At 31.7% G+C, this 72,089-nt stretch overlaps 1 protein-coding gene across 1 annotated transcript; it reads left to right on the forward strand.

The window, feature by feature from the left end:
• The first annotated feature begins 2,393 nt into the window (after nt 1-2,393).
• On the forward strand, nt 2,394-23,711 carry LOC121117783 (zinc finger homeobox protein 3). The gene is made up of 5 exons (XM_040712276.2): nt 2,394-2,899; nt 3,683-6,833; nt 10,875-11,273; nt 11,356-16,956; nt 23,572-23,711. Exons 2-5 carry the CDS (start codon nt 3,998-4,000, stop codon nt 23,577-23,579), a joined length of 8,844 nt encoding a protein of 2,947 aa, XP_040568210.1. The 5' UTR covers nt 2,394-2,899; nt 3,683-3,997; the 3' UTR covers nt 23,580-23,711.
• Nucleotides 23,712-72,089: the final 48,378 nt, after the last annotated feature.

The following is a 72,089-nucleotide window of genomic DNA, read 5'->3' on the forward strand; positions in this document are numbered from 1 at the left end:
TCTATAAAATGATTATAATATAATATACATATACATTGATTGTAAAAATAAAAGCACAACGCATGGGAAAAGAAGACAAAATCACCCTCCCTCCCGATTTATTCTTCTCTATATTTTTGAATCAAAGACATTCATTCCCATAAGTTTAAAAAAAAACGAATTCAATTATTGATTCAATAAGGACGCAATAATTAGATGAGAAGAGGCTTACATTGCCTAAAATAGGGTTCATATGTATATATATATATATATATATATATAGGAAAGTGCTTACATAGTTACTTAAAATTTAACAAGGAGCACAAAACATACGTGAACGTATATAGGAAAAGCAAATATCAAAAGGCTATTGATTAAACAAGAGAAACACACAAATTAATTGGTCTCTATCAAAATATATATATGTATGTTATATAAAATCAATAGATGCCCTTTTATTAACGGATTTTAATTGTCTTTTTAGATATCCAAGACTTCTTTCGAACAGGGACAAAATAATAGATGAAATATTTCTATAACGTCAGGGTGTGCAAGCTATCTGTGCTGCGAAAAGGATTTTTGTTTCCCAAACAAAATTTTCTAACAACAAATTATCACATTTAAAAAATAAAAACCAGATTCTGAAAGATGGATGAATTATGATTTATTTTATTTTATATACTCACCTCTAGACTCTTTAACAGTCTATATACGAGGCCGAAAGCCCGAGAATCCCTTCACTACTTGATTTCATGACAAATTCTGAAATTCCTTAATGAACCGAATGATAAGTAAGAGATATGATGAGTTTAAAGACCAACATTTTGGTAACATGACGCCGTCAAAATTGTCTTGGAGCTATGTAAGACTTTTGTTGAGGTGTGACAGGCATCAAATTCCTTCTTAACCTTACAGAAAAACGTCTCACTGAGTCCCAGAGTTCGAGCACTTTTCTGTTGTCGCTCCTGTTGCGGATTCTAAAGAGGCTCCGTACCTTTTCCAAGTATTTGGGGCAACGATTTGGGAAAGATTGAACAAGCTATCTAAAAACAAAATTAACTACCTAAATACACCAGTTTGCCCAAGAGATTGCACCAAAATTACGGCATAGATAACTTGCACACCCCGTATTTGATTCAAAAAATATGATATAAATGCTATTATTTATTATATTAACAAATTTCCATTTTATTTATGGAAATCCAAAACTTTTTTAAGTGACAAAAAAATGGATAAATACATAAAAATACTGTTTTATTTCCAAATTTTAATTTTATTTTATAGAAATCCAATACATTTTTCAACAGACGCAAACAAAATTGATTAAATAGAAATATATATATATGTATATTTGATAAGTACCCTCTGAATATTACACATAAACGAACCCTCGGAGACAGAGAGCAAGGGATGAAAAGGGGTAAGGAGAGAGCGAGGGATTTTTTTTCAAATAAAAAAAATATATACGCATGCATCAGAGATGTCTTTCTGTACACACACACATATATAAAAAATAAGAATTCAAAAGGATGGATATGTTAGGAAAAAGTAGATGGAATAATGAAATTTTCATCTTTAAAAAAACTTCCTTTTAATCATATACACAGACACACATTGCTTTCTCTTCTTTTATTTTATTTTTCTTTAGTTTAATAAGAAAAAAACAACTCCAATACACATTTGAAGAATAATTTTATATAATAAAAATATCAAGACTCTATAACATAACGCCTTGAGTCATAGAATGAAGTATACAATTATTATTATTATATTAATACTATACTCATTAGATCTTTGCGCAAGCGTACATTCCAATGTATGTATGTAAATAGTAGTTTTTTATCTTCTGTTTCCTTTTGTATAAGCAACTATTTATTAGCTGTTTCTACATAATAGTCATCATACTCCATATATTCGGGCTCCCAAATGACTTGCGAGTTAGCCTTTCTTATAAATATATATATGTATATTTAAATTCTGCCATTTTATAATTTAAATATTTTAAAAAGCCGCCAGAGGAAGAGAGAGAAAGCCCTTCTATTCTTTTTTTCGTCTTCTTCTAGTTTAACGACCATTTCTTCCTTTTCTTTTTAAAGACACATTATGTCTTAGCGTATAGAGTATGTTTGATTATATATATGTATATATATAGTTGGCTCCTTTTGCTTTTAAAAAAATATAAATTAAAAAAAAAAAAATTAGAAAGGGGGGAAGGGGGTTTCATTAGGGAAGAAGAAGAAGAAGGAGCAGCAATAGGGGGAAAGAGTAAAAAAAAAAAGGAAGAGCTCTCATTACGAGCACGCGGGAAACTTTTTTTTCGCGCTTATATACATATATTTAAGTGGCACACAGCAGCCGCGAAGCGGCTTTTTTTTTTAATAATTTCAACCCTCACAAAAAATGGTTCTACTGCTGCTATTATAAGAGCCATAGCGGAGGACGTTTCTCCCTTTTTTTTACAACTAGTACTTACTACTACTTTGGTGCGTGTATCATATTATTGTGAATGTTTTTTTGTTTTTGCTTTTTTTATAAAAGCGAACGAATTCTGTCTTTTTCTTAGTTGACAGTCGGTTTCCGTGGTGGTTGGTTCCCCCCTTCGTTTAATTATTATTAATTACACTATATTAATTATTATTATTTCACTAATCGACCTGAACAATAAACACATAGAGTCCGCTAATTACATAATATCCCTATCAGGATTTCACTTATTAAAAAAAACATAAACAATATGAAGTCATAATTACAAAAAAATAGTGAGATGTAATCATCAACAGTTTTTTCGAAAGCTCATCTTCTAACCATTTAAAGACTCTTGATCATCATTCTTTATTTGTGTCGTCGTAAGAATCAGCCCAACCTGTGTCACCAACAAGTCAACGTCTTTCAAACTCTGTTTAGAATACCCAGTGTCAAGGTAAGAAAGGCTTTATTATGTATGTCCCCATCATTATGAAAGCAGAAATTAATTTTTTTAAATAATCTTCTAAATAAAGAAAAGGTTTGTGATATAAGACACGTTGAGTTTGTTTTCCTTTTCTTTTTTGTCATAAGGAAGCAGATGGGTTTTGTATTTCTTTTTTATTCTTCCTCATATGAAAAGAAAAGAAGAAGAAAAAGTAAAAATAGGATCATATTCTTCTTATAGTTATTAATATTTTGATTAAAACTATAAGAGGTTACATATTCCGTCAATACGGACATCATTCGGGGACTACATATTATATATAAATAATCATTTCCATTTGTTCTCACATTACAAATAAATGCTTTGTTTTTTTCCCCTGAGTCATTCAAAAGAAAATAAATAATAATAATTATTATTTTTCCCTCTTAAGATCGGTGGGTCAATGAAAACCAGTCTCTTTTTAATCTGCTACATTCATTAACTAATGTTTGTACAAAGAATGAAAGAAAGAACACACTAATAGAGATGGATGAGGGAAAATAGTTTTTCTTGTTCCCCCCCATTTTCTTCTTCCACTCCTTGGTTTACCAGAGATTAAATAAAAAACAAGAAAGAAAAGTTCTTTTTTTTTAGCTGTATATGTTTGCTTTTTTTATATTGGAACAGCAACAAATTTAAAGTGAATTTGGGAATGGCTTTCATAATGATGGGATCCTTTTATTTTTTTTTTTCTCTAAAAAAATGAATAAAGTATAATTGAGTTCACAAAAAGAAAATGATATTTTATTTCAGGGAATGAGTCGTTTCTCTCTTCGAAATCGACGAATGACACTCAAAAGAAAAATCAAAAAATTATTCCCAAATCTTGGGAATTAACTTTTCCATACCTTCAGGATGGGATAAGAAATCATTTAAAAAACACTACTTCAATCGGTATAAAGTTCCTATTACTTACAACTACCAAGTCACATACCTAATCAACGTTTATAGTTCCTAACAACTTGTCTTTACGTGTTTCATCGCATTTACATATAACAATATTACATATATTTATTTTTTAGCGAAAAAAAAGTTCTTATTTTTATAAAGTTTTATTTTGTATTCGTCATGTCAGAGATATCAAATATTAATAACACTACTACTAATAATAACAACAACGGCAGTACTAACCCACAACAAGAGCCACAACAACACTCATCGAACAATGATGAAACTTCCTCTTCCTCTGAAGAAAAACGTCCTGAGGATGAAGGGAACAACAGTGCTTCTAAATTTTGTGAAGATGTTGCCAAATTTGATGGTAGAATAGTCTATAACCCTGATGGCTCCGCCTACATTATCGATGGAGATGATGATGACAATGCCAGCATTCACTGTCAAGAAGGCTCAATCATCGAAAAAAGATCTGGTTCTGAGACCGGAGATGGTGAACACAATGTTTATCCTCAAATAGCAAAAGCCATCTATGTTCATCAAAATCGAACTCAACAATCCTATGAAGAAGACACAAAAAGCCCTTTAATTCATAGCTATCGTGTTTATAGTCTAAGAGGTAGTCACGAAAAAAATTGTAATCAGGAGGAGGATCCAGAAGAAACACTCAAAAAAGCAGGGCTCGGAGGAGCAGTCACTGTTCCGATCAAGCCCATTCTCATGTGCTTCATTTGCAAACTCTCTTTTGGATTTGCAAAGAGCTTCATCAATCATTGCTCCTCTGATCATGCCTTGGAGCTTCGTGAAGAAGAGCGGAATATCCTAGACATAAAAAATAGCTCAGCTATAATTCAAATCGTGGGTAAGGACAAGTCTCCCATTGTGTCTTTCCTTGAACCAGATTTGAAGAAAGAGGAGGATACTAAAAAACGATTCTGCAAGGAAATGGATGCTCCTTCATCTCTGTCCGATCCTCAAAGGATGCTAAGTCCTTCAGCAATTAAAGGAATTCTTTCTGCTGCACTTAGCAATGCTGCCGCTGCAGCTGCGGCTGCAGCAGCAGCTAGTAATGGCCCTACGGATGGGGAGAGCCCTCATCCGATGGAGTTTCCTCCACACTTTCCTCCTTCAAGTTTTCTTGATTCATTAAGCCCAAGTGTACGTAATTCTTTATTAGAAATGAATCGTCAAGCTAACAATGGGAGATCCTCCATTTCGCCTGTAACATCAAACTCACTGAGCTGTTCACCCTCGCCCTCCCTTCCTCAATTACCACCTGGTTTTGGTGTTCCATTAACAACCAATGCCAATATGCTACAAGGTACAACCATTGGAGCATGCCCTGATCATGTTAATGGACGCCCAACTGGAGTAGAGTGTGGTAAGTGTGATCTCATTTTGAAAGCATCTCATATGCCCGGTGGATTAGCATGGAATGCCGCACGTAATTCCTGTAAGACTCTTAAATGTCCTAAGTGTAATTGGCACTATAAATATCAAGAAACATTAGACATTCACATGAAGGAAAAACATCCAGAAAATGAAACGACCTGCATTTACTGTATCACAGGCCAACAACACCCTCGGCTTGCTCGAGGAGAAACTTATACATGTGGATATAAACCCTATCGATGTGAGGTCTGTAATTATTCCACCACAACGAAAGGGAATCTCTCGATCCATATGCAGTCAGATAAGCATCTGAATAATATGCAAGAGCTACAAAATGGAGGCGTTGTATCCACTCCGGATGGGAACAACAAACAAATACCATCCTCAGTGGGAGGTCCCTTAGGGGGGTCTCCCTTGATTCCTAAACAAAAGCCTTCTTGGCGTTGTGACGTATGTAATTATGAAACTAATGTAGCCAGAAATTTGAGGATTCATATGACTTCGGAGAAACATACTCATAACATTATGGTTCTCCAACAAAACGTTAAGCAAATGCAGCAACTATCCGGAGGAGGACCTCCTCCACCACCCCCTCCTCATCCTCTCATGTTTGGCCCGGGTGGTCTTCCTGATCCGCAAATGCTCCAACTTCAACTAGCATCTGGTATTCCACCTTTCAATCCTGATGCTAAGCAGCAGCAACAACAACAACAACCCGAAGCTGCAATGGCTGATTTAGCCTATTTTCAAGCTGTCATGATGCAAATGATGACTGGTGGACAATTTCCTCCAGGACCTGTTCCTCCAGAATTTTCTGGATCTCCTAATTCACCTATGAATGAAGAAGCAATGGAACCCCCTCCAGAGCCTGCTGATCCGAACCCAAAGTATTTATATACATGTTGTGTCTGTAGAGAATTTGGAGCTGATAATTTAGAGCTTCTCTCTCAGCATTTAACTTTGGACAGAACCAAGACTCGGGAACACGAAGTAAGTTTGGTCATTGGAGGAAACTACATTTGTAAACTATGTTCCTACAAAACAAACCTCAAAGCGAACTTTCAACTCCATTGTAAAACAGACAAACATCTTCAGAGATTAAACCATGTGAATCACATCAAGGAAGGAGGTCCATCCAATGAGTGGAGACTCAAGTTCCTCAATGTCACAAACCCTGTTCAACTTCGGTGCAATGCATGCGATTACTACACAAACTCTCTCCACAAACTTCAGCTCCACACTGCAAATCAGCGACATGAGATCTCTACTGTCCTTTTTGCACATTTAAAACTATCCGAGAATGGAATACCAGAGGAGCGACGCTCCTACTCCTGCTCCCTCTGTAAATTCGAATCTCCAGGCAAAACAGGGCTCATGGTCCACGTACGTTCCATCAAGCACTTACAAATGGAGCAAATTCATCAACTGCAAAAGAAATCTGAAGGAAACATGAGCAATACGGAGATTGGTGAAATATTTCAGGTACTGGAGACGATACCAGAGTCATCACTCGAAGAAGTACAAGAGAGATCCGAGTCCATTAGAACTCTACCCTCTACATCCAATCCTGGAAACAACACATCCAATACGTCATCCTTCTCAACGACAGGGAACTCAGGTAAATAAACAGCATTATAGTAACATAGCGTACACATTTAGTATATTTTACGAAGGGTTAGACAGCCCCCCTCTCCGCTTTTATGTTTATATTTAACGGTCCTTGGGGTGATGTGTGTCAAAAGTATTATTCTTATTATTATGAGTTATTCCCCCCGAAATATATGTCTGATTCTCTCTCACCCCCCTTCCCCCTTCCACACTCTTCTTCTTCTTTTGTAAAAATGATTTATCAGAAGAATTACATTAATTAATCATAATTATTATATATAAAGACGCGACTATAACTCGTATAGTAGAGTAATAATAATATGCCGATCTCATTATATAAAACGAATCAGAGAAGAGCTCTATGTATTGATAAGAATATACTATATACAAATAATAATTATAACAATACCCTCCTACAAGACCAAGGGATCTTTTCTCTTAATGAATTCTCTCTCTCTCTCTCTCAAACAAACTTATTCATATAATAAACAGACAGAGAGACATAAATATGTACAAAATAAACGTATCGAAGTAGAAAAAAAAATATATATTTGTTTAATTCGGAAATGAAACGACATTTTTTTTACATGAACAAAAATAAAATGATATATCATAATAATTTCTGTGTAAAATATGTATTTTCTTATTCTTATCAAATAATAATAATTATACAACTAGGGAAAGATGGAAAGGAAGTACATACATTTTTACATAATTATATCAAATAATTTAATTGACGGTAAAACCAACCATCACAGTAGGAAAAACAACATGAAATCTGTTTATATAAATGTATAAATATCCGCAATTTTTTTTAATACTTAAAAAAAGATCAGTGTATTTAAAAGGACACAAATTTTAATTTGTGCTAATAGCTAATTGAATAAAGAAGAAGGAGTGAAATTGTGTGTGTGTGGGGGGGGGGGGAGAAGTGGGGCGTCAATCAAATTAATTGAAGACACAATTAGATTACAATGGGCGCTCATTGAAGGAGTATATATTTATAAAATTAATCGTCAATTTTTCAATCAAAAATTGTTACATGTTATTATGTTTTTTCACTTCTATTTTTTCTTTTACATAGTATTAATAAATACTGACTTTAGCCCGAATAGAAGAAGTATCATCTCTAATTAAGAGTCTACATATGCAAGGCATACTCAATTAAGAGGAAATACTTATTCACTCGTATAAGTATGAGCATACAAATTCTAAGGCGTAAAGAGTCTGGAATGAATTACGAATATAAATAATAATAAAATATTTGTATGTACGTACAAATGTGTTATAATAGCGACCCGTGTTCATTTTATTTTATATTTTTAGAAAGGGGTTCTAATTTAAATACAAAATAACGTGTTTACATACTTATGTTATATATATATATATTGTAGAAATGAGTCCTCATAAATAAATCGAGTTTCATTTAGAAGGGGGGAACATCCATTTGATTAAATAAAAAAAGAGTATTCTCATATAGAGCTTATTTATGTAAATATAGGCATTGATTATTTAAATCTAATTAACCCAAATTAAATTCCTTTCTGAGTTACATACTTGCATGTACAGTGCACATATATGGAGTTGTATTAGCCACATCCCTTCTTTTTCATCTCAACTAACGTCTAAACAAGAAGGCATAAGCAAAAAAGAATTAGTCTGATAGTTGATATTTTTTAGTGCATTAACTTTCTAGATATTTATTAGGTCAATAATACCACAAAAACGCTGAACTGTGTGACGCAAAATACAATAAACGAGAAAATAATTGATACTTGGACGAGATTATATTAACATGTAGACAATCATAAATATATGAAACGACGTAGCTCAATGGACAACGCGCTTGGTAGAAATTATTCTCTTGCGTTAAATGTGTGTTGGTTCGATACTCGATTATTCCTTGAGAAGGAAATATTATAATTAATGTATATGGGCTTCAAAGATAATTTACAGGTCAGATGGAGTAATTGTAATACTATAACGTTTACTAATACTTAATCAGTGCAACTCCATCTAACCAATTAGAAGAACGTTAACAAAAAAAAGAGTCATAAATCTATTCAAAACAGGAGCAAATACATTTCTATAATCATTCATTATAAAAGAAATGGATATTTTTGTTGAAACTCGGGGTTTCAAAACCATTGGAGTCTGTTTGCAGTCTGATGTTCCATCTAGTATATTGAAATTATTTTTATACATCTTGTTTAAACTTTCCTTTAGTATACAGACATTGATATTAATTTGTGATAAAGTTTATTTAAATAATACAAATTTATCCCTACCTTTTTGTCCTCACATTCTTTTGTAGTAGATGTATTTTTGCGAGAAAAAACTTTCGGCCGGGAAATACAAAATCATAATGAAAGAAAGAATGATAACCGTTGATCACTATTACGCAGAATCGTTGATATCATAACGGACATCATTTTTGCATAAATTGTGAAATATCATTTTATATTTCATCTGCCTTTTGATTGATATATATATATTCAAAATATATTTTTTATGCCTTAATTACTTTAAAATATATGAACGTACATATTACGGCAGATGCCTTATCTTTTTTATTCTCTCTGTCTCCACCATCTAAATGTACTTTTTGTGTAAGCATAAATGTATTTTTTACATATATTATTCTCTTAATCGAATTATTCTATTGAATTATATATATTATTAACCATTTATAGAAATAAAATGATACAAAAATCTTCTAGTAATAATAATAATAGTTACTGTTCCACCCAGAGTCGTTGTGTTATTCAAAGGCAGATGAAATACTATAATTTTAAGAGAATGTGAGAATGAAGCCTCCCCCTGCCCCCCTTCCCCCTTCCTCTATTAAGCCACTCAATTATATATGTGCATAATAAAGTATTGAATAACGATGAATTCTATTGCACTTTTCATTCGATATATTACTCCATAGAGATCTAAAGGTGCCCCTTGATATCGAACCATGATATTAATACTGATACACTCGGTGCTTCGTTCTCTCTCTATATTAAAGTAGCTTGAATTTATTTGTTGTACAATAATCTGTTTTATAATTGCAGTCACATTAGTTTTTATCTCATTCTTTGGGTCAATTTAAATGTATTTAAATTTTGAACTTTTAAGGTATCAAGTCAACATTTCAGGTTTTAAATCATTTATTTTTTCCTCTATTTGTCAAAACTATAACTTAATTTAAATAATTTAATAGGAAAATGGAATTAGGCGCCATATTTTGAGGTGTAATAAAAGAAACGTACATAATTAGTGATTATAAAGGTTGTTAAAAATAAAATCCAAATGTCTTGATATTTCTTTTATTTGTCAACCGAGAACTAAAGTTCAAAGTTACATGCTTAGAAACCATATTCAGGTTTTGGTTATGTCACCAGAATGATTTTGTTCGATTTAAAGCTATTACTGGACTTTGAATTTTAATAATCAACTGACAAATTAAGGAAATATGAATGATTCAAGAACTCTTAGATTATTATGCCAAAATCTGTAATACTAGTACACCCATTTGTCTACTTTTTAGAATAAATTGACCCAAATAAGTAGACAGGCATTATTATCCTTTATTTAAAGTTCTGGAACAGTCTATCTAAGGTACACACAAAAATATTTCTAAGCATGAACGAACATCACCGAATATTGGTTTCCTGTCTTAGTTAGTAAGGATAATAAGTAAAAATGAAGTAATAATCTCGTAGTCGTCTTATCATTATTAAAAGATTTTGTATTGTTTTATTATTTTTAATCCTCTATACACATAAAAACATAGATTGTCCAACAGGGACTATCTGCTTACATACATACATGATAATAATCGTATTAAGGAATATCATAATAAATAATACTAGTTACTCAGCAGTCGGCAGAGCTCCATCTGTAGGATTTCTTCCTTGATTGTACCGGTGTTTCATCCCTCCCTCCAAAAACATTAGTATGGCCTCTTTTGTCAATGATAGCTTTGGCTCATCATATAGCGCATTTAAATATATGCAATATTCACACACACTAATTCCCATATTTACTTGTTTTTTTCTTTTAGATGAATCCAAAGGATCCGATCCAGATGGAAGGATTCAGCGACAAAGTCCTCTCCACTCTTCTATTTCCAACACCACGACTACCACATCCTCCTCCTTCAATTCAACAGCCTCTACTTATAATAATAACAACAATAGTAGTAGTATTAGTAGTTCTAGTAATAAGGAAGAAAAAGTATATAATCCTTCAAAGAAACAAAATCCCACTCCCTGCCCTCTGTGCCAAGAACCGTTCCAGGAATACTCTACACTAGAGGCCCATGTCGCATCTATTCATTCCGTTAACTCTGAGGGTCTTCAACGACTTTTACTGCTCATGGAGGGCTCTCATTGGCTCAATAACAATCAAAATAACCGATCTTCCTCATCATCCTCTCTCATTGAAGAGGACTCTTCTAAGGGTATGTGTTACATCACCATTTCTAATATTCATTTTGTAAATACCTACAATCATATTTTGTTCTTATTTTAATCTTTTTTTAGGGATGGATACTTCAGAAGATAAGACGGATGACCTTTTGATCGATGATGATTCGGAGAAGAAAGGATCCTCCTCTTCCCCATCTGCTATATCAAGAAAGACTGACAAAGGTCCAAACAACTATCCATTGGAAAAGTATTTGGACCCGAACCGCCCTTACAAATGTGACGTTTGTAAAGAATCCTTCACACAGAAAAATATCCTTCTAGTTCATTACAACTCTGTAAGCCATTTGCATAAGTTGAAACGAACTATGACTGGCAAACCAGAGTCATTATCTGCTTTGTCTTCTCCCAACGAGCCACTTCCTGCTGGAACAGCTCTTGAAGCTGCATTAGGTAATATTATGAACAAACAAAAAGACATTGATGATGAAGTTAAGCCCTTCAAGTGTAATATTTGTAAAGTTGCCTACTCACAAGGCTCTACTCTTGATATTCATATCAGATCCTTGCTTCATCAAAATAGAGCTTCCAAACTCCAAGAGCTTGCATTGACTGGTCAAATAGATTTGAGCAAACCTCTCATTGAGCAACCCGAATCCTCCAAAATATCTCCCCTCTTAGCTGATAGGAAAATAATTCAAGATTCCTCCATGAGTCCAAAGAGCTTAAATTCCTCTGGGAATTCAAATCAAATCTCTTCTCCGAACAACATTAACTCAGCTGAATCTCCTCGCAGTAGCCCCCTCACACATATTCCTCCACCCTTTTATAATCCACCAGTGTCCTCATCTGTACAAAAATCCCTAAATGACTTATTTCTTCCAAAAGGAGGACATGTGGGAAATGAGAGCTTCTCTTCTCAACAGCAACAAATTGCAAAACTCCTACAAGCTTTTCCCGGACTTGCTTCTCCAAATAGCTCCTTCAATGATGAGAAATCGTGTGGATTTTCCTTTGCGTCACTCTCACCTGATAATAACAAAAAGTCATCCCATGTTCTGAAAAATCTTCTTCAAAACTATGGGTTTGAGCTTGTAATGCAATTTAACGAGTATCACCAACGACGTCGCCTCGAAGAAGAGGAGAGACGTAGGAAGAAAGAAGCTGAAGAGGCGTCTTCATCTCGAGATCGAATCTCAAAATCTGACGAAGAGTCACTACCGGCACCAAAAAGAGCTAGAAAGGATGATTATAACAAAAGTGAGCCCTCTACATTTATTTCCTCAAATAAGAAAGAATATGATGAAGGAGCAGAACAACGTAGTGAAGAAACACAAAAGATTCCTTCCAGCAATGCTCTTCCTGAACTAAAAAAGTCTATTTGTCCCATTTGTAAGAAAGAGTTTTCAAGTATTTGGGTACTCAAGGCACATAGTGAAGAAATCCACAAAGATGCTGTTCCTTCAGAGTTTCTGGAAAAGTTTGTCGAGGAATTCAAATCAAATTTGGAAAAGAAGGATGGTGACAAAGTCACTCCAACCTCGACTGCCTCCACGTCTGTGACGCATCTTGAAAAAATATCACCAATCAAGGATCAAATACCTAGTTCTTTCTTAACACCAGAAAAATCGATGGATGAAGGTTTCCCTTCTTCAACCTCTGGTATTCATCTACCTGAGACATCCACTCCCAAGAGTAGATCCTCAACTCCCTCAATAGCTGCTCCTGTTGATAGTGATTCATTGTCTCATAATAACAGCAACAATAACAACAATAGTATGAATTCCCACAATAATAATTATGGTAATAGCTCGACATCATCCCAACATCAAAATCCAATTCCAACTTCAACCCCAGATATGCAAACCGTTCTACAACAGGCAATGCTCTCTTCTTCAACAAATTCAGGTATTAATCCTATGATGTTACAAATGGCTCAATTACAAGGTATGAATCCCCTTATTGCCATGAATCTTCACCCTCCACTCATTCCGCCTGCTATGCTTTCAAATGGTAATAGTGGAGGAGAAGGAGGAAGTCCTGGAGTTGGCTCTGATCGGGTCAATCTTTTATCTCAATTACAAAACTCTTTTCCTGGAATGATGGATCCTCATGCCCATCTTCTGAATCAGTTGGGATTTGATCCAAAACTAATAATGAAACCCGGATCAGATTCTAGTTTACTCATGGACTTGAAGAAACAAATGCCAGGAGGAATCGATCCCAAGCTTTTGAGTATGTTTGTTTCATCTGCATCAAAAGACGGAGGAACTGGAGCCTCCCCATTTCCACCTCTTCCTCCAAACCATTTACTGAATATGAGATTAGATCCGAAACTTATGTCGAATCAACCTGGACCTGACCCTAAATTACTTCTTCAATTGGCTCAGGGACTAGATCCTTCAAAACTGTTGCCTGGAAGTGTTGCTAATGCATCACAAATCCAATCTGGCCTTGGGTCTGATCAATCTCTCGCAATGAACTCTTCGAAAGCAAACACAGTATTCCAACAGCCTGAGCAACAAAAGAGAGCAAGAACTCGGATCACAGATGAACAACTCAAGGTTTTAAGGTCTAACTTTGATATCAATAATTCCCCAACAGAGGCAGCAACTACCAAAATGTCTCAACAAACAGGACTCCCTCCTAAGGTGATTAAGCATTGGTTTAGAAACACACTTTTTAAGGAGAGGCAGCGAAATAAGGACTCTCCTTATAACTTCAATAATCCTCCTTCCACAATGCTAAACTTGGAAGAATATGAAAAGACTGGTGAATCCAAAGTGACAACCTTAAATGTTGATGAACAAAAAAAGTATTCACCTCCTTGCTCGGAAAGAAGAATTTCTACTGGAGGGGAATTAGATGATTCATCTAAGCCTGTAAATGATGAACCCCGTGGTTCTCCAGCACTAACTACTCCCCTTAGCACACCCTCATCCACATGTACAACACCAAATAGTGGCTCAGACATTCTCCGAGTCAAAAAAGAGGAACACTTAAAAAAGGAGACCGATGATGTTGAGGCACCTCCAGTCTCATCATCCTCACTAACATTATCCAACATCCTCGGATCACAAATGAATAATTCACATCCAGCTAATTTTTTAACTTCTCCTTTTTCAAATTTTGGAGGGGGCGGGGGAGGAAGCGGAAGTGGGAGTAACAACAGCCCTTTAGGAGGCGGAAGTAGTGGTTTTCCAGACTTTCTTAATCCTTTAGGTAATATGATGCCAGATAAGTCCGGCTCAAGATCCAGAAGTCCATCTGGAGGAAGCTCGCATAATCAAGGCAAAAGAGCCAATAGAACCCGTTTTACAGATTATCAAATCAAGGTCCTGCAAGAATTTTTCGAAAATAATGCCTATCCAAAAGATGATGATCTTGAGTACTTGTCCAAATTATTAAGTCTGAGCCCTCGGGTCATTGTGGTTTGGTTTCAAAACGCTCGACAAAAAGCTAGAAAAATCTACGAGAACCAACCCCCCATTGATCCAACTGAGGATGGAGCAGGGAGGTTCACAAGAACACCTGGATTAAACTATCAGTGCAAGAAATGCTTGCTTGTATTTCAAAGATATTATGAGCTCATACGTCATCAAAAACAACATTGTTTTAAAGAAGAAGATGCAAAGCGATCAGCTCAAGCTCAAAAAGCAGCCGCTCAAGCTGCAGCTCAGTTCTCAGGACAATCTCCAAATAATTTCAATGTCAATAACTCAACTCATTCTGAAGATTCCAACTCAAGTGGAGGTGTTGCACCTCTTGATCGATCCTGTATTGAATCCCCGATGTTTAATCAGAGTTCCTTGGTTTCTGACAATAATCATCGTTCCTTTGATGCTTCAGAGGATTGGCCAGGGGAAAATAACTTTTCCATGTTTAGAGGGAAAGAGGAAGAGAAAAAAATCACTCCATCAATGTTTGATCAACTAATACGAGAAGATCCCTTTTCTAAATTTGTAAATCGGCAGTCTTCTCCATCATCGAATTTTAGCGGTGGTGGTGGAGTAGGAAGTGGGCTTTTTCCAAATTATCCTCCTGTAACTTCAACCCCCTTTGGAATGAGTAATCGTGATCGTGACTCAGATGATGTGGACACTGAGAGTATTGACAGTTCTCCTTCATCATCTAAAAGAAAACTTTCTGAAGATGGAGATTTTTTAGATGATAAAGATGAAGCAGGGCAACCTCGTGACAAACGTTTACGTACTACCATACTCCCTGAACAATTGGATTTCTTGTATCAAAAATATCAAGTTGAAAGTAATCCGAGCCGTAAAATGTTGGAACAGATAGCCAATGAGGTAGGCTTGAGGAAAAGGGTTGTTCAAGTTTGGTTTCAAAACACTAGGGCTCGAGAGAGAAAAGGACAGTTTCGTGCTCATCAACAAGTCATTAATAAAAGATGTCCCTACTGCCCAGCTCTCTTTAAAGTAAGATCCGCGCTAGAATCTCATCTAGCAACGAAACATTCAGATCAATACACAAGAGGAGAAATAAACATAGACGCTCTCCCAGACGCTGAAGGAGGTCCTCCTAGTATAGATGAAGGAGACAGTCGTTCCATATTAGGACATCCTTTGACTCCAACTTCTTCTATTTCTGGCGGAGGGCCCATTGGAGGAGGAGGGTCGGACCTTGAAGTCTCAATGCGAAAGTATTATGAGGATACCATGAAAAGATATATGAATGATCTCCAAAGTAATAAGAGGACACCCCCACTTCCAAATGTATCCTCGTCGTCTTCCCTTCATCATACAGATGTACATGTTGAGGCCAGTCTTCCATCGTCAAACCACCATAGCAATAGTAATCAAGCCCTGGATTTGACTGGTCCAGCTCTCGATTTGAGTGGTGGAGGTCCTAAATCAGAGAATGCAGATAGTTGGGATGAGGGATCTGAAAACCAATTAGACACAAACCATAGTTATGATGATGTGGATGGAGAAGAAATGAGTTCTCTGGGTGATGCTCAAATTTTTCGCAATGGAGATTCCTCCATGGCAGCCTCAAAACGGTTCCGAACACAAATGTCAAGTCTTCAAGTTAAGATGATGAAAAGCATTTTTACCTTTTACAAGACTCCTACCATGAACGAATGTTCTGAACTAGGGCGACAAATTGGCCTCCAAAAGAGGGTTGTACAAGTCTGGTTTCAAAATGCACGAGCTAAGGAGAAAAAGGCTAGACTTTTGTTACAGCAAGCCACAGGAGTAGAGCCAGATAGTCCTCCCCTTCCAACAGAATGCTCAGTCTGTAACTTTAAGTTCACTCAACAAATCATGCTCCAGGATCACATTTTCCACAAAAGCCATCAGGACAATGTGAAAATAGCAATCACAGAGGGACGTTATGATCCAGAGTCTCCAGGCTATAGCTTAAATCAAGTTCTTCTCTCTTTGAGTGATGGAAAGCAAGGATTGTGCGAAGAAAAGAATGATACTCCTCCTCCTTCAGGACTCAATAACTCAGACCCCCAAAATAACACCTCACCCCGTATCTCTCCTTCGCATATCTCTTCCAAGCATTCAACCTCACTTCCAGACAATAACAATCCTGGACCTCACCTTCCTCAAAGTTCAGTTGGAAATCGAGACGAGATGGAAAAGACTTTAATGCAACAATTGTACGGAGTTGGGCATGGGATATCCTCTTATCCGACTGGAGTTGCAACTGCAAATCCCTTTCTTCATCCAGCCATGTTTTCAGCCACAGGTAAGTGCCTTCAGATTTATTTATGCATACGAATGTCCATACACAAATAAAAAAGCTCGAATTCTAATAACAATAATCAAAACGTAATTATTGTTTGTTATTTTATTGATAATAAGTATTGAAAGCATATTATGTACTATACACACAGACGACACAGGGTAGAGAAACTCGAGAGAGACTGAGTTTCCAATGTGCATGGCCCTCATAATAATTATGTTTAATGTGTCTTTTTAAATGTGGAAACTTTTTGTCTCTCTTTCACTATAATTATTATATGAGTGTATGCATGTATTTATCAACGAACCAGAGAGAATAATAAAGGTATCATTATTGCCTTTTAATTTTATATAATAATAATGGCCGTTTTATCGAAATAAAGTAAGAGAAAGGAACATAGAACACACATAGACTGGAACCCGTAATTTGAGGGGGGTTCATTCATGATGATTGAATTACAAAAACACAAGGAATAACAGCCATTATTTTTATAATAATAAAACGTGTCTAAGCTAAAATAAAAAGTCTTGGTACTTTCTAATTAGACATAACCATAAAATACATTTTATGATATCGGAAGTACTTTATTTGACTTGTGGAAAAGCTAGCTTCTAGGTTGGAAATATTGTATACTGTATATGTTAAAAAGACGCTAAGACAGGAAGGAAGGAAATAAGGACAACTTCCCTTTCTCTCTTTTTCTCATTTGTTTGTTTGTTTACTTGTCTCTGTCTTTAATGAATAATTAAAATTTATCCTCGTAGTCAGTAAGATTTCCCCTTCGGCTCACTCCTATTTCATTCCCCTCCCCTGTTATTAATACGCTAAGAAAAATAAGACGAACAAAAAGTAGAGAAATACATAAATATTTTGTGGTTAAACTTTTCCCCTTTCTTCAGCCAGAACCGCCAAGAAAGTAAAAAAAAAAAAAAAAAAAACTCTTGCATATCTACACCTTTTTTTTTTTTTTTCTTGTGATCCCTTCTATATAAAACAAAATTATTATTATTATTATTTGAGATAGAGAAAGCTCAAAAAAGAAAAGAAACTGAAATGTCTTTAAAAATATTTACGGGTATATACATTATTTTGCCCAACTGGGGGAGCAAATTCTTTGTTTTTAATATGATGTGGATAAGGCACAGTTATATAATATTACATTAGAGGAACCATTGTTATTGTTATTGCTTCATAACTGACCTATCAAAAGCAGATGAAGACAATTTTATAAGAAATTAAATCGTGTATATACATATATAAGTATGTCAGGAACAGAAGTATATATTTTCGAGATTTTGCGATTTTTAATAGCACTTTTCCCTTTGTTTATATATCTCTTTTACCCAAAGAATAAGGGAAACACATTTCCTTAATTAAACTCCGTCCTCTTTCTTGACATACGTCATTAAGGTGTCCTTCAAAAATTATGCCCCCTTCTTGGAGAAAGAGGGGGGGGGGGCGGAAATGTTCTGACTCCTCCCTGAAGAGTGCTTTCATTTTATGTATAAGAGGTGTAGTAATGAATGAGGGTAATTAGTTATAGGGGGCTCATTTGCTTTGATAATTAATTATTGGTTAATGAGTATTCATATCCTCGTACAAATATATATATATGTAATCAAATAATAAAGTACATTTGAAATACAAGTATTTTCTGACATTTTGTACTTTATGAAACCGGAAGAAGAGAAGAGTAAGTATGTAAGAAAAGGGGGAGAAGAAGAAGAAACAAGAAGTAGAGGAAGAAAGAGGTTGTGTGTGTAGATATATTACCAACTTTTTTTTCTGCTTCCCGTACTATACTACAGACAAATATGTATCTATATAGAAAGCTATTTCCTCTTTAAAAATATCACGGATGTACCTAATATCACTATGCATATGAATGATATAAAACCATTATTTTTCAATAAAAAAATTCCTTTTCTTCCTCTCCTTTTCATGAACTCTGTGTTAAAAGTATCACTCTTTAATCCAGGTTGGAATTCCTGGAATATAAGGTCAATATGGTTCTACTTTTCTTCAAATTCTTCGTTTGTATACTTATATTGTAGGGGCACAAGCTATGACCTTGAATGCCATTAGACCCCAGTGACCAAATAACAATATAAAAAAAATGTCGTTATACTTGTGGTTTATTAAAGATTCCTCATTCCTTTGTAGGAATGGTTGTTTTAGCACCCGCCAGGAAGGATTTATGAGACTCTTTCTTTGAGAAGGTTATAGATCTTTTAGTAGAGACTATTTGTGGAGAGGGATAATGAGTTAAGCCAACTAATTAAATCATCATCCACTGCTTACTTGATAAGACCCTACTATCCCTATTACGTTTGTTGTCCAAGTATTCCACTCCATCTGGAGCTCCTGATACCTTTGATTTTGAACTTTTATATATATTCCCAAACGAAACATGGACGCCAACCAAAACAAAGAACAACAAATGATAGATAATAATGTGCATTTAATCATTTCAAGGTGATAAAATGAATTATTTACCGGGAATATGAGAATTATTATTGAAAAACATTTTCTGCCAAATTACTATTTTTATTATTTCAAATAATTCACTTTGATTAGTATTATTATCTTTGTTTGAATTCAAGTGATAATCATAGAGTTTGTAGTTGTTATTATTACTACTACTTTTGACAGTACCTGAGCCAAGAATAATAAAATAATAATTCACTTCGTCAATTATTATTACAAATGTAATAATATTTGTTTATATATATACCTATATAGGTATGCGTGTGATTGATAGTGTTGAATCGATGTAATAATTATCGTAATATGTACTATGTATATCAATTCACCTTATAGATTCTACGCGGTAGTAGTGGAAGTATCTTAATTAGAAATATATAAAAGATTCTACGGAGTCTTTACCAAAAATATGTGATATCTCTCCCCTTTTTTTTTTTTTTTTTTTTCATTCTGAGGTTCTTTCCTTCTTACCACCATCACATTCCATTCCTTCAAACTCCCACTGAGCATTGAACATTATGGAGGATTAAGTAGAAGAAGAAAAAGAAGATCTAAATGGTTCTCTTTTTCTTATTCTTGAAAAAAAATAAAAAATAAGTAAGATAAAAAAATCTACATTTGAAAATAAAATACAATTATTTTAATTAAAATGTTGGGAACGTTTTTTTAATGGGTTTCGCTACATAAATGCAGTGGTTTTGTCATATATATATAGATATAAAATCTTAAATATGCTATATGTACTTATGTTATTTTAGGCCTATACATTTTCTTTGACGAATAATTAAACATGAGTGACTCTTTATGAAATCGAGATTTTTATATAGAGAATTGCATTTTTAAGTATTTGAAACAATTGAAGAGAATGGAGATAAATATTATTAAAAGATTTGTATTTTTGAGAATTAAAGACAACCTTTCAATGTTTATCAGATGTGGTGCCATACTATAACTCTAATTGGTGCAGTTTGTCCAAATTGGGTATTTGGAACCGAATTTATTCCGGAAAAATCAATATTTTTATTAGCTCTATGTTTTAGGCGGAAAAAAAAGTGCCTTCTACCTTATCAGATCTGACCCCTTTGGACTATTATGTATGAGGAGGCATCTTGGAATGCACATATGTCTGTTGACTCCTTGAAGGAATTCATTCAATTCTCAAGCGAGTGGTCAAAATGGACCAGGAGCTCCTCATCAATGTCTGTTCAGTGCCAAGTTGGAAACTGTGGCTTGGAGCTTGAGGTGGTGGTTTGAGTGATGCACTTCACTATGTACCCTGTCATGCAAGAGCAAAAGATTTGTGAGCTGCTTTAGTAATTTTGGGAATTAAATTGTCCTTAATCCTTTAATTTTACGGATTTAAAATTCCCACTTTTTATATGATAAAAAAATGGGGCCATACTTGAGGCCCCTACAAGGGGGTAGCGACTGAGTATACTCCCTACGTATTACGAGGGTTGTTTGAAGAAAGTACAAAAGCACTTATAAATATGTATTTCTTTTATTTGCTGACTGCAATTATGAAACAGTCTAATGTAGCCCCTTACATAAGGGGCCTTTGACTTATTAATCTTTACATAAGCATTAAAGAAATTATTTCATTTGATTCAATGAGAATATTTTAAGACTTAGAAAGGAAGGTAGGCACATGTTTACGATGAAGAAAAGAAGGTAGGGGGGGGGGGAATCACACTTTAAGTACTTAAAAGATCGTACCAAAAAAAATAATAATCGTATTATTTGAAAAAAAAACAAAAAAAAAACTGTACCATCATCTTAAAAATTAATTTAAATAAGTAGTTGTAGTATTATTATTATGTATGGAGAATAATAATTGTATTACTAAGCCAGATTTGACATCTTTAATTTTTTATTTATTTCAAGTGACTTCATATTCAAGTATGGTTCATACTTATTTTGTTTAAATTTAATGAACTGTTTTTCCTTGTTATTTTCTTTATTTATTTATTTAAAAACAAGGGGAAAACATCAATAATTAATTTCATGTGATCAATGTTTCTTTTTAAAGTGGTTCCTTCGACCTCTTCCCAACAGGAGTAAGAATGATAATAAGTAGAAAAAGAAATAATAATTAAAAACAACCTTTTTAATTATTGGAAGGAATTTTTGTGATTTTTTTCTTTTTCTTCTCCATGCTGTTGTTGTTGATCCTTACCTAGGTTGTGGAATAATAGTGATGAACCTTTGCTTTCTTATTTTTATTGGATGTTTAAATAAAATAAAAAATAAACTCCGATAATTGGATGTTACTGAAAACTATAATTTTATAATTTATACTTGTTCAGTTTCGGAAAGCAATATTTTATATTTTTTCATATTTTAAAACAAGAGCCACTCGTCTTATCATAGTAAAACGCAATTAAATATATGTTTGTTCCTCGGGTACATAAGTAAGAACTAATGTTGTTTGGTAATTCGTTACTAGAGAGATAGCGAAAAACAGGAGCATTTAAATGATAAATTTGCTTTTAAAACCAGTAACAGTCCTGCAAAAAAGCTCTATATTTATATCGAGATTACGTCATAAAATAATTTGACCACTGATGATGTAACTCAGTACTTCTAAAAAAAAAAAGTAAATAAATAAACAAGAATGAAAATTGTCAATTAAAAAAAGTCATTGCATTTCTATAGAAGCCCCAAGCAAAATCATTGTGGGAACCAATATAACTCTCCATTAGTAAGTAAACGTCTTTTTGGTGAACTGAGTAAAAAATACAACGTATTTAATTTAATTGATAAACAGTTGAAGGATAAACGGTAATTACATCGTTCAATTTTTGTATCATTTTATTATTGCAATTCCATTCACTTTGCTATTGTCAATATAAATGAATATGCCAAAAATACTTTTCTTAACAAAGCATCAAGTAAAATAATCCTTATTTTAAAATAATCTTAAGAAGATGAATTTGAGGTTTCAACAAGATATAATCTGTAATTCTTATAGTAAACACTTTAGATTTTTATTTGTGATCAACGTTTTTGTAAAACACTCATTACTTTACTCTAATTTTAAGAATCTAATTAGAAGCTTTGGCTTTTTCATAAAGTAGCGTGTATTATATAAAACAATAGATACAATAGTATGTTTTTTTGTAGCTACTTGTCCTTCTTTAAAAAAAGAAAATCATGCAAGAAATCAAAAAGGAAAAACAAAGGTAGGAATTTTAAGCAAAACATTTTATAAATTCACAAAACCTCGATTAAATACTGCCAGTTGTACGAATAAATACTAAACAAGACATATCACGATAAATAAAGAATGGTATATTATCTGATTTAATGTTTCAAGAGCATACTTACAAGTATTGACGATAAAATATAGATTCAAAGGAAGAAGAAGCATATTTATAAATATCTGGGTATATAATATTTAATATTGTGTTCATCCTTATTTAATTCAGTTCAATTTCAGTCCGTTTCAGTTGAGTCATAGTACTGACAGTCTTAAGGACCGTTCCTAAGACTGGAATGAACTTGACCGAATAAATATAGACCAGCACAACACTAGTTCTATCTCATTTCATTAACGGAGGGTTTGCTTTATGTGCGTAATTTTGTTCGGATTGATATACTTGCCTTATAAGTCATACGACTATAGAAATACCAATATTGATATTGTAATAATGCTCGTAAAGACCCACAAATCTACTATATTCCTCTACTTTCTTCTTACATGTATCTCCTTGGTAAAGGAGTTTAATTATTGTACAATAATACATTCAAAAAAATGTAACTCATTACTCATCAAGACTCTGGATCAAATAAAAGGAACTTAACCCCATTGTCCTTTCACTTAAACATAAATATATTTTTCCATTCCATTGTATATATATTTTTTTTTTTTGATGGATCATTCCTATATATACATATACTACTAATAATAATAACAATATTTTTGGCCAAAACATCCATGTACTATTATGTACATCAAACAACAAACTTGATTAACAAAACCATTGGCAGGAAATGGAATTAATTAAATAAGTACTCCCAAAAATGATATTATATTGTGTGTCTATGTGACATGCGTTTTGTAAACAAATGCCCACTTACAAATCTGACAATGTATACAATTTACAACTCTAAATGAAATATTTTCTCTTATAGGCAAGTAATGGATGGATTTACTTCTCTTCTTTCTCAGCTAATTAAATCTACTAACTACTACTGAATAACAAACTAAAAAATCACAAAAAAAAAAAAAAAAAAACTACTCTCCTTCTTCCTACACCCCTCACAAAATGGGCGCCTCAAATTTTGTGCAATACATCATTTCACACAGTACGTCATCATGAAGAAACAAGTTTCTATATTACCTTCATACCTACCAACCCCGGTGAATCATCGTGTTTTATTTTGTTTTTTAAACCCATTACTACATAACTCCTATAACTATTAATAATATATACTGTCCGTAGTTAAAAAAAAAATTCCCTACCAAAAAAGATACAACTCTTATATATAAAATTTGGGGGGGGAAAAAGTTGTAATAATAATAATTATTAATATTAATATTACTATATATAACATATAAATTTATTTATTTATCTACCACGGTTCATAGTTCCTAGAAATCAAAGTTCCTATTTGATCAAATGTTAATTCATCTTCAAATAATCGAGAAATAATGTGATATAAAATTGTACCCAGTTTAAATGTAAATTAAATACTAATCGGTATACAGTTCCTATACAAATACTACTACGGTTAATAATAATAATAAACGTATTTCTCGAGAGGATATTCCTTACCTAACATACAATATTAATTAATTAATTAACATTTGTTCGTACACTGAAGAGTTCCTGTAATTTTTAAGTGATGTATGACTGACCACAAATTGTATTAAACATAATAATTTGCGTATATATATCTATAAATAAATATTTACTTTCTTATTTCTATTATTCCATTATCCATTGTATATTCAAATAAAATCAATACGGATGTCTCCGACCCCCCTCACCCTCTGCCCATCTTAATAACACAAATATAAGAACAACATCTAATGTTGTCTCTTTCTCCCGCTCTTTCTACATATTTTTTTTTTTTTTTTTTTTTAAATAATCATAATGAAATTTATTTACATAAATACTTACAACAACGATAGGGAAAAGGAAAACAAACAGGAAATGATACTGCATGATGCCCGAATTTTTAATTCATATTTAATCCCTATTTTTTTGAATTTTAATAATCTCAATAAAATTGAGAATTACATAATTACCTTCTACTTATAAATTACTACTTAATTAATACCGACTACTACTTTTATTAATTAATAAATGATAAATATACATACCTATTCAAAAACACTACCAGTTACTCTAAATAAATCAACCCTGAATCCCCGGGATTTCGGAGGCATCAACTCCTTTTACAAGAAGAACCACATTAATACTACTATTATAACAACATTTATTACTATTTATTTTTTGTGAAAATGATATTATTATTATTATTATTATTATAAATTATGAATTTTCATGATATTTTCAATTTTTTTAGATAATCATTCATTTTTTGCTTATTGTCTAACGGAATAATTTTTTCTAAAATCTAGTTTTGTGTAGAAAATATAAAGATTTTTTCGAAAAAGAATAAAGATACGTACTACAAAAAAACGAATATTAGTTTAATTTGTTAATATATATATGAACCGGCGTTATCTCACTATTTTCATTGAATTCATTATCAGCTTTTAATTTTTTCTGCTTCTATCAATGTCCTGAACGCTAATTGGTTGAATTTGAATTAGCTTGAGTGAAGGTGTGAGCGATTGTTAAGGATAAAGTGATTTAAGGCCTTTTTTTTGTTATGGAAAGGTTTCGAGATACAGAGAAGGTAAGGACGTGATATAGAGCATATTGTTATTCAGATCGTTACCTTTATTGTATCACCAAACCTTCTCTCCAAAAAGAAACAAAACAAAACAAAAAAGGCCCAAAATTACTTGGTATTTAGACAAATATACCAATCATACAAATTCTTATTTATATCTTAAGTAGTCCCAGACTATCATTTTCATAATCTTTTTCCACAAATTTTAAAATCAATTACACAAATATATTTCATAATATAACAATTCTACATAGTTATATAATTCAAACTCAAATAAATAACATCTAATGCATGAATAAGGGTAATAACAGAAAATAAATCGACAGCTCACAACAAAAGACAACGTGTTAGTGAGGTAACTTTGTGAGAATAATACATTGATTCTTAATTTCGCCACTCAACCTCACATTTTATGACTCTCTTTCTGTTGTTTTCTTTTTCTTTTTGTAGAAGTCTGTGGATGATTAATTGATTTTCTTAGCATACATAAAGTATATGATGATGAAATTTACTCCTTTTCTTTCTCTTTTCACAAGCATTGAGTGATCAATATAATGTATGTACTTCTGCCTCTTTCTTTTCCTATATCTAATAATAATAATAATAATTTGATATGTGTCTTTGAAAGGAAATGATTCATGATGAAGAAGGTGACAGGAGGTAAAAACTGGGTCATCCTTATTATCAACAGGAGAAGGAGGGGTCTATACTATATACATATATGTCTAGTAAATGCCTTAAAGCCATGCAAAATTATTGATGAATCAAGACAATTATTGACAAAATGTGTTTGCATTATTAAATGTGAGTTTTTTTATTTGTTTGTTTCTTTTCTCAAAAAATGATTTCATTTTACGTACCTTTGTTCAGAAAACGTATTCGTGTATTAATTTTAAAAAAAAAACAACACACGAATTAGGAGTACATATGTATATAGGTATAAAATATTAAGTAGAGGAATTAGAGAATAACTCCCACGTTTATTCAAAGGAAAGTGATGAGTTTGCATCCAAAAATCTCTCTTGATATGTTTTCCATCATCGTCATCATATTCGTATTCTCCTTTGCAACTTTATATTATATATATATGTACAAAGAATGACTCAATCTTTGAAGACAAACAAGATTTTTCTTATAGACATAATTCTTTCGTGAGGAATACAGTGTTTTAATTACATACATACGTATTGTACGACAAACCCATAATGTGGTAATAGGACATTTAAAACAGTACAATACTAAATTGTTAATAGAAATGGTATTTTTAGTAATTATTTTTCCTTGAATTGGTGAGACAGTGTTACACTAATTAAGTTTAAGTAAACATTATAGTATTACAATTACTCCATCCGGGCTAGAAATTGTCTTAGAAGTCCATATACATTAAGTATATGGACTTCTAAAGGAGCCCATGAGTATCGAACCTACGTAATTGAGTTAACGAGAATAATTTCTCTAGAGCACATTGTCCATTGAGCTACGTTGCTCCATATTAGAACTAGTATATACAGTTAGTTTTATGTAGGTTATTATTTAGGACCGAGGACCATGATCCAGTACAGTTTCACTTATCGGTCCTTAAAGACGGTTAAATCAGTCGCTCCTGACATTATTAAAAGGGGTTTTCACATTTTTTTTTCAATTATTATACTATATAATAGAATAAATTATAAATTATATAACTAAGTAACAATATAATATGTCATTTCATATCGGATTATAATGGGAATATATCTATCACTAGTCATTCTGTACCTAAATATATATGTACCAAGAGGGGGGGGGGAAGTTAGTTCTACTACGAAATTAACGAAAATTCTGAGATGTTTCAAGATGTAGGGGTGTCACTTCATCTATATCCACTTTTAAAACTATATTTGAAACTTTTGAAGTATGTGAAATATAGAAAAATCGCTCAATATATATTATTTAAATATCTAAGGGGATAGGATCGATAGCATTGAACGTCTAATTTATTATTTTTGTCAGTTTCTGACCAAAAAAAGAAGAAGAAATTATGCCAAAATTCAGATCCAGGCCAAATAGGCTTTAATGCCGCTCTTTTGGATTAATTCCAAGATCTTGGGCATTGACGTAATACGTAAGGGATTATTTGTTATCTCATCAACACATTCTATGTTATTTGGCTTAATAAACTATTAAAAAGGACCGAAAGTTAAGAGCTGATTTAAATGACCGACATAATTAAGGACCAGTCAGTAAAACCAACATTCTTAAGGACTAAGACCAGTTCTAGGAATGGATTGGAGCAAATATATAAAGACTGAGAAAATGTTACTTTATCTACCACTACGTCCAGATAAAAAAAATTAGCCTTGTGTTGAAGTAACACTTCAAATGAATGACCTTTCCCCGCCCGAAACCAAGTTATCCTTGAAAAGAAAAAAAGGAATATAAATTTGATTTAATTTAATTTTGATCAAATTTCTGAGCTATTCGCTAACATCCAAAATAAAATCCTGTGTACTTCCCTCAAAGAGTAGGTTTTAACGACATTTTTATTCGAAAAATTATGGAAAAGTAAGTATATACCAATACACATATTAAAACGGGAACCGGTGTTAAAATATTATTATCATGACAACACTAATGTACCTATTATTATATTCATATTCACTCACAATTGATGTGTGTATGTTTATCTAATCGGATATTTATTGTAGGTTTTTTTTTCCTTTGTCGTAAAAGCAAATTAATTACCTCTCTCTCTCTCTTTCAGCTATTCGTCGTTAGTCACTAAAGATACCAAAAAAAAAAAAAAAGAAATATCATTAAATAAAATATTTAACTAAAAAAAATATTGAGTATATTTTTTTACGATTTCCCAATATTTTAATTTTTTTTTCTTTCTTTACAAAGTGTATTTACGTGGTCAAAAATTTCGTTGGTCATATATTAAGTAGTTCTTTTATATATCTACATACGTAAATGGTTATCTTTAGTTTCAACTTCTATTTTACTTTTTTGTTCTGTCTCTTCTTTCTCTCTCCTCCCTCTCTCTCTTTTCTTAACACCGTAGTGACATAGACACTTGTATTAGTATACTTATAGATTTAAGACATAAAGTAATAACATAAGAAAATATGTAAGTATATAGAAAATGGGATCCTTTGCCAAAAAAGTCATTTTCAGGTCGTAGAACTAACTCATTCCATGTTCGTATTTATAGTATCGGATGGGTCCTTATATGGAGTTCTGTGAACAGCTATTTACAAAAAAAAAAAAATCATAAGAAAAGAAAAAAATAGAATATTTTAAAGTGATTTTGAAGCCATTAAGAGTAGTGCAATTAACCTTATTCTGTTTGGGTTATTTTTTCTTCATCATTAAATCACCAAATTTGGTTCATTCATTAATGACCTGAAACATAATACGGGGTATCAAGGAGATATTTTTATTTACTTATATGCTTGGATTTGTGTAGATGATACTTAATCCCCTGATTTGATTTAGTAAAATGTACATCTACATATCATTGATGAGTTATTGAACAGAAATCAGAGTGCTGTGCATATATAATGCATGCAGTAAGGCTTTGTTCGTGAGTTGAGCATTTCCGAAGGAGAAGGAAAAATAATAATTCAAATTATTTATTAGCACATTAAAAAGTCATACATATGGAATATAAAGACTACAATTTATGGGTCTCATTAACTCCAGGTTATGCTCATAAGTACACAAATAAATTCAAAATATATGTACTTTGATAAAAAAGATAGCCTACATAACACGTTCATCTAATTGATTAGAAACTATATGTATTAATGTAGGATCAATCGTTTTTAAGTGCATATATTAGAAAAATTATATATTAATTCCCACCAAAAGATTTAATTACACAACTGTGTTGTACTGGGTGTGGAATTGAAAACTAGACAATTTGAATCTGGAATTTTAATAAGTTTAATTTTTTATAGTAGGGGAACCATATTAAATAAACTTTGTTTATGTGTTAGGTCATGTATTGCCATTTCTAATCTTCAATGAGGCCTCTACCGACTTTTATATTTCCTTAATGCACCGTTGAAAGCTCTGAAAATAGTAAAATTGGTATTCGTGGAGTTCCAATGCTCATCAACGGAAGCCTTAAGTACTTTGTGATGCTGTGCCTTTGTCTGGCAGGCTCCAACCTCAACATGCGCACAGAATCAAAAAACAAACAGGTTTGCATCTGACGAGTATGGATTTCAACTACACCCTATAAGCACATGGAACAACTTAAAGACCTAGAAAATAACTTGGTCTACATAATCACAACGAGGACATATATATATTAATAAAAAATCTAGAAATTCTATATCCAGGTCTTACACTACTACCTCCACTAATTAATCTATGAGCTTAACATATTTATAAGCCTTATAAGACCTAAGTAGGTTAATCAGAGGGATTCTAACATATTGATGTGTGTGTATGTGAGTAACACAGAAAAGAATATCCTGGTTAATTGTTAAAAGATTAATTATTATCCTAGGACCAAAGATATCAAGTGACGAAACTTGCTTTTTAGCTTGAATATGTTCATCGTCTATATGCAATTTAATTTACCACGCAAGAAGTTGCTATTTATGATAGTACATATACTCAATTACTACTCAATTAATAACTACTCTATAAATAATCAGAAATAAGAAAAATACAGAAAACTACCGTATGCTTTTTTTATATTTTTCTTTTCCCTTTTGACAGTCGAGCTTGAGAGTGAATAAAAGAGCTAGTCGAAATACATTACGACCCCCTTGCATACACAAAAGCTATTGCATAGCCTACAACATTTGGAAAACATTCCCAAAGACAAAGTATATCATCACGCAGTGATCGTAAAAATTCAATTCTGCATCTAAGCCATGAAGGTATCCTGCTCCAAGCTTTTAATATTTAAAAAAAACTATATTGGCATTTTGAATACAATTAGTCTTGAATATTTTATAAATATTTATGTGTGCCTATATGCTTTATTATTTTATTGAAAAATTGATCACGTGGCATTTGTTTTGCTTCTTTGTGTACACCCTATCAGATGAGCAACTTGCTCTTTCACTTCATAATCTCTACAGTGTACATATAAACAGTTATATTAATTATTATATATGTATAAAGTACATATATGTACAGAGAAATCCCCCTAAAAAAAGAAGACACACGGAATCATAGTACATGTTTTATTAGGTGCAATAATATCAATTCTCTTGCCAACATCAAGACAGGTAAAAGTACGTACGAACGTAGATTCATAGTAATAACTAAGTAAAGACCCCGTTAGTGTGAATTACTTATAAGAAAAAAGATATGTATATATAGAAAAAAAAGAGGAAAAAGATTCGATCGACAAAATATATAATTTTTTTTCCACGAAATAATAATTTTCAAATCGTGATAAATCGATTCTAAAATAACATAACATATAAATAATAAGAAAAACAAGAAGAAGTAATGATAATTCTAATCATATTGTCTTGATATTTTTTTTTCTTTCGTTCGTTCGCTTGTTCTTAAATAGGAGGCAAAGACATTTATTTTTATTTTTTGTACACATGTTCTCTCTCTCTCTCTCTTTTGGAATCATAAATCATTATTTTCTTGGCTAGTCGATGACATACCAAATTATATATATATACATATAGGACATAAAAGCATTGATGGATAAAAGTGTGAACCACGTCTGCATAGGTAGTTTTTCAAAATACAAACGGTCTACAATTTTTTTTTTTTTTTTTTTTTTTTTTTTTTTTTTTGTGAATAATGTGAATTATTACACTAAAACTTTTTGTATATTATATATTTTTAGAACTATTTTTTCTTTTGTGTCCTTGAACCAAGATTAATTTTATTATTTTCTTCTACATTCCCATTTCTATTTCTGTCTCCTCCATATAGTGAATAATAAAGGAGATACAGTCATGAGGAGGACGGGTTCTTTTACTGGGGGAAAGAAACTATATACACTATAGGTACACATACAATGTAGAATGTGATTGTGTTCATAATACGGTAATGAATGTCTTCTCTCTTTTCCTCTCTCTCTACCCATGAATAATTATTTTAATCTCCATTAGTATTAAACCTGAGACAGGTAGGTATACCTTTACTTATTAGTAGTATTACTTTTTTTTTAAATAAGTACATCTAAATATATTATGTCAAGAGTCGTATTATATTTACTTAAAAACAAGGTATATATTTGAAATATATACAGGTTGTAGTATTGAAGTCCGGTGCTTCAGATTTCAGGATTTTTCCATGCATGTATGTTTACAAAAATGTGCAATTCTTTTTATGTTGTGAAATATACATAGAAACTTAATAGTCAAAATACCCTTATGGAGTCAATAAAAGAACATTTCAAGCCTATTACATTTTCAGAGGCAGAGCACAAATGTGATGTTGTAGGCTGTTGAAGTAGGCCCTGTTAATGGTCAAGGCCCAAGCGGAGTAATCAAAAGGAAGGAGCTACGACTTGAATTCCAATATCAACCCACCTGAATCCAATGTCTAGAGCTATGTTGGGATAAATATCCAAAGAGGTCCCCACACCACCAAAAAGTCTTTGATCGTCTCTTTTTCCTTGGAATACAAGAATTTGGATTCGTCTCTAGTTTCCAGGACCTGCGTATGGTTCAAGACCAAATTGATGACTTTGTTGAGGCCAACAGAGTCTACATTGAGTGAGATATATTTTCAATAGTTGTATTTGCTGATGAGTCTTGTTTAAACAATAAATCTTAAAAAATGTCGTTTTTCTTTGGAACACACCAACTCTTAATTCATGCACCTTATGAGATGGTATTTGAGTGACATATGCCTGTTTGAAGATAACTTTATTAGAGGACTAAGATACATTATTAACCAAAATATTTAATAGTAATTTTTGGAGTTATCATAGTTTTATTTTTTGTTTATTTAAAAAATGTGTCAAATTAACATAAAATTAAGCAATCGTATTTTTCAAAAGAACACTTGATATATATTTACAATTTAGTTAGTCAATTAAGGGGTATTTTGCAAAATTTGAGAAAGGAACCCATTGATTTCTTATTTAAATAGTAAAATAGATTAACTAAGACTTACTTAGAGTTCTTCTTCCAAATAAATATGTCTATATTTTCATAAATACACATAGATTATACAACATTGATTTTCCAAGGTTGATTTCTCGAGTTTGTATTCTTATTATTAAATTGTTTATGTTTGCAGTCTGTGATTGTAGTGTTCACATACTTTTGATTTATTTTCACCAACACCATTCTGATAAACCTTACAGAGTGGAGACCAAAAATATGTAGGAGCATTACTTAATTGCAAAAAAAATTATTTTTATTGGATCAAGTAAAGACAATTAAAACCAATTTGTAATATTTTTATATAATATATTTAGTTATATTTTTTATTGTTCATGTCCTCCTTAACAGGCTTCGATAAGTATATGAACAAATTGTCAGCTCTTGGTGATGGAGGCCGTGTCCATGGCGTACACTGGAGCAAATACAAATTTGGATGAGAGGCACAGTATACATTTTTGTTTAAGACACCCAAAAAATGCAAATTTCGTGGGGTATAGGTCAGTGGTTGAGTAGAGCCACATGAAGGGAGGGCATTTGTCAGCCATATTTTCGCTGCATAAGTTCTGGTTCAGCCTGGCTGTAGGGGATGTAATGTAATTCGTGATGTTGAGGGGAGTCTAGATGTAGATGCCCAGCAGTCTATGCATCTTTCTTGGCAGTGAAGCATAGTGCAGAGGAGGTTACACATGTGTTGTGTTTGAGACGTTAGTCCGTCCTATATTCGTACACTTAGACACAAAAATAATTAGTAGTTTGTTTATTTTATCATTGTTCGTTTGTTTGCATAATGAAATCTCGTAATTAAAAATAACAGTGATGAAACTGTGATGAAATTTTAGGTCCCCACTCTCCAGATATATAGACTTTTTTTTCAAGTTTTACTCGTTCATATATATTTATAAAACTATTTAATACAACTCATTCTCTCTCTATGTATATATATACATACATATAGTATACGTCATTTTATTGTTGTTTGCTCAGAACTTACATTATAGGTATACATATATATGTCTAACTTTGTCATAATTGAATAAAAAAATACCAATAATATTGATATACATACATACATAAAGTCAATATAAAAGCATGAATGATTATATGTATATAAATAGTTTAAACTAAATTATAGGATTATCTGTTAAAACCTAAGGATATGTTAACAAATTTTTTAAACATTTATTTATTTTCTCAAGAAAAATAAAGTTTTTTTTAATTCTATTTATTTATCCAAGTTTTTTTATTATTATATACCTACATAACTTGAGAAAAATTCACTGATTGTTATACTAAGGCATTTGACGAGGATTTGACCATGAAACTTTGAAATGTTTGTTTCTCTATGGTTCGGTCTGTTTATCCCACTTATTTTTTCTATACAATCATAATGGGAGTAGAAATTGTACTGATTAGACCCCAGTCACGAGTTTTTGTTTGTTTTCTTTTTGTGATTTATTAGAAGAAGAAAAAAGACTCAAGATTTATAAAAAAAATGCGGCAATTACTCCAGGATGTACCTACACATTATAATTCTTACATACTACATAGTTTTGCCTTTAAATGAGCAGCCATGGAGAAACGCCTTATTCAACCAACAACAAAAACAGATTTTATCTTATTCTTACTAGTGTGCGACTTATGGATCGTTCTTCAGCATCAACGTTATGGATCTTTTTTTCTTCTTTTTGAACTGTCAAAAATATTAAATGGATTAGTTCTCTCTTCTTCTTCTTCAAGTTGATTTATAAACGATTATACTCGTACATTAGAAAAAAGTAAAAGATAATGGCATGAAATCTTATTTCAATTAAGGCTGTCGGAGCATTACTTTATAAATACAAATATAGGTCTTACAATTTGAGAAGAAGAATAAATAAACCATATGAAGGTGTGAGATGTTATCTTCGTTCATTTAAATTGAACATTTAAAAGAGTAAAGAAAGTTGGGGTACATGAGGTTATATGGACCCCCTGAGTAATATGAGACACTCTAATATACAGGGTAGAGCAGCAAAACGTGGACTGTTAATTAAAGTTTATTTTCTCATTACGGTGAAAAGTTTTAGTAATTTTTTTATATTATGTTTCTGCCGTCCATTTTACATAAACAAACTCTACTAATCATTTTATGATTTCATCATCATGAGCAAGCAAGAAGCAAAAAGGCAGTCCATCTCAGATTTCCTAGATGCTGGAGTTGATGTGATTGTTAAGTGTTCTAGGAGTCTGGTTGTTGCGATGGAAAATGTGAAAAAAATGGAGGAGACCTTTCCAGTATATCAAAAAGAGAAGGACATAATTTAAAGAGGGATACGAAGTTCTTTTTATGTATGGAGAAGAATATAAAGGAGGATCCCACTATGTCGGCAAATCACCTAGCCAACTACTTCTGTGCGACTCCTAAGACCATCAAGCGGCTATAAAGCACAACTTGTGATGGTTTTCTTTCACGAGGACCAACACTACCTTCTGTAAGAGGGCATGAAAGTCAGGAGGCTTAAAAGGTGCAAGAAAATCCTCAATTGGATCTAGGCAAATGAGTCAATTGTGAAAATTTTCTCGGACAATAAGATTTTCACAAATGATTAACTCCACAACCACCAGAACGACCACTTGCTTGTGGAAACAAAATAAGGGTTCCAATGGTTTTTACTACACCGAATATTCGACCCAACAATGATCCTCGGTGCTGTGGCTTCTGAAGGAAAGAAGATGCATCTGTTCTTTTTCAAGGCTGGACAGAAAATCTCTTAGGAGGCCTACTTTAAGGTACTTGGGCACAATATAATTTATAATAATTTCAATATTTACATAAATGAAATAAGTTGTAATAAAAATAAAAAAACACCATCTTATTTTGCCAATTATTTGGAAGGTAACTATGTGTGGACTCAGGACGGCAACCCCTCTCACACGTCCACCAAGTGCCAAAAGTTCTGCTCAGATAACAAAGCTCGATTTTGGTCCAAAGAGATAGCCCCTTTCTTCACCAGATTTGAAACCACAGTGCTTTTGTGTATGGGGTTCTATAGTGAGGGAAACCAACAGGACCACACACTCAAACGTGGACTCACTGCAGTCTTACATAGTGGCTGTATGGGACAAATTGTCAGAGGAGTTTGTAGTCAACTTCTATATGGCCTTCAGGCTGTGATTGGTAATGAAGGTGGCCATATTGTGGGAATTTTTTTTTGTAAAAACCTTATCTACATGTTTTGTTATATTATTTTTTGCCTATTATTGAAAATATAAAATTATTGATGGATTTCTAAATCCATCTTTTGAGTCCACGTTTTGCTGCCCTACCCTGTACACTTTATTATTTTTCATTGTAGAGCTACTTTGGTTTTTTTTGTGTAACTAGTCATATTGCATTCAAGCTGATTTTGCCACCCTTTGAAAGAGGTATGTATTTGGTATATTTTTACACTTTTTGCATATTTTTTAATTCCACTCTATAACTGAATTAAATTTGTTATGCAAAGAACGATCAAATACTAAGAATGTAATACAATTTGTGGAATTATGTAGTGATAAACATTAATTTCTAGGATGATAATTATTTTTGAAACATGATAATATGCAAAGTCCGCAAGCTATATATGCCGTCACTTTGGCACACTCTCTTGGGCAAAATCTCAATTAGGCAGTTGATTTTTTTTGGTTGGATAGCTTTTTCAAACTTGCACAAATAGGAAAAAATAGAATCAATTGACAAATTCGTTGTCTCAAATATAGCCATCTATAGAATCTACGCCCGGAGCGACAACATAAGAAATTTTTCGAACTGTGGGACACAGTCAGACGTTTGCAAGGTTATGAGGAAATTTGAGGCCTCTAAAGGACTCGGCTACCTGTCACATATTGAAAAAATTATCATGTAGCTTCAGAGCAATGATGACTTCATCATGCTGAACTTTTTCCCTCCGAACTCGCCGAATATGAATCCAAAAGATTTTTAGAGTAGAGTGCGATCGAAAAACAAACTAACCGAACGCTTGCAATACTAAAGCAAACTTATCAGTTGGATCAAAAATGAATTCCAGGATTTGCCAAGCCACCAAGTGACTAAGGCCTGCTTGCGCTATCGGCCTCATATAGAGACTGGAGATAATTTTATTAAATTAAGTAAATGAAAATCTATCAAGCTTTCCGAATCCGTTTTTAATTTTTTAATTTGATGACTGATTGAAGAGTAATTCGACAAAATATCATTTTTGCGACACAGATAAATTGCTCACCCTGTATATGAAATGAATCTGTGGAATATTATGAGGCACACTAATTGGTGAAATATTGGCCCTGGCTTGGCGGATGTTTCTGATATTTTCATGAGCAATGGTGTCGCTAGTAACCTTTTTTTGGGGTGGGGCTTAAAATCTACAACTTTTCCATCGCATAAATATTCCTTGTCTAGTCTTACTGTTGAAATTAACCCCTTTTCAATTTTACACTACCAAAAATACATCTTCAGTATATATCTTATACTTTCAGATTTCTTTACTTGTCCTAAAGTGATTTTAACATTTGGGATTTAAAAAATAAAATAATTTTGGCTAAAAATTACTTTTGTACAATGATTATCTTACGGGTCATTTGGACTTATATCCAGATTAAGAGCACTATGATTGACGAAACAGTCTATTTTGAACTAAGAAAACTATTAAAACGCAGAATTTATTTACTTGAAAGTTACCCAAATCAATTGATCAAAAAAAGACAAAATTATGCATATGCATTATAGTCTAAAGCCACATAATTTCAAAATATCTAAAATTTTGAACATGGGATGAAGACTTGTTTTTGATGATGAGAAAATACATGAATGAGACGGTATTGATATTACAAATTGACTATTAGAGTAACTTGATAAAATATTCTTGATAAGGAATAATTCAAGTTAAGGAATTAGGAGGTTTACTATAACTGAAGCCCAACAAACTCTTGTTGCTCACATTGTTTGTACTGCTTAAGCCATTTTATCAATCATATAATACTGTTTATGCATTTTTACTTAATTATTAAATAAATAAAAAACAAAGCAATTTAGTTTAATGTTTACTAATTTAACTTTGATGGCCCATATTACCATGAGCATAGGGTAACTTTGCCATTTAAATGTTTTCAAAAAAGGCCCCTTACTTAAAAAAAAATTGTGTGTTAGAGATAAGTGCAAAATATATATAATACAGAACTTGAATCTACTGTGAAACTTCTAATTACATCAAAAAAATATATTAGATTTTGAAAAAGCGTCTCATATTACCCCTATAAGTAATTTAGGGGAACGTTCTGCTAGTAGTAGAGTAATGATTGGAATTTTCAACACTTTTAATGTTGTTCAGTGGAACTATGTACAAGGGACTCATGATCAAAAATTTAAAAAATAAGGGGGAAAACAACCATTAAAATGGTTAGATCCATTCACAGTAGTTTGTCTACTTTATCTTTCCATCTTTTTTTCATATTTGAAATTTCATCCGTAGTAGAAAAATGCATAGCAAGAAAATACATGAAATGGTACAGCACAGTCCAGGACGACTCCTGCTCACATTCCATTGCCTTTTCTTTCTCTTTATAGGTCCTCAGGATAGTTGTATCTAGGATCCGAAAAGATCTTCATCTATGAATCTAAGTAGGAAAGGGCAGAAAAAATAATACTTTAAAGAGAAAAAATTGTCGGAATCTCAGAGGATCTACAACAAGTACATACTAGAAATAAAAATCCAAAGATATATCTTAAGGAATTTGATGAGAGCAACAGAGTAAGAAATGTACAAAAATAGGTCCTTGATATTTTAGACCGGACTTGTACATAGTCGAGTCAAATAATCAATTTTATTATTATATTCTAAAGACATGATAATAACTGATTAGCTTGATAAAACAAAACAAAAATAAATAAGTGATTTCCTTTCCCGAATTTTATAACAAAATGATTTATGTTGGGATGATGTATCGGAGTAAAAACCTGTCTGCTGTGATTTTCTTGACCTTTTCCCCTCTCAGGTTTTGAATGAAATACTGCATTGCTTGCTAGCGTTTTTTTTTTTTTTGGTTAAACCATTCACATGGTTATACGTTCATATGTATACATACAAAAATATGTAAACCAAATATATGTACATATATGTGAAAATTATTATTGGTATAACTTAATATAGTAATAACGGAAATTCAATTATCGAATAAATAAGAAGTAGACGAGATTATTACCTTATTTTCAGATTATATATAAATATATATGTACCTACATACATAAGTATATATATGTGAGTGGTTGAGCTATAAATTTACAAACTTATGTGTACAGTAATATTAATAATAGGACCAATGGTAGAAACACGAGGTGGTAGAAAGAAAAGTAGTGATTTCCCATTATTTATTTTCAATTTTTTTTTTTTTCGCATAGTGATTTATTTATCAAAAATATATCAATTTTCAGTTCCTCTCTGCAATCTTTTTCGGACTTATTCTTATATGTCGATACTATCCATAACTCACCATTTCTTACAAGAATTATTATCTCCATATTATTTTTTTAAATAATTGTATTAGTAATTATTAAAACATTTGAATGGTATACCATAACAGGAAAAAAACAAACTATGTTAATTTAAATATCGTTAACCAAACGCGAAAACATAAAAAAAGTGAGTTTAATAGCTTTTGAGGGGTAACGATATATGAAAACTTTGATTATGCATTTTTTTTTCTTCCTCAATATAACATTTTTCCATATTTCAGAAGCGATAATATGTTATAAATCAATTCACTGCAAAATCATGCTATGTAGCTTTAACAAAACCTATCTGCAATGCATTGTTGCATTCCTTCAAAGAAATTGTGACTATTTTACACCGACTATTATTTGTAGTGCTGTAAATCAATAATTTAGCTTTTAATGAATATAATTATAACAATATTTCAATTCAATAGCTACATTTGGTTTGTGTACGTCCTTATTTATTAAATCAAGACCGCCAGTTTTAGCAAACTGTATTATTATCTCTTCATTTGAAAAATAGTTATTTATTTTTAAAATGTGAACTTTATTTATATTTAACCTGAAACAGACAGCACAGTAAGGAATTGAATCTAGGATATTTTGCCTACAAAAATAAGTAATCTGGTAAATGTTTTTTATAAATTTAGTATTTATAACCGGCTTAAATAATTTGAATCTTCTAGCTTCAATATTGGTAAAGATATAAAGTCGTTTTTTGATGGAGTATCGGGCAAAGAGGCAACGTTAAACTATTAAATCATAAATCGATATTTTTTTTTGAGTAAACACTTGCTACTAATAATATGAGACAACATTAATTAATGAACACCTAAATAAATAAGTCACATTCCCAGGTCAAAAAACTTTTCACTGACCAAGTACCTCAGATTTTGAGGCATTACTGTAAGTATTTAAATTATTGTACATATTATATTAATAAATATTTTCTGTGTCATTATCCATTTTAGTCTTTTTACAAGAATCTATTAATATTTATTATATGTAATTACTTTGGCATAAATCACAATATATGAATATCCTTTCAAATTGTGTTGGGTTCTAATACCCATATTATTTTCATATCTTCTTTGTATACCTTGACAATTTTTAATCTCTTTTTTTCCCCTTCAAATGTCTTCTATATTTGGATTCCTTTTATTTTCCTAGATATCTTATTATTATTTTTTTTAAAAAAGGGAAGGTCTTTTTGCAAATAAGGAATTAAGTAACGAACTGAGTAAGAAAAGGACTTTTACAGCTATGAGTAACTAAACATGTCAAATCTTATTTGACCTGAATGGTGTTAGCGTCTCGATTGCATGTATATAATAATTTATGTGTATTTGTATATAGATTATATATATTATACGTATCATTCAGCCAACTATGAACTAAGAGTCAATGTTCAATGAAAAGAAGGAAAATATGTAGTCATAATACATAGTAAGAATGTTTATAATATATATAAGATATACATATATATATATTTTTTTTTTCAGTATGTCACGATTGGAAATAATGATCCGAAAAAAAAAATACATTGAAACCCTTTTTTCCTCTCTCTTTCTTCTATATATGGAGATAATCAGTCATAGAATTCTTTTGGCTTCAATATTAATATCATAAAAGAATATTCTATTGTTTGATTCTGTCTTCTTTTTTTTTTTCGTTTTTTTTCTTCGATCCACGGATTCAATAACTTTGAGTGAACAATGATAGTAAAGCACCTAGAATATTGAACATATATCTATATATGTCGTGTACTGTTTGTATCTTGTATAAACAATGTGTACCAGTTGCAATTCGAAAATAGGATAAAACATTTTATATAAATAATTTGGAGTATTTACGATGAGAATGGTTGGACATTTGATTTAATATTCCATGGATGGTGTCCAAAATTTTTGACTTTTAGAAGTGAAAATTAGCACATATTTTATGGTTGTACAATATAAAGTTATATATCGATTCAATTCACGATTTAAATGAATCATAATGAATTAATAACATAAATAAATGTATATTTCATAATCAAAATTACCCATGTCAAAAGTAAATAAAGAAGAACGAGATTGTAAATTCTATAACAAATTTCAACTTGTACAGAAATTGAAACTTGTGAACAACACACAAAACTCGGTTAGAGACCTATTTCTGTACAAGTTGAAATTTTTTTTTTTTTATTTTTTTTTTTGGTTTGGTGATATTTTGTAAACTGATGTAACTGATATTTTGGTCTAGACAGCTATTTCAGACCAAAAACCGAAATTAAATTGTTTTTAAATCGCAGTCCCATATTTTTCTGTCTCAATATATAAACTGATTTCAATTTTCTCCTCCATCCTGATTTATAATTTGACCAAATTTGATTTATGCGATATACTTAACTTTAAATGACGTCATTGTATGTTTATGTTCACAATTTTATAACACACATGGCGTTGTTTTAAATTTATCTATAGAATAAGTCTAGTCCAAATGATAAATGAGACCGATTCAACGCGAATTTTTCCAAGAGACTGATCTAGACCGAATTTTTCTATCAGACCGGTCCAAACCAAACATCTTTAAATGTTCTAAGATTTCCAGATAAAAACCCAAATCTAACATGTATGTCTACTTATGTTTTTATAGGTTTGATAATAAAAGTGTCTTTCCACGCGGAAAAGTCCAAAAATCCCAAAAAATACAACCAGAATGGACTATTTGTTAATCGGATATAAATACTAATTATGTATGAAAATACCTAAAGTATTAGTTTTGAGACTCGGTACAAGAAATAATTATTTAATGCAGTTCAGTCTTAAGGGATTTTTTCAAGGGTAAAAAAATACAGAAAGGTTAAGATCAATTGGTTATTTACTCCAGAGATATGGGCATCAAAATTTGGCAACTTTTTTGGCGAAAATATAAGTATTTCATTTTGCTTAATTTAAACTACGCATTCACTTCAATATCAATAACTAGCTTCATTTTAATCCAATTATGCTCAAAATTCGTGTATAAATTAACTTAGACAAGAAGAAGCCCTAAAAAAATATTTTTAGTTATTTCCACCAGAAATTGTAAAAGTACAAGTTTAAATATAGAATCTAGCAGTAAAGAAAATACAAATTATTTTTTGTAAATTAAAATTTAAGGGGTAAGCCTTACAGAAAAAAAAAATTAAATAATTTGTTAAAAGATAATTGTTAATTCAAATATTATTATTTTTTTCAATTATGGAGTTGCATAAATTTTTTGTAACAGATCTAATTAGGCTAATATATTTTAGCACTTCAAATATATATATATATATATAATATGGTTAACCAAGATAAATTAAATAATAAATACTATTACTCTATGATATAATATACTTCATAAATTTAATTTATGTTTTCCATTATGAATAAACTTCTCTTTTTTTTACCTTTCTCTCTCTGCATGTGTGTTTAATAGAACAGAAGCCTTAAGTATGTTTTTTTTAAATAATAAACATTTATGGTTTTTTTACGGACTAAAAAAATACCTAATAATAATGAATAATAGGTATAATTTATTAATGAAGTTTGGGAAGGAGTTTTAAGATTCTTTTTTTCACTGTTTTTTTTTTTTTTTTAAAGAAGGGTTAAGTCTTAGAAAGCTACTAATGTACATATATAGAACCTAAGAGGTGTTATATTCTAATTTATTTATAGTCTTTTGATTTATTGTTGATGATTCAAAATATTTAATAGACTCGAAGTAGATTCGTTGCAAGGAAATTTTGTCGTATGACATATTAGTCTATTTTTTAAATTCTTTAAACCAGGTATCAACAACTCACGGCACCGTTGCCTTATGTAGCTCCTTCATCCTGTTTCTGAAGCTCTGGAATGAGGATCAGTAAAAAATAACATTGCAGTTAAGTGAATTATTGTTTTTTTAATCTCAGGTCAAGGCTTAGATGCAAGTCTCAAAACACCCAAAGGATGACTAGGATTACAGCTAACAACTACTTCTTTTCTTTTTGAAACATGTAGATGTAACTATAATGTAAGTGCAACTTTTGAATTCATTAAAATTATATCTTTAAAGATAACTGACCGTTTGTTATTAGCTTTATAAGAGTTTTAAGAGTAAATTAATCAATTAAAATAAAAAGAATATATAAAGTGTTAGTTTGATTTTAGATGTCAAAAAGTATTTGCGGCTCTAAGTGTTTTTGTTTTTTTAATGTTCATTTAATTGGTCAGATGGAACTGCACTGATTAAGTATAAGTAAACATTAATGTAATAAATGTACTCCATCTTACCTAGCAATCTGTTTGGAGGTCCATATACATCATGTATATTTCCTTTTCTTGGAACGACCAGGCGCAAACCTACACAAATTGAGTTCAAGAGAATGCTTTATCCCAAGCGTCTTTCTTTACGTGGTTTAAGGGTTCAAATTTCTCTTTGATTGCAGATCCCTCGTTTAAACACACTAAAGATCTTAGCCCGGTAGCAAAACAAGACTGTCAGCTTACAAACATATTTTTTCAAGCAAAATGGTTCTTATTATGATGATACCCAGATGACGTTCCTTTATGACGAATGCATTTTTTTTTATTCCAACCCTAGAATAAACCTTTTTAATGCAATTAAAAGAGAGGAATTCATATATTGTGTATCGTAAGTTATAGCGTATTATGCACGTCTACTCGACGCTCCTAGCGAATAAAGAATATATAACGTAGCAAAACTATGTATGTCTGAACAAAAATTGATCATATGGTCTGTGTTTCACCACTTACCTTTTTGTACAGACTATTGTTGGATCAATCACAAACTGAATTCCATAACGGTACTCTTGGTTCCTTCACGGCCCTTTCTTTTATACAAATATTTGAAACATTATTGAACATATATTTTAAGTTGGTTTATTATTTTGCCCCACTGAAAGAGAAGTTGCAAAAGGGGAAAAACGACCATTTAGGAAATCATTTTTAAGATTTATCCAACTCAAGTTCGAATTTTACATCCACAACAATGGCTATAGCTATATGAAGATAGAGAAAAATATTATTTTATGCCTACACTTTGATAATCAAAACCATGTATGTATATATTCATTATTTTAGAAAATAATCATACAATTTAGGTTATGAACACATCCTATAAAAATGTGAAAATAACTTTATCTTTATGAGTTATTACTTATTTTAAGATGTTTACACGAAAGTTATTACTTTATTTGATCAGATTTGAATAGTATGAAAGTGATTATACTTTTGAAAAAGGCCCTTTTGATTGTTTCATCTGCCTCTACTAAGATATATAATATGCAGAACTCAGTATGTTAAGTTTTATATAGTTTTTTTTCAAGTTTTTCAATGAAATAGAATGAAATTTTTCATGTGTATACATCAATCAATCAATAAGTGCCAAATAAACTGATATTATTATATTTTTGAGTAAATCTGTTTTAATATATTCTATTTAATTTTTCAAAAATTATCAAAATTCCTCATAATCCTATACAGTTCGCAAGTCATTTAATTAACTTTCAAAAATAGTCAATAAATATCCTTTTAATGATTTTGAACACTTCAAACTTGCCTTACTTTTCTAAATTTTCTTTCTTTTTTCCTTCTTTTATAAGTATAGCTGATAGCAAGAAAAAAAAGTAGAAGAAAGTCATCAACTACAGGGTCATACTGTTTAATCTGAACAATCTTTAACTGCACCCTTATCAATAAGGTATGTATAGGTTTGAAATTTATTTAAAAGTTCGAATAATACAAAAGTAAAAATTCATTTTATGTGTCCGACATCTTCGCCAATCATTCGCTCGATACAAGGCCTAAATGATTTGCAGGAGTTTGCAGTACCTATCGGCGCCCATCCTCTCTGCCGTTGCTCCAAAAGACTCAAAGATCATTATTCTGGCCGGAAACTTGGTTTTAAAGACGTGGGGGACATTAGCTTTCTCTGCAGCTAGCCATCCATAGTTATGTATGCTGTGGGATAAATTGACAGTCAATTGTTTCTCATCCGAATAGAAGATGATTCATTTACCATGGGAATTCAAATCGTTCAGCAATTTTCTTCCATGGGCACCCGAGTGACCTTCATTTTGTGTCTAATGATATGTCTTTTGTAGAAGCTGTATGAGTTCATGCTCAAGTCAGTATTTTATGATCCTGAACACTGTTGCACGACTTAGGCGGCGCTTTTTTTTGGCAACAATGTTAATTGGAGTCCCAGGATATGTCTTCACGGACCGTTTCAGGATATTAGGAGTCTGGGAGTGCGCTTTTATCACTACTGGGCATGTGATTTTTTCTCTTATATGCCCCTTCTTCCTTCCGGGGGGTTGTAAACGTCCTGTTCTTTGGATACCTGAACATCTTCTTAATTTACGCTGGGGTGAGTCATACGTAAGCCAATTCGAGGATGGTATTCCTCCGGGTCTCCATGTTTCTCCATGTAAATACTTGTTTTGAATTAAAAGTTAACATAAATTCAAGGGTCAAACTCTCACATTAGAACTGAAAAAATCGAGATAAATGATCTCTTCATTGTTCAGAATGTATTTAAAGATGATCTTAATTTACATGAACGACCCAATATGATTACAAAAACAAAATTTTTGCAAATATGTTTAACAGAAAAATTTCCACGTGTAAGAATATTTGTGCATAATTTCGGGGTTAAATTTGGATTAATGAGAGTGAGTGAGGAATTTATGGGAAATTTTTTAATTAAGTATAAATTTGTGGTGTGTCAAAATAAAAACAATCTTGAACCAACATTTAGAAAAGGAGAAAATCACAATATATTTTTTTACTTCATAGATTCATTCAGCCCAAAGTTTTATAGACATGCTTGAGTCAATGATGGGTATTATATTCTAGATTGTAGGATCAGTTAAGATACCCAAGAATTGTAATTATTATTTAAATATTTATTTGATTTAAGAGACTTAAATTGGCCTATTTGGCCTTTAAAATGAAATCTGTCAAGTTCTTATTATTTCATCGTGCGAATCAATTTTGGCTACATTAATGGCAATTAGCAGCGTCTCGAACAGGGTTAATAAGAATAGTTTTTTTGATAGTTATTCACGATAATTTATTGAAGAATATTAATATAATCCATACTCCATTTTGTAAAAAGAAAAATTTGTTGTTTGCTTTTGCGTTGACGGGACACTTGTATTAGATTATATTGTATTGGATATATTTTTTAAAAACCTAGCAAAAGCAAGAATTTAAAACCCATTAAAATAAAAAGAGATTACCCCTTACTTATGCTATCCATTGCAAACATAAACCCACCTATGCATTATTAATAACAATAACAGTAATGAACATCAGTCGTTCAAGAGATACCATACCGTGACTTGGAGATAAATTAGACATATTACTTTTAAGAAAATCAATTCAATTTGTTTCCCTGCACACAATTGAAATACTGAAAGAAAAAAAAAATTGTTGCCATTACAATATATATGAAATATTTACATAAAGGATCTTTCGTCAACCTTAAGCAAGAATGGCAAAAACATGAAACGATATTCCGTTCATGCAATGGGATTTCTTCTTTTGTACAAATAGAAAGTTGCAACCTCTATTTATCTATCAAAAAAAAAATTCTTTTAAATTGATTTTCTCCCGAACTACACATCTGATTTCAATAAAAATCAATGACAAAAATTGTATAGTATTTTGGCAATTATCGAATTTGGTGTCAAGAACGGCCTTGTCTCCACATCAGAAACAGGTCTTAACGAAAGTTTCCATGGGTATATTCCGTAATTCCTTTAGGATCCTGAACATAAGTGCATATTTTATGTTGTTGGAAGATCCGTTGATATGTCGCCTAACTGCGTCCACACAAAAAGTCCATCTGTTTAAGGTCCACTGAGATTGGAGACCAAAGACTGTGTCCAACAAAGTCAGAAAAAGATTTCTGAGAACCAAGTCAACATTTTCTTTGCAGTGTGTCGTGGAAAAGAGTATTGCTGTCATCTACAGATTCTTCTAGGTCCTTTCTATTTTCTTGTGTAGCATGGATCGCAACAAAAACACTGTCTTATCTACAATTCTGTAATGAATACTTCGTTGATTGATGTCACTTTCTTAACTTACGCCGCACACTTCTGACTAGCCACCAAAACAACAAATGACATCCTACCTGCACAAGTTTTTGTTAATAAACAGCTGCACGTTGTATATATATGCAAGGGATTTGTGCAAAGAAATAGCTAAAAGTATATCGATTAAAAACGGAAAAAATGTTTTAGCGTGTGCCCTTTCATCATTTGTGATAATTATTTAATAGATCAAAGTAATGCTAACTTATCCATATGAAGTAAGCATTCTCGCTTATTTGAGTGTAATTTACTCTAACAAATGCCCAATAAAATATATATATTAATTTAAATATAATTATAATATTTTAAATGCACTAATGTTGTTTTAAATGTAAAAGGTGCTCATCTTTTATTGCGGTCATTTATTTTAACCTCCCAAAGTCATATAAAAACAGCTGATATTAATCAAAGTCTTAATTCAATGATATTGTATGCCTCACTCCCCCACACCCCTTCCTCCTCGTACTCTTAAAAAATTATCATCTCCAATAATACGTTCTATACTAAATGTATATAATACAAAGTTCTTATATCTTAATTTTAATAAAATAGACACACATAAACAGAGATAGAAGTAAGGTATAATGCTCTGTAATCGCCGATCAAAAACGCACAGGGAGAGCAAAAAATAGGGAGAAATACAAAAAATGAAAAAATAAAAATCTTATTACATTTACTGACAGATTTGCCACGCCTAAATTAGTTCTATTTTTAATGGAGTTGTTTTGTTAATATTAATGGCTTCATATGTATGAAGTATCGTATGAAGGAGAGAGAAAAATAAAAAGTGAAGGGGGGAGGTGTTTGTAGGCTGAAAGTAAATTATTTGGTTTATTTCTAAGACGCTGTTGTATGTAATGTAACTATCCATTCAATCTTTCACTTACTCAAAGTATCGTTATTTTCGAAGAAAATAACAATAAAAATCGGGAGCTACTTGTATAAATGGATGCTTATTCTATATATGTATATATATCTATGTATATTGTATACAAGTATATTTTATGGTTGTAGCTATACGATATAAATAATAATAATAAAAGTGAAATGAGGGTTAAAGTGTTGGAGGTGACAGGAGAGAAAAGTTGATTATCTATTTTTTTATTAATAATAATATTAGTAAATAAGTACTTATATCCATACACACATCTACTGGAGCCCTTGTTCCATTTCTATTTGTACTTTTCTATATCTTATATACCTCTTAAAACAAACAATAAAAATCTTATTTATTAAGAAATACCAAACTATTCCTTATTTTGTGTCTTTTTTAGATGTCCGTGTCTATAAAATGTGCATATATAGGAGTTTGTTTCATAATGAAAATCGTGTGTATTATATGTATGTAAAAAAAAAGCCAAAAATAATCATGGAGACCCTGATAATTTTGATAATGTTTTGAAGGGAAACAAAACCGCTTAGTTGCTATAATATTACGATAGATCAGCTACAATCAATTTTGGAAAAGGAGGAGGGAGAGAAGGAAATAAACAACGTCAAAGTCAAGAATTACTATGATGCCGGTCCTCAATTCTACTTTGAGTCCAACCTGGGCTTACAATTACAACTGCAAAACAAATCCTCAAGGTTCCGTGTGTTATGAACATACACAAATGTTACCATTTCAAAAAAAAAAAAAAACTACGTGCCATCAAAAAAATACACTCGATTTACATCACTGAGTACATATATATCCTTATTATTTAAATGTCGTTTCATTTAATAACTGGTGGGGTATAAACTTGTCGTCCAACCACGTCAATAAGATATCAACTTCACGTAAAAGCCTCGCACCCACCAAAAGTGATGTATATATTTAAAAAATCCACAATTTATTCGCCAATAATCACCCTCCAATAAATTAACTCCCAATAACACGTATAATGCGTGGAATGCCGTCAGTAGAAAGAAAGTTTAACCGTAATTACTCAAATTTTGACAGGAATTTCTTTATTTACTAATCATCCTATAAATTCCCCCTAGTTTGAATGGCCGGATACTTAACTTTGATCCTTATTTTAAAGATTGTTTTCTTAGGTTAGGTTCTGCCTTGAGGACATATATCCTTTTGAGAGGTGCAACTATTGTTACTAACCTCTGTCATCCCAGACATCGGAGACAAAATACAATAGCAGAATCTAGCCGTTAATCTAAACATACTTTCTTATTTTCCAACGTTGTTGTCATTACAATTTAATTATTTAAGACAAAACATCTAATTGACCTCTGAGTCAATAGAGCCTTATATCCATGCTATTTAGGGAGTAGGAATTTTTTATAAATGCCCTTCCTCTCACGGCTTCTTGCTCCTGTCATGATAGCCAAGCTACTCTTCTATCAAAAAACTCATCAAATTCTCAGGATGACCAACTTCATTTTCTGTTTCCTGTATATTTACATACCGGGATGTTCATATATTAGGTATTAATTACCATTTAACACAAAGTTTTCCAACTCCTTTGTTATCCAAATTCATTCGATGGTCAATTCAAAAATTTTTACGTGATATATATAGGAAAAATTTCACGCAAATTTTAATTTAAACATGTATTAAAAAATTATAAATATTTTATAAACATTTCTAAAATTCTAAATTCATATTAAAAATTGTAAACACAAATACCATATGACATGTTTATTTTCCGTATTTTCGTTTTGCGTTAAGATACATACGCACTAAGCTTTAGCTAATCACAGTCGTTGGTAATGATGTAAATCCTGTGAATTTTTTCTAAACATCTACTAAAACAATTGTCGCTTACTTTTCAATTTATTTTTTTCAAAATCTCAATTTCTAACCAAAAACTTTCAAATATGGATTTAGAATATTATAACCTTCGATTTTGTTCTTAGAAATGGACAATAATTTTAATATAAAAATCATCAAATTGGGGCCACAGATTAATAGAGTGGTGGGCGTTATAGGATTAAATATATAAAAATGTGACAAAAAAATAAGCATACAAATATAATAATGCCTTCGGTGAAAAGAAGAAATCCATAAATTTCAAAGTAAATATATCCATAATTAGTTATGTAAGTCCTATGACTTTTTTAGCTGGCCCATATTTTTGGAATTGGTAATCTGAAGAATGATTTTCATTTCTCAGTGGTCATTATTATTTAACTCCTGAGTCGTGAACTTCCTTTCCTACTATATTCAATTCCATTCCAAACCTGATTGAACATTCGTGTGTGCTCATAAAAGACGGAGAGTTGGTTTGAGGATTTGGTACAGAGTTATAATTGTAAGCCCTTCTTGGATTCACAGTCGAATTGAGGATCAACATCGGAATAGTTTTGACCAATTTCTTTATTTATTTCCATCTCCCCCTTCTTCCCTCATCACAGCTGATTGTACCTGATCTAATGAAACTTCATGATAGCTAAGCTGATTTCCTTAAAAAAATTATTCAAATTGTCAGGCTTACAAAGTTGATTTTTAGTTTTTTTAACGTACCCAAAATACACTGAATTTTCATGATTTCTCGATAGGAATTTGTTATTCCTTATGGTAGACAGGCAGTTTTAGAATATTAAGTGTATACTCAAGAATGAGTCCTCTACAGACAGCCATATATACTTTTCATAATTTACATATATAACGCAGAATACAAAAACTGCAAACTGCCTTTATATTAGTGTAAGATTCCGTCTTGAAATAATGGAGTGGTTCAAAACCGATATAATTTTTTAGACCAGTTCTGAAAAAAAAATTGGTTACATACATAAATTGACCATGATCGATCACATCTGCACTAGTTTTTAATGGACCATATTTTAATCAACAATTGTTGATGTCAAGAATATTAAACCGCTAAAATGTTTCAATGTCATACAATGTTTTATGATGACGTATCATTTCAATGTCAGACCGATTAAATAGCAGTCAATGGTTTGAGACGATTCAATTTTGATGTACGATATGGGAAAGATTCTTGATTGTAACGTTGGTCTGGAATAAGACATCCTTTTAAGCAGTGGTTTTCAAATTTTTTAGAGTCATTACATAGAACCTGGAGAAATATAGAGATATTCCCAAGTAGGTAACAAAAATATTTAAAACTTTGACAGAATATGATGCAAAATTATGAATGACCATTTTTTAATTTAAGGACAATAGATGATGTGTTTTTTTTTTTTGATGATGTTTTCCCACAAAAATATATAGTTTTTATCTTTGACAAATTTTGAAATTGTTTTTACTGTCTATGCTCAATTTTATTTTCCCTATCTGTTAACATTAATATTTCATAATTTCAATTTTTAATGCGTAATCACAAATGTGTGAGAAACGAAGAAATCACTGAGGATTTGTTGGCAATAATATATTAGAACCAACTAAATTGAAAATTAGGAGAAATGTATGGGTAATTATTGCCTTTGCTTTTGTAAAATACAGAGTGGGACTAATGTTTATTTCCTCCAATTTTTAGCTGATCGGAGCTAACCTTATTGAATGTCATGACCACTAAGCAACTATCCTCCAAAACCTGTTTCAAAATTGTGAGGCTTACCATGTTGTTTTTCAGTTTTTTTTTTTAGTATACCGATAGGTCTTATTTATTACAACTTCAGACTCGGGATCTAGATCAAGCAGTAGAATGACCAAATTCCGAAAAATGTGACATTTATTAAATTTAGGAAACACAACTCAAAACCAATTTGTGATATGTTTAAATGCTATATTTAGCTAAAACAGTCTGGAGCCCCCGGCAAACAGATTGGAAGCTATTGACGGTGAAAGCGGCGTCCGTGGCGTACCACGTTGTCATGATTACAGTTCAAAGGGAATACAAATTGGGATGAGAGGTGTGGCAGATATTCTTCTCAAAGCCGCTCCAAACTGCAGGGGGTTAAGTTAACCGCTGGAGGAGAGCCACATGAAGGCAGTCAGTCATATTGTTGCTGCAAAAGTTTTGGTTATTCTTGGCTCTATGCGGCAGTAAGTGACTTTTTTATGTTGTTGGAAGTCCGAATGGAGTGCCAACGGTCTCTTCTGCCTTCTTGGCACTGACATCGACGAGAAAGAGAGTGCACACGCTGTGTCTTTGTTGGTGCTCTGACATTTTTAGACTTAGAGACAAGGAATAAAAACAAAACTTGTTTATTTGTGTCTTATCTGTCGTTTGGTACCGTAATTAAATCTCGTAATTAAAAATAACGGAGATAAATTTGTAAATAAATACTATTACAAGTTTTGATACTCACTATATATATACATGGTTGTTCAAAAGTTTTAAGCTTCTCATTTTACATTGTAATTATGTTGGCACCAAATCAATCAATCGTGAATCTGATTGGTTCACATTGAAAAGAGGTGCAATCCTCATCAAAAGGTATATATAGGTTCAAACAAATTTTTTACTCCCTCAGTCGTCATGCACCACTTACAGAATGAAATTAAACTTTTTCTTAACCACGGAAAACCTGACTTCAAATTTACCGACTTCTATCCGGAAAAATAGGCTTAAGTTCGATTACGAGACCGAAAGTGTCAAGGATAGGCTAATATCCCGTCAGGACTGCACAAAACTGGAAGAGCATCAAAATACTAGGATTAAAGATTTATCAGAATCCGAAACGAATGATTTCCGAAATGGGTACTAAAATAGGAATTTCAAATGAACTATTTCGTTAATAATGAGGCTTAAAACTTTTGAACAACCCTGTCACCGTAGAAAAGGAAGTGAACACACAAGAGGTAACGCTGATTGTGATTTTTACGAAATATGTATTTATGTACCCTTGATGAGCGGATAATTAATAACCCAAATACATATCATATGCACAAATCAGAATAACAATAACAACTCTTTCTCTACATACTACTGCAATGGTCTTCCTTCTTCCCCTTTACTTAGATATTTATATATGTACTCGTATATATATACATACACATCTACTTCCTTCCTTCCTTTCAAAACTTTTCTCTCTTTCTCTCCTGAGTGTTTTCCATTTTTACCCTCCATCACCTCGGATCAATGAGGAGAAAAAAAGGATCTTTTGATACGTTTATGAAAAGTTTTTGTTTTTTTCCTTCTTCTTCTTCTTCCAAATGATGTATTATCTCAGGGATGATGTTGATGACTCCCCCCAACCCCCTCCCACGCAAAATAAACTCTTCTAATCCTCCTATGGGTTTCTTTATCTTTTGTGTTTTTCTTCTTCCCCCTTCTTCATCATCATCATCATCATTTGATGGTGGACGGAGCCGTGATGATAAATTCCATAAATACCCTTCTTAATAGATTTTTTTTTCTTCGTAGTCACTCAGATAATGCTAAGAAGGGAATTCCGCCCGGGCATCATCATCACATTGAGGGCCATGTGACTTATACCCATAATATGTGTGTAGACAGCACAACGTTCGTCCTTTCTTGATTATCTTTCCTCATTAGGCACGCCATTCACTGTTTTGTCAAATTGATTCTGATTTCGTGTGTATATATTTAGTCATATGATTATGATCCCTTCCTTTATATTTCCCCCCTTCAGTGTGTTGTTGAACTGGCATTGAGATAAAACCAATTTGAGGTCTTTATGGGTGTAATGGCATTTGGATATCCGTTGTTATGTTACTTTGGACCACTGCAAAATTTGTTTGATATATGTTGACAAGCAGAAGTTTGATTCTATGACGCAATATACGGCATATCTGATATGTAAGCTATAGAATCCTTGATGTAATAGGTTTGACAATGACTTTATTAATGCAAATGAAAATACAGAGTCGGGATCAAAAGTGCAATATTAATGAATTACGATATTCCCACTTTATTTTTAATTAACAGGGTCTATTACGTAAACAAACGACGACGGCTGGAACATTACTTGTTTATTGTTTTTATGCCATGACTAAGTATAAAAAAATCAGAGCAACAACCAAAATGACAAGGCGTACACGATATCCTCCGCGCAAGTGTAAGTGATGAGAAGGCTGCAAAGACCTTAGGACTGCCTAAAACATCATTATATCCACATAAAGCTATGAACAACCAAAACTTCTACAGCCACAATATGGCTTACTTCAGGCCTTCCTTCCTGTAGCCTCCACTATCCCTGATCTCAACCCCCTGTACTGTAAAGTTGGGTCTTTGAAGAATGTCTTCTAAACTTCCCACCCGAATTTGGATTTGCTCTCCAAGTTACCATCATTACATTGCGGAATTCCATGCACATAGTCTTCATCGTCAATAGCTTTAAGACTCTTATCTTCTTTAAAGGAGGACACACTACTTACTAGGACTTAATTTTTTTAAGCACGAGTTTTTCTAAAAGATACTTTTTGAATATGATTGGAAAACTTTGTTTGTCGTACATTAAAAGTTGTAAATGATTCCTCGGCTTTGAGAAAAGTATATATATAAACGTCTTTATTAATTTATATACCTGACTAAAAAGTACTAATTGATATTAGTAACATATCTCAAAGTTGTGTTTTTATGCTAAGTATGGTCAGAGTTAATTTAAGTTTTTTTTTTAAAGCTTATAGCTATAAAGTGCTTCTCATAAATAACAGAAACTCAAAATAAATTTCTAAATTAATCATGAGTCATATCTTAATTAAAGTTAATGCACCAAAATCAACATGTTTTATCATTCCGAGTTAGCATTTTAAAAATTTTAAACTTATCAACCATTAGAAAATTTTCTGGTAAAGAAAAATGTTTTATAAAAGGAAAAGCTAACTCTAAAAGGAATACAAAAAGCGCAATTTCCCTTTTTGAACAACTTTCACACTTCCCCCCCCCTTTTTTTTAGCTTATTTTGTACCAATTTGTTTATTTAACAATTGAATGGCACTATTTACGAGCTATGGTGATATTTTTTACCGATATCCAGTGGCTACGTCTTTAGTTATGGACTATTATGATGCTTTGAACTAGCCCACCATTTTTGAATGGTATTTCCATTAGATATAGAATAAATACTACATACAGTGAAGCCTTTCAAATTGTGAAAGAAATTTTCCATTTTTGACTTTACTTTATAAAAGAAATTAATTCTCCTAATTGGACTCTTTTTTTTCCTCCACCATGGCCTCAATCCTAGGCATGAAAATCTTCTTCACCGATTCTTCCGATATTTCAGCCCACTCCCTTCTCCATGGCAGCATTTAGGGCATTCAGATTGGAGGTCACAAATCTTTCTCCCGATGGAGCCGGTGACCATAGTCAATAGGCTTGCAGTCTGGTGAGGACAGAGGCGTATTGAGCAGGGCCAGAAATATGCGAAGTTGGATTCGCACCACTTTTGAGTGCTCTTTGCATTGCAGGCAAAAAAAACTTCAGTTTTTTAATCTTGGTAATGGAGTCCTTGTAGAACGGGAAGATGCAGTATATAACGGCGTCAAAACTCAATCCTGCGTCAAGAAGCACTGTCACACGATTTCGTTTGCCTCCATCTCCATTCTCCAAGGTCTGATGAATACATTTGTCTTAATTGATATTATGGGAAGTACGCGTTAATTATAAAAAAAATAAATTACTTAAGGACTCAAAGGAAAGAGCGGACAGACAAAAAATCAAGGAAGCAACATAAATACAAGTGAATGAAATATGTTTCTCATACACTGACGAGAGTTTTTCTGCTTTTTCATTATTCATACATTGTTATTTTTTATAAAATAGTTTCTGATATTTCGTTTGATTTGCCTTAATGCGGAGTTCACTTTAATGAGATCAATAGTAAAGTTGCTTGGAATTCAATTTGTAACTTTGATGGCATTTCCACAAGTACTTTTTTATTAATGTCTTTCGAAAAGTTACAAAATTTCATTTACAATTGACTGCACTGCAAATGACTATCATGAAAAGCACATTACAATTAATTAAGGGCAAATTATATTTTATATTTAAAATAAGTGTTATGTCCACTAAATGGAACCTTTAAAATAAATTTCAAATACAAAAACATAATCCCCTTTTACTGAGTGACCACACTTTCTCTTGAGTTATTTAGTCACATTAGTGCTATCCTGATATCAATATTTTCATACAATAACTGCATAAATATTTTGCTAAGTTTTAATACTTTTTCGACTTAGTTATTTAACAAAAATGCCGTTAAAGGTATTTAATATTCATTTACAGAACTGTTCGCATGATTTTTCTTTGACTTAGGGCAGGTATGGCAAAACTTTTCAGCTGGTGTGTCAAAAACAAAATATTTTGTCATGTGTCATATCTAAATGATAAATCATTTAGATATGTATAATTTTCTATTACTACACAACCTAGAGTTTGTGTCAATTAATATGACAAACTCATTAATAATTGTATAATTATTAATCAAAGTCGTTATCCTTTTCCATGTTCAGAAAGAGTTTTATCTCTTGTAAGTATTGAACCAATTTTTAACAGAGATAAAATACATTATTTAATTTATATTTTTGGTCGAGCTTCGAATTTTAAGTAACCTTATTAAAAAGAAAACTAAAGTAAAATTAAATGATAATGACCGACCAGAATGTTTCTTTTTTTTTGGGAAAGGAAGTTACCTCAAACTAGCGTCCAGTCCACCATCTGTGGACGTCCCTAAAAGCCAACGTACATTATCAATCTATGATTAAAATAATCTTATCAGCTTTCCACTAGCATGTCAGACATGGTAAGACACTGGTAGTGTTGTATCATCTCTCATTTATTCGTCCGGTCCAGTCTTATGACAGATCCTATGAGTATTTCCTTGGGACCAGTCCTTTGTATATTGACAGTATTAGAACTGATTATTAAAAAAAATTAAAGTTGAGTGACTTCATCAAGGACCCGAGCGTTATAAGTTTTAGGAATTATGTTCACTTGTAAATGAGTGAGTGATTGTTAGAGTAGTGTTTGTGTATGGAGCACTGGATTGTGATTGGAGGGGCAGTAAAAGATATTGTCCCATTTGTTGCTAATAACATAAATAGAATTATAAATAAATATTTACAGTCCACTTATATTAAACAATGAAGAAGGGAAGTCGAAGGATCTCTAACAACTGATATTAAAGATTGAACTGTACTGCAGTTTTCAGTCTTAAAGAAGGACTGACAGAGCACTTATCACTGTCGTAGAGGATAGTTTAGAAATTTGTGGATTTACAGGGTCGTTATACCAACTTACTTTTTTATGACATAATGGTTCAGCAATTAACGGTTACAGTACCAATATATGCGTAAGTAAGCTGGCACGACCAGTATACCATATCCTACTACTCCATACACTACAAAATCACTACTTTTATCTTCTTTTGATTAATTAACAGAAAACCTGATGGGAAAAAGATGGGGAGGGGAAAAGGGATGCGATTAATCACATCATACTTCATTAAGACCAACAACCTTAAGTAACAAATACCCCCCTCTTCAGCTCCCCTCTACCACTACCAACACCAGGAATAACAAGAAGAAGACGGATTTCTCTCTTCTCTTCTCTTCTATCCTCCTCCTCATCATGAGTGATCCTTCTTCTTCTCCCCCATCATACACTCACTAAATGACAAAAACCGAATGGGGATAAAAGAAAGAGAATCACATCATTAGAAAGAAAACAAAATGTACATATTAAATATGTATATATGAATATTTTCACTTTATAAAGATTTTGTTCGTATTCTTCAATTTTCTTCTTTCTTGTTGTTGATTCACAAATAGACATACATACGTGCATATCTTTAATGCATGTTATTGTTTGGAAGAGGACAACAAAAAGGAAAAAAAGTATCTTCTTCCAAACACACACACAGACACACAAAACGTGACTTTACCAAATAACTATTTATATAATATAAAGTTAAAATAGTCTCTCTCCGTTATTTTCATTAAGAACAATGACACCGAAAATTGTATGTTTTGCTCCCATTGACATCAGTCCTTATTTAGACAAGTAAGTAAGTAAGAGGAATATGACTCTCTCAAGGCAGTTGGGAGAGGAGAGGAGGAGACAGGAATGTAGTGATGGATACTGTTCAAATAACTAGTTATGTACCTATGGATATGTAGGTCAGGAGGACATTTAATTGAATCCTTCAATCATCTGATTCTACTTAAATACCTATGTATGTTGTCCATAATATAATATTACTGTACGTATGTAATTAAGATATCATGACTGATAAAAAAAAATAATGTGTTGTAGATGAGATTCCAATGGGTGGAAGTGAGACATGATTATTATTTTATATAAAAAAAGCCTTGCTTTGTTATTTGCTATCCAATGCTGAAATATATTCGTACCCCTGGCAAAAAAAGAAGAAGATAAAATAAAACATGCTGTTAGTTATGGGAAGGGAAGACCAGGACCACTTAAAAAAGGTATTTAGTCTCAAACATATATAAGACCTATAACTGTACAGGGTTGGGAAGATAAATCTGGACTCCGTAGGTGGCTATAGAAATACTCCAATATTTATTTATTGTGTCTTGGGATACTGTCGGGTTTACTTTGAAAAAAATTAGAGGACTCAAAGCCGGCTTTTAAAGGCTTGAATATTAGTACATGGAAATTGAAATTTGGTGAGAAAGGAGGGGGTTATCTTGTGTGATGTAGCTCCTGTCTTTTCTTGCATTTATTTCGACAGAAGTTTCGATGGCTCTCTTGTAAATCGGATCCTTCTATAGGTCAGTCATGGGACATTATTTATCAGTAGAGCGACCAATACTTCCTTTTAAAATCAAGATCAGTACCTTCTCTACCTGTACCTAAGAAGATGTCCAGCACAACTTATACTTGCACCTTTTATTGCTTATTGAAGCCCTCGCAAAACCCCAAGAACTCCTCAACAAAGCATCAAAGCCATTAAAAATATGTCTCTAACCGCTCCTGAGAGATGGTTTAAGTACAGAGTACTTTATGATACTCTTGAAACGGCTGGGAAATACAACAAAGATGGGCGAGCAAATTACTTTTTCTGCAGTTTAACAAGAGAAAGAACTGATCATATCCTGTCGAAATGCAGCAGATTAAGGTAAATCTACAGTGGCGTACAAACCATCATTGAAGAGGGATAAAAAATCACTTTTTTGAGAGATGGAGACAACTCGAAAAAATGATTTTTTATCTTTAGAAAAAGACGGAAAAATCGATGCAATCATTACAAAGCGAGGTGGTATTTAATATACAAATTGCGCAATACAAGATAAAATAACTTTGGTGGCACTTTATCTATAATAAGATTGTATTTTAAGACTTGAAATGGGATTATTTTTTGATTATTATTTTATTATCATGCAGCTATCGATCGTTTTTGGTGATTGAAAGGTGAAGAATCTGAAATGAAATAGATGATTACCAATGATGATTAGAATGAGCATGTAGTTTTTTTAGTTTTATTTTTATATATTACTCTTTCTACATTATTATATTAATGTAATTTGTATTAGAAAATTCTTGAATAAAACCGAATGCCCTAGTGGCTAACAAAAAAAAATATATTTATTAATTGTCTGGTCTTCCTGTATGAGAACAATCCCAACTCGCCTTTTGTGACCCTCTTGATGGTAGCAGTTACGAAGAAGTCATCGGCGAAGTGACTCATCGATTTGCTGGGTCTTCCTTGATATTCTTCTTCAAGGTCGACAGGATCTTCGAAATTGTACCCTCCACTTCCTGCTTTCCTGGAGAGGTCTTCTCCATCATTTTCATCTTGCCCACCTTTAAAACCACGTTCATAATCCTTGCCACCTCAACTAAAGTGTCTAGGATATCTAAGATACACAACCGTTTGGCATTTTACTCACTAATGATGACGAGATGACCATATATTTATTATAGCTTGTATATTCATAAAAAGATGAGTGAACCAGAATCGATAAAAAATAATTACTAAACCTCCTTATATTAATGAAAAAATTAACACTAATCAACAGTTCAAATTTTGCTGCCAAGCCCTATAATATATAAAAACAAATTGTTGTGACAAAATATATCTAATTTTTGTCAACTTTCTTTCAGATATTATCTAAATACAGATTTTTAAATGTAAAAGTAATTTTTTGATGAATATTATTTTTGTAGTGAATAATTTGAATATTTTTTTTTTCCATCAGTCCATATAATTGTTCAAAACTTACCTATTAAGGATACATTTGGAATATTGTAATCTTTAAATACAAACAGGAAATGTCAACCAGTGTTACAATTTTCCTCCCATAGTTTAATATTTTATATAATTACAATTCACATCAAGCATGTTTTTTTAGCCAGAAGAGGGCAATGAAGATTGTTCTGAGACTTAATTTCTGCGATTTATATCTAATACATATCCGTGATGGATAGTATACATCATAATTTCCTATAACGGATTGAAAAGTAAAAATATTATTATTTTTTATTTCTTATTTCTATCTCAAACTCGAGTTCAATCACTCTTGTAACCGCCCTTAGTCACAGGACAGTTTCAGCATTGTAAGAGTTGCATACCAGCGCAATATGTGTCAAAACCCCTCATTAGTATGCATATCTTACAAAATATTCAAGCAAAAGCGATCATATTTTGATATTGTTGTGTTGGACCTTATTTATGACTGAAGAATGCAGTGCCGTCCAGTTCAGTCTTAAAAACTAATAAAGTTAAGTACTTGAGGACGTCACTCTACTTCCTTTCTTCTTATTTTAATCAGTTCTAGTGCTGACAGTCCGATGGCCTTTAGGGCCAGTCGTAAGACTAGACAGGATCTGACCGAATAAAAATATATACTGACCCAACCAAACCATATTTATGGGTAATAACTATCCGTCATGGATAATATTAATCTTAATCTGATATAATACATAAAAAAAAAAAATTAAATAGCTAACGGGTATATGAAGTGTTAATATTTGGTGAGCTTAAGTGAACCCAGCTCCAAGAGTTTATAACAAAACGTATTGTACTTGTAACCGGTCTCCCTTACAATATACTAGCTGACATATTTGGCTCATATCTATAAATAAGAAGCAATTTCTTACATACTATGAACAACTAGCTCTTCAAAATTCATTGAAGCCCTTCATTAGTGTCAATTAATATTTCATTACGCCAAGGCTATCATTCCTAATTACCACGTATTTAAAATAAATCCAAACGCCAATTCTAATAAAATATTGGCAAAGGGAACAATAATCAATTATTACTACGTAGAGAGGCCTTCCCGTTCCTTCTCAATCATAGTCGTTATTATGTCCATTATCGATTTTGAGTCAGACAGTATGTAACCAAAAAATATTCATATCCCAATAGGTGGATCATTTAAACATACATAAATGAGAGGCTTTTTCCGTTCATTCTTATGTCTATTTATATGCTCTGTGTACATACATATGGTTGTTTGTTTGTTCGTTTACATGCATGCTTTGTTTTAATGGTCGTCGTAATGATAAAATAATGATAATTTATTGTAAGTAATTTATAAAGCAATTTTTTTGGCAGTTGGATTTATACATTATTTGAAATAATAATGTAGAAAAAAAGGGAGAAAAAAGCAAATCATTTCATCCTCGACTACTTTTAAGAAGCCAAAAAATTCAAAATGTCAGCATTTACTCTCTGTGTGCGTGTGTTTCTGTTTATTAAAGGTAATAGCTTAAGTCTATGATTTGATTATTATAACATACATATATAGCTGAATGATACATATTATATTGTTAAAGATAATTTATATATCTAATAAGGCTCCTTTACGGTATGCGGTTTGGTACGGCAAAATAGTAAAAAGTTTTGTTTTTAAATGTAATTTTCTAAGTTTTTTCGTTATTTCTTACTAAATAATTTATTTTCTGAATGAATAAATTATTCCTCAATATACATAACTTCTCTAAAAAAAAAAATTCATATAAAATAAATACGGGTTATGTAATTTTATTATTCATGAATTTATAATTTTTTTACTATTAAAAGATGAGCTTCCCAACATTTTCGAAAATATGAAGCCAGACTGATTTGCAGTCACAATATTTTGCAAATGTACCTGTGATTGTAAGGTATGGTGAAATACCTAATTTGGAAACATTGGGAAACGTATTTAAACTATCCCTCCAACATACCACCGAGTTTTTGTCGACTGGGATGTATTGTATCATTTTGTAAATTATTAATTATTTTTTGTATTAACAAATACAGACACTATTTCTTATATAAAATGATGTTTTTGGATTCAAATCTTACCTCACTATCTAAATCTATTAATTCCAAAAATCATTGTTTTCTTTTAATAAAAGATTCAAAATCCCAAAAGGGTCAACACCCTAAAGGTTAATTAAAAGGGGAGGTCAAATCTTGGTACTTATTGTATGCTCTACACTCGTATAATTATTCTTTTGTCACTTAACAAAAGTGATATCCTTCAGACAAAACTACGGTTAAGTAACAATTGTATCTGTGTTTTTGCAAATTCTCAATTACCCATCTAGGCAAGGGTAAATAACCTAGGACTGAGGGAGAGAGAGGAGATAAGAGGTCATTTCAATGTATCATTACATTTTTTTTTTTGTAAGTTGTCGTTGTCAACTAACATACATACTTCCCATAAATGGGGATCTGAAACACATCGTCTCTGAAATCAAGAGCCACGACAAAAAAATAAAAATAATAAATTCCATTTACCATAAGTGGAATAATACAAAAATTAACGATTTTTTCGTGCCTAAGACGATTTTTCTTCTTATTATTGTTCTTGTTGTAATAACTATGATGATTCCTTTGAAGAAAAGAGATTTTTTCTTGTTAATTTTAAACTTATATATATTTATTTTTTTATTTTAACTGTGTCTTTCCTTCGGCTCCTGATAAAAGCATTTAATTAATCAGTAACAAAACTAGCAAATAAAAAAATATATATTTTATATACATATATGTATTTATCCTTCATTCTCTTCTTCAAATAGGTTGTTGATGTAGTAGTCATTATTATTATACTTGAGAAGAAGATAACTACGTGACTTAACTTTAATCAATCGGATTTGATAGTTGGTAAGACCAAAAATAAAAAAAAATAAAAAAAAGGAAGAAAGGAGGAAAAGTAAAAAGTTATATAAATATATAAAATGTAGACAAACAGAATTGATCTTTGTAACGTTTTATATATTATAATATAGACAAGGTGGGAACTACAAGTCTCAAACAACTTTAGGCCTCAGTATGTGCGCAATACACGTAAATGAAAAGTTGCTTATCAGATACAGCTGACAAAACTGTATTAAAAAAATACTAAATCCTTTTGATTGTTTAGGAGAATGAACTTTACTTGGTGCCAATTATTGTGCTCCTTTTTGCTGGGCGAACGCCAAAAGAGGTTATTGAGGTTACGGAGCTGCACCAATCAACTGTTTACGATGTTTTAAGGCTGTCAAGGAGTTTGGTGGGTTGGAAACACCTATGATCGTTCTGAGAACAAATAGACAAAAACACTCCAGACTTCCTGATGGCAAAACATCCATAAGGACATATAGTTGAATGTCCAAGCATCCCCTGGATGAACCTGATGGCTGCTGGAAGGCCATACATCTTTCATTTATATTAGGATAAAACATTCTACCTTATCTAAAATTGATGTTCAAACAATTTGGACATGTTTTGGGGAAAGGAATTGTGGCCTCCTTGCTCGCCATGGACAAGGTGTTACTATTCAAGATCTGTGCCAGGTTCAGGGACTGGTTAGAAGCTGTGGTTGAAGTGTGAGTGATGCACATCACTATGGGCCCTGTCATTTATGAGTAAAAGATGTTGTGAATTGCTGAATTTTACTTTGGGAAATAAATTGTAATATACAAATTATGCTTAAATTTTCTGGATTTAAAATCCCACCCTGTATATATGTAAAAGCTTGATCAAATTACGTATATGTAATATAAAGGGCATCTTAATAAAGACTTATGAATAGTTGGGATTTTTTGTCTTGAGTTATAAAAGTAGTCATCATTAATTAATGAAGAAAAACAATGTCTTATTCATCTACATACCACAAACAAGAATATTTAAGATAAGAAGTAGATATATAAAAACTTATTTCGCCAAAACATTCCAATTGATTAAAGTTGTCTTATATACAATGAACATACGAGTGTTGCTCTTCTATTATTTAAAGTTCAACAAGGACTACGATAGTTGGCCCAGGAGCAATACATGAGGCATCACTACATATAAATATTTATACATAGGTACAATAAAAAACCATTAGATTTATTCCACAACATTCTTCTCTCTAGACAACATACATTATCAGGGCAATTAATGTCTTCAAAAAAAAATCATTTAATCTGCTAAAAATCTATAATATATGTAGTACCTTTTCATACCGCTGGCTCACTTTCTTCCTTCGTAAAATCAAATTTCATGGAAAAGGAAGCTCCTCCATGGTTCTTATATAAAGATATATAAAAAAGTATTTAAGCTTAATGGGTATTTAAAGTCTTACAATTCTATCTGATAAGGCTTACTCCATGTATGCACATAGTAGTGAAACAAACCTACTGGGTTTTAATTACCCATTATGGAGATATATCTGAATGAAGATACATATATTTAACACATTATATACATATATTAATAAAATATATCTAGGTAGATGATGAAAGAAGAAAAGAATAAAGTTTTTCTTTACCATTCAAGATGGGAAGGATTTTTTTCATCAAGTAAAGCAAATATTTACTTCTATCATTTTATTATTATATTTATTCATCAGTCAGAGCCAATCAAGCTTGCCAAACATATAACTTTACTCTCTCTATCGTAGGCTTCTCTTTTTAATAGTAAAAAAATAATTATTTCAATGATCATTGCATAAGTCATCATTATCTAGGCAAATACTCCTACTTTGGTATAGAGGGTGTCTAAAAAATAAGAGACCTATATCTTTGAACTGATCCTTACGGATAAGTACTGCTTGTATGAAAAAATGGATTTTTAGCAAAGTTGCAGTTTTACTGTTAAACATTACAAGGAAAATAATAATTCAAACATCCAGAATCAATTAATATGTAGTCCTCCAACAAGGCTCAAAAGAACATAACATATTGACAGTCCTCAACGTATAAAAAAGACTATTTTTAGAGTTTTAGACCAGTATAAGAGACTTGGAAATGATCAAAGGAGGCCTAAAAGTAGTTTTCCTCGATCCAAACGACAAAAGATATCCCCCATGCTATAGATGAGGACTAATCCAATAGCCTCCATGAGGAAAATGAGAAAGGAACGATATTGTAGAGGGAATTTTGGGAAATTTCATCAAGGATTTGGATTGATGGGTAAAGGGATTACACTAAAGCATTTCATTCCAAACTAAGGGAAGAAAAAAGGATGGAGAGGTCCTGAATAAACTGAAACATAGGCCAAATGTGATGCTCAAACGATTTTTTTTTTATCTCAGACAGAATGACAAATGGACGTAATGGTTTTTACCGCAATAGTCAATCAAATGACCAATTCGTTAATTTTAGGGCAGATGGATTTTCTTCTGATAGCCTCTGATAAGAACCATAAGTTTCCGGTTTTTATTGATTTGCTGAATTATAATTAAATTAAAATTCAATTCTAATTCAGCAAATCATAAAATCAGTTAGTTACACTTTGAAAACTGTCATAACAAAATATAAATCCCTCAAAAGCACCATTTACATCAAATTTTTCAAACTATAAGACAGGTTAAGAAAAAAATTAACGTAAAACCTTTGAAATCAAGAACTGGGTAAAAAAAGGCATGTTTTAATTTTTCAAGATTATCCTGTGACAAGATGGTGTCCCTTAGCATATCAGCAAAAATAAAGTGCTATGATTGAAAGATAATTTCAGTATCCAGTCAGGGAAGATGAGATTTTGGGATTAGCCTCCATCTCTTGAGTTGAACCCCAATGGACCATAGCCTTTGGGTACATCTTGAACAAGGAGTAAACTCATAATCCTACATGTTTGTACAAGGTAAAAAGGTTTCTCTCTATAATAATTGGGGAAAAAACTTCCACAGGGTACCCTGTCAATGTATGTTCAGGAGTCATCTGGAGAGTATGACTAGAAAATAATATTCTATCTTTAAAGTTTTCTATCTATAAATTTTGTTTGAAGGAATTGCTTCTTGAAGGTTCACATTCTTACACACCCTGTACAGTTTAGTAATAAATGTATACGAAAGTGTCGTGGCAAAAGTATCGAAACAGTATTGGTATTTCGATACTCTTTCGCCTGAAAATATAAAACAAAAATGAACAAATGAAATGCACTTACAGAGGGACTTGCAGGATCTTTGTTGTCCATGGTGGAAAGGGATTAGGAAAGACACTTACGGATGTTGCAAACAGCAATTTTTAAAACAGTCAAATTATTATTTGTTTTATAAAGGAATATTTTCAAGCTTAAAAATTTGATTGGTTATGCTATGTACAAGACAACCTTTGCATGACTTAAAAGAGCTCCAAGTATCGGCTCCGATATCAATGAAATATAGTGATGTTTAAAATGTATACCTAACAGCACAAGTACGGAGAGATCATAACGTCATGCGTATCATATTTGAGACAATAGTATTAATTAATCAATAGTTCATTCAATAGAAGAAAAAAATGAAAATTTCTTACTTTTGACCTTTAAGTGTCCTATTGAAAAAGTGCCAAAACCCCGTGTTTTTACAAAGATTAAAATTTTTATTTCATAGTGTTAAATCCATCGTTTACTTTTACGAAAACAAATTTGGACTTCAAGAAACTTCTCACCAAAACTACATCATCTCAATTTAGTTATACCATTTTTATGTGCAAACAAATACCCATTATCAACTCAAACTGTATTTCTCCTTCTTCACCATATGTACATAGACTCATAACGACCCAAAATCATCACTAATTAATTCGGAATAGCAACAGAGATTCTCTTTATTTTTACCTCTTTCTTATTTTCCTATTCTGAGACTTCTTAATTGATGGATGAAGAGGAAGAGGGAGAGAAGAGAAGGTTGGTTCTTAATGAACCATAATTGATTTCGTTAACCCACTCTGCGTATATGTACATAGATATTGAATGGTTTGTGGAAGAGGGGGGGAGAAGCCACCAGCATAATCATCAACCACCTCATTATTATATTAATTACGAATCCATTAACTACAACTTTTTGTTTATTTAGTTGATTAGAGGGAGCTCAGGGTGTGAGCTAAGTAAGTACTTACCTTGTTTTCAAGACCAAGGGTAAAGTCACTAGGATCTCAATGAAAAAAAATTAAACAAATGTGCCTAAATTTTTCCGTTTTGAAACAAATATAATAGTTAGTCAAAATTTAAAATCCTCGATTCCGCCATAATAATCAACACATGTTTCTTCAATCCCCTCCACCCCCAAAAAAAAAGAAGTGTTATATTCATCTGGAGCATACAGTTTCCTATATTTTCCTCCGACCCCCTCCCCCCCTAGGAAAGGTTGTGCTAATTCTAAGCAGATTTCTTATGTAAAAGACCGAATACCGTTATATAATAAAATAAATTTTAACACTAAGTAACTGATCCTCCTATAGACTGATAGAACCGGTCTAAAGACTCGACTGAATCGAACAAATAAGGACAGACACAACACGACCTATCGCTTCCCAAGAAATCATCAATGTTACTCTCTGATCGCACTCACAAATAGTTACCTTGTACCAAGATGATGTCCCTTTGACAAGAAGGAACAAATAATTATAGCAGCTTATGGAAATATAGTTTGTTGTTCTGATAATTCTCACACAATAGTAAATATATAGAATTTAAAACTCTAACCATGAAGGGAGAAATTTGAATTTATTGGGACAACACAAATGTATACCCTATCGGTTCCTTCCTGGTTTTGTCTTGATATCTGGTAAGGTAGTCTTTAACACGGTACTAGTATCATCTATTCATCAAACAATATATCTATAAACATAAAGGAGTATTAGGATAGATAAAATAAATACACAATATATTTTGATTTTTTTCACTTTTTTAAAGGAATGTCATTTACGTTAAGAAACATGTTCGTCGTCATCAAAGCAGCAGCATCTCTCTTTCTCAAAAAACCGATTCGGAATTGTTGATTTCATATTTATCGTTATCGTCCTCATTTTGATTATTAAAAGAACTTTTTATTTAAGTATCATTAATTCTGTGTCTTCTTCGAAAAAGACGCCTTCTCCCTGGGTTGTTATTATTGTTGTTGCTGCTGTTGTGACAAGACATCGAAAATAAAAATAGAGATTAACATTTTTTTATGTGGTTAAGTCAAGATGTCATTTGATAAGAAATGAGATTTTTATATTTGATACGCAGTCATGGAATTTTCATCTGTTTTTCTCTGTTTTCTTTTATTATCGTTATTCTTGTTATTTTCATTATATCTTTTACTTATGTTAAAAAATCGAAACAAGGGAAGGGGGTAATGAGTCGGGGTATTGTATTTAACTCTTGTTTTCTTTCTTTCTATTCCATCTTGCTTAATGGTTTATTTTAAAATATGGCTTTGTATATCTACAATATGTCTGTCCCTCTATAAATATTCTGTTAGCTAATTATTCGACCATAAAATACAACATTAAAATACTTTGTTTTTGTCACTTGATTTTATCAAAAGGATTTGTGGATCTATGTACAAAGAACAATGATGATGAGAAGGTTGGGAGTTAGATTAGCGCAAAATTAGTTTTTTGGATTTAAAAAAAAAAAAAACTAAAATTTTCTAAAAAGTTCCAAAGTTATTCACAAAAAAATTGAAGAATTAATTTTCAAAATCATCAATTCTTGAGAAAAAGATTAGTTTTTTTGAAAATAAATTCAAATTTGAAATGCTTATTGAATTTGAATTTGAAAAGTGCTTTTTTTGGAAAAAAATTAAAAATCCAGTATTAAAAAAAAAAAAATAACTTTTTGAATTTTTTTTATTATTAATTTGATTTTTTAAATTTTTTGAAATAAATAAAAATTTCTAGAAAATTCTTAAATCTTAATGCTATTCAAAAAAAAATTCTTAGCAAAAAAATTTTAAATTATTGGAAAAAGATTAATATTTTAAATTATACAAAAAAATTAAAATTTTCAATTATACAAAAAAAATTCAAAATCCAAAGTCTTTCAAAAACAAAATAAATTTTTTTGAGGGTAGGTTTGCGGAATTTTTTTGAGAAAAAAAGAAATTTTCTAAAAAGTTCAAAAATCCAAAGCTATACACAAAAAAATTGAAAAATTCAATTTCAAATATTAATTTTTTCGGATTTTTTTTCAAAAATCAACAGTTCTTGATAAAAAATTAAGTTTTTTGTGACATAATGTTAAATTTTTACTTTTTTGAAATTATTCTTCAAAAAACACAGCTTTTCAGAAAAAATTAAATTTTATGAAAAAAAAATTCAAATATTAATTTTTTCTCGGCTGCATAATGTTGCCAAATGTCTTTAAAAAAAAAAAAAAAAAAAAAAAAAAAATAGATCTTTGAAATTAACTAAGTGATTTTTTTTACAATTGTACAACATGCAGTTGACAGAAACTCATACCAATAGGTATATAAAATTAACTAAATATTACAAATTAATATTAACAAACTTGAAATGGAATCATTGATATCCAAACATGAAAATTGATCGAAAAAATAAGGTTAAAAACGTAATGAACATTCTTTTTATACAAGACCAGGGTTTCCCAACATTTCTTTTATAGCTTATCCCTTTTCAAGTTTTGACATGTAACAATGAACCCTTTCATTTTTGAAAACTAAGAAATCCAACATTTTAGCCCAATATGAATTTAATTTTTCTCCAGACATTCCGAGCAGTTTCATCATATTAAAGTTTCATTAGAGCCTTTTGCTTACCCGATCTTGGTGGTGCTTGTAATAAATTTGGATTTGATACAAAAGATTATTAGAAATTTAAAAGTTCCTCATTACTAAGAGTAGGGAAATATCCTAGCAGTTCTTTTTCCAATATTTTCAGATGGTCAATTGTTAATATTTTCAATGTGATAGTATTCAACTATAGATTTGCCTCCACAAATTATGTCCCTGTGCTGAATATAGCAAATGTGTCATTCTCGGTATTTATTTTCAAAGACCAAATTTGCCCAAAGAGCTTGTAGCTGTCACTCAACATCACAAATTCTTGCATCTGCTCCTTGGATACATTTGTTTCACAAATTTATAGCTTCAAATATGTCAACGAGATCAGCAAGTTTAAAAAAAAATTCATTCTCTTCCAATAAAGAATGCTCAAACTGAAGATAGATGTACGTGTTGAGGCATGAGGCAAGTGCGTACCAAACTAAAATATATGTAACACTCATTTGATCGACTCTATCATATCTATTTTATCATGACTGATCCTAAGGTAGTTATTTATTTAAAATTTGACTCTTGAAATGAGTATTTGACGAAATCTTTTAAATTTATTATTTGAAAAATATTTTTGTTTTCCTTTACTAATAACCTGATGTACCCGCGCTGGTACATATATCTTAGGCTGAAAAACCATGTTCTAGACCAATTTTTAGATAAGACTGGTCAAACCAAGGGTTTTGATGGCACTGATCTACACCATTTTTCCTCCCACCTCTGCAAATTCGTTCAGTCCACAAATATTATAATTGTCTAGGATTTACACGTGAGACTCCAACGCTAATATCTAAATAAATAAAATTATTGGTATTGAAATGAAATCAATAAATATTTATATTCTATGAGTTTGTACCTTACCAACAAATGGAGAAAAACAAGGATTATATATTTCAGTTTATTCATGATTTTGTCAAATGAATCAAGGTTAACAATCCTCTCAATAAACAAATTTAAACATCAATCCTTCTCCTGAACGATGGTAAGGTATGTAATACAAATATCCATCTATCTACCTACCTGTATTATTATACTTATATATCTCAATCTACCTATGTAGCTATAAATATTAAATATGAACAAATAAGTACTCAAATCAAAAAAAAATATAGTTTTATTTTTTCCATAATTCTAAATATATTTTAAGATTTTTTTTTTTCTCTCTCTCATTTTTAATGTTCCCCCTTTCAAATTAATTCACTTCATTGGAAACAGGAAGTGCTTAATCCGATAAAACCTTCGTTTTACATATGATTGAAGATTAGAACTTATCCCCTCCCCCCCCCTTCTCCTCTTTGTTGTTGTCGTCTTCTAATTGAAGGATAAAAATTTGCATAATTCTATTTATTAGAGAGAGATAGAGAGTGAACAGAAATAATAATAATAAAAAATCATTATTTTAGATTTGGAATTACAAATTTCACACACTATGTGTATACACATACTTATAGTAGGTATGTATGCAGTAGTTTATATTACAGTAATACCGATATATACGAGTTTAATTCGTTTCTGGGCGGAGCTCATAAGTCAAAGCAATGTACTCCATAAGAAATGGCTATAAAAGTATTGTTTCAAACGGCATATCAATGCAAATTATTGCTTAAATTCTAGTAGATATGTATTACTTTAACTAATGGGACCAAAAAATGATATATGCAATAAATTTAAATACTAATCTTTATTTTTTATGGCCTCCTTCAGCCTCGACTCACTGGTGAACAAATTGCCCACTTTTGACGATGAAGGGCGTGTCCATAGCGTACTATACTGCCCCTATGGCAACTCAGAGTGAATTCACATTTAGACGAGAGCTGCTGCAAACATTTTTCTCCAAGACACCCTAAGCTGTAAAGTCAAGGAGGTTAAGGTCAAGGCTGGAAGAGGGCCACATGGAGACTGGCAAGAATTCAGCCATATTGTTGTTACAGAGTTATTGATTTTTCTTGGCTTAGTGGGGCTGTAATTAACTTCTTGATGTTGTTGGCAGTACACATGCCTACGGTCTTTGCAGTCTCCTTGGCACATACACCGGGCTGAGGAGATTGCTCACGTGGTCTTAAACTTAGGGAGATGGGATAGAATCAAAGCTGTTTCTTTTGTTTGACCTGTCGTTTGGATACGTAATACAATCTCATAGTTAAAAACAACCAGGGTACAGTCGTAATAAATGCTACTCCAAAGTTTTTGTTCCACATTTTGTCTATCAAATACGTAATTTCAACTGTTATAATGAAACTATTCCATCAATTAACTGCTGGTAATTCAAACGGTTATTTTTTTTATTAAGTTAAATGTTAAGGGACGTAAAAT

Source organism: Lepeophtheirus salmonis, chromosome 5 (genome assembly GCF_016086655.4).
Source record: "Lepeophtheirus salmonis chromosome 5, UVic_Lsal_1.4, whole genome shotgun sequence".
Taxonomy (NCBI): Eukaryota; Metazoa; Arthropoda; class Copepoda; order Siphonostomatoida; family Caligidae; genus Lepeophtheirus; species Lepeophtheirus salmonis.

What these genes read in the sequence shown, in the direction of transcription:
- LOC121117783 (XM_040712276.2), top strand. Translation starts at nt 3,998, where the DNA reads ATGTCAGAGATATCAAATATTAATAACACTACTACTAATAATAACAAC. An exon ending in CTCAACGACAGGGAACTCAG is followed by an intron (nt 6,834 to 10,874) that starts GTAAATAAACAG and finishes TTTTTCTTTTAG; the next exon opens with ATGAATCCAAAGGATCCGAT. An exon ending in TGAAGAGGACTCTTCTAAGG is followed by an intron (nt 11,274 to 11,355) that starts GTATGTGTTACA and finishes ATCTTTTTTTAG; the next exon opens with GGATGGATACTTCAGAAGAT.